The following is a 69,830-nucleotide window of genomic DNA, read 5'->3' as shown; positions in this document are numbered from 1 at the left end:
CTCCCTGCTAATGGCCTGGGAAAGCAGTGGAAGATGGCCCAAGTGCTTGGGCCCCTGAACCCATGTGGGGGACCTGGAAGAATCCCCTGGCTCCTAGCTTTAGATCAGCCAAGCCCTAGCTGTTGCAACAATCTGGGATGTGAGTCAGTGGATGGAAGCACTCTCTCTCTCTTTCTCTTTCTCTTTCTCTTTCTCTCTCTCTCTGAAACTCTTTCAAAATAAATAAATCGATCCTTAAGAAAAGAGAAAGAAATGCGAATGACATGAAAGAAAAATAAAAGACATAGCAGCTGTTCCCAACTAAAGAAGATGAAAACATTCAGAGGCTAAACGGGAAGTGAGACCTTGGATTGGCTTCTGGACAAGGTGGGGGAAATGCTGGAATGGACACTTTGGGGGTAATTAGAAGACTTCTTGAAGTAGTCAAGTATTAGACACTAACAGTATATCAGTGTTAAATATCCTGAATCTGATAAGTATGTTACAGTTATGTAAAAAGGTATGTGTGTTATATTAGATGAGAGAGAGAGAGAGATAAAATTCTCCTCTCAGGAATGTTTCTTTCCTAGGCAGAAGTATTTGGGGTAAAGGTAACATCTACAACTTACTTTCCAAAGGTTCAGCAGGGTAAGTGTTTGGCCTAGTATGCCAATACTGGTTAAGACACAGACGTCCCACACTGGAATGCCTCCGTCTCACTCCTGGCCCTGGCTCCCCATTGCAGTTTCCTGCTGATGAAAACCCTGGGAGGCAGCGGTGATGACTTAAGTGATTGGGTCCCTGCTGCCCACATGGGAGACCCAGATTGCATTTCCGGTTCCTGGCTTCAGCCCAGCCCATCCTCAGCAGTTGCACACACTTGAAGAGTGAACAAGAAGATGAAAGCTCTGTGTGTGTTTGTGTGTGTGTATGTCTGTCTGTTTTGCCCTCTCAAATACACTTTCAAAAAATTAAAAAATATATATTCAGCCAATAAGTATAGTTCTGGCAGGTGTCTGCATATAACCATATGTATATATTTGTAATATGTGCGTGCAAACACAAGAGAGGGTAGCAAGTGCTGACAGGTGGCTTGTGGGTGCATATGGGTGTATAAGAGTGTCTATCCTTACAGCTCAGCAGAAGGAAAAAGAAGCAGGAAGAGAGATTTATTAGATTTACTGTAGGACACAGGCCTGTGTGGCGGTGGTGGCTGGCACAGCACAAGAGGACGGCCTGCAGGAAGGGCAGCTGTGCACACACTGTAACTCCTGTCCTCCTTTTTTTAAAGGCTCTTGAGTGTGTGGATCAAGCCCCTCCAGGTCATCCAGGAACAGCTTCCTGCTTTAAAGTTAATGATTGTGGACTTGACTCTCAGCCACACAATACTTCCACAACACCACGTGAGCATCCCACCGAACAGCCAAGGAGGGTTGCCTACCCCAGGATGCACACACACAAAAATTAACCATTGGGGGTAGAGGACAGCATTATGGCATAGCTGGTTGAGCCACCACCTGCAATGCTGCATCCCATGCAGGTACTGGTTTGCATCTTGGCTGCTCATCTTCCAATCCAGCTCCATGTTAATGTACCTGGGAAAAGCAGCCCAAGTGCTTTGGCCCCTGATACCCTTGTGAGAGACCTGGATGAAGCTCCTGGCTCTTAGCTTTGGGCAGGTCCAGTCCTAGGCTGTTGTAGCTATTTGGGGAGTGACCCAGCAGATGGAAGGCCTTTCTCTCTCTCTCTCATACACACACACATGCACACACACACACACATACTGCCTTTCACATAAATAAATAAATCTTAAGCCCCCCCCAAAAAAAAAAACCTGGCCATTTGCCTCTGCAACTTTTCTGTACATATGAAATCTTTCAAAATTCAAAAGCCTCAGATACTCTGCTGCCCATTTCTTTCTCAAATGCCAGTCAAGGAGGGACAAAGCAGGTGGAGAAGTCCGCAGGCCCCCAGCCTGCCACTAGCACAGGAGCAGCTGGAGGATCGGATCTGTTCCCTTGACTACCTTGGAAAAATGAGCTCACAGCCCCTGTGACCGAGGGCCACGCCAGTGCCTGCACACAGTGCTTCTCGCACATGACCGTGAGTCGCTGGGGGATGTTGCTTTTCAGAAAGAAGGAAAATAACGTGGTCAGAGGCCCGAGCCTGCATCAAGGCAGCAAGAGCAGTAGAGAGGAAGAAAAGAGGGGAAAATAGATTCTTCTTCTCCTCTTTTTTAAAAAAAGATTTATTTATTTATTTCAGAGGTAGAGTTACAAAGAGAGAGAGGAAGAGACAGAGGGAGAGGGTCTTACATCTGCTGGTTCACTCCTCAGATGGCCACAATGGACAGAGTTGGGCCCATCTGAAGCCAGAAGCCAGGAACCAGGAGCTTCCTCCAGGTCTCCCACGCAGGTGGGTGCAGGGGCGAGCCAGGTTTCCTCTCTACCCTGAACACTGCCATTGAGTTTAGGCCCAGGCACTTGGGCACGAACACTCCTCACTAAGAGGCATGCAGACTTCACCCTGCCATGGCCAAGGACACACAGGCCCCATGTGGTGACACCCACAAGCACAAAGCCACAGCCTGGGTGAGGACTTGGCACCACATCCATGGTTTGTAGGAAAATACTCTTCTTCTTGGGTCTGCCAGACCTCCATCCGTCATCCCTGCCCTGGTGTTTGAGAGCAGTAATCCTCAGGAACTGCCTTTCCTGGCCCACACCACCTTCCTTCCTGGCTGTCATTTGCCTGCAGCCTCCTAACCTTTACCTTGGGCTGAACAGGGATAGCTCAAGGTAGGACAGTTCTGTTATCATCAAGTCCCTTCTTTTGTCCAGGAAACACGCTTCGGGGGAGGAAGGGCAGAACCCAGAGAAGACAGCAATACCTTCCCCCAGCTCTTCCCAAACAGGTGCATCCAGGCCTTGGAGCACCTGCTTGGCCTCCTTTCATTTCACTCTAGGGCACTCCATCTGGCTGTGTACTTTCTTCACCGTCTTTTGGAGGCATTAAAGACAAGCACTGGGGCAAGTGTTTGGTCCTAATGGCTAATTAAGACACCCATGTCCCACATCAGAGCCCTGGGCTCCATCCCCAGCTCCAGCTCCTGACTCCAGCTCCCTGCCAAGGCAGAGCCCAGGAGGCAGCAGTGATATATCGCTCAAGCTGTTGTTTGTTTTCCTGACACCCCCATGGGAGATCTGGATGGAGTTTCCCTCCCCTGGTTTCAGCCTAGCCCAGTTCCAACCATCATGGGCATCTGGACAGTGAAACAATAGAATGGGAGCACTCCCTAACCAAATGTTTGTTGTTGTTGTTGTTGTTATTGTCGAAAGGCAGAGAGACAGAGAGAGTGACCTTCCATCCACTGATTCACTCCCCAAATGGCTGCAATAGTCAAGGCTGGGCCAGGCCAAAGCCAGGAGCCAAGTGCTTCTTCCAGGTCGCCCAGGTGAATGCAGGGGCCCAAGCAGTTAGGTCATCTTCTGCTGCTCTTCCAGGTGCATTAGGAGGGAGCTAGATCAGAAGTAGAGCAGTCAGAACTCAAATCAGTGCCCACATGGGATACTTTACCATCTTTTAATATTGCATCTTTAAAGATCGCAGGCAGCAGCTTTACCCACTATACCACGATGCTGATCCCCCAAATGCTTTTTTTAATAAGCTCTAAAATGTATAATTTATAATTTTGCTTCCTCCTCCATGTTCCTTGGGCATTCTCCTTTCCTCTTCTTACTGAAATAATTAACTCCAATTCAGCAGAACTTAAGCTATCATGGGAGATCTTGACATTGTCTCAAAAGCAAACAGCATGAGCTGAAGCTTAAGAACATAAATGCAGTTCGTTTATCCATTTAGCCAGTGCAGATATAGGTAATGTGCCAAGCACTGAGAATCACATTTAAACAAAGTTACATCCTTGTGGGTAGATAAAGAAAAATCAGAAAAACATACCTGCAGCCAATTGAGTGGGAAAATGCAGAGCAGAATGGGAGGGTGGAAAGGGGGTTGTTGTTTTTATATGGTGAGACCAGGAAAGGCCTCAGCAACAGGCTGACCTTTATGCAAAGAGTTGCGGAAGGGCAGCTGGAGGAGGAGGAAGAACTTATGCCCTGAGGCAGGAGTGTGCCCATTAAGAATGGCAGGAAGAGCGGTAGGGGAGGGGTCAGGGTGTGATGGGCAGGTCGGGCAAGGCTTCATGGACCACAAGAAGGTGACAACCACTGGAACTTCATCATCCAGCCACAGGCTGCAGGTGGCCCCAAAAACTGAAAGCAAGTGAGAATCTGAAAAAATTCCAAATGCAGTCCCACTGTGCCAGCCATGTATCAGTGCTCCGTGGCCACAGGGGGTGGTGGAGTGTCAAACAGAGCAGTGAGTGACATCACAGATGTGAAACGACCCACCTGGGGCCAGAGCTGTGGCACAGCAGGTCAAGCTGCTGCCTGTGGGGCCAGCACTCCACATGGCAGTGCTGGTTCCAGTCTCAAGCTGCTCTGCTTCTGACCCAGCTTCCTGCTAACATGCCTGGGAAAGCAGCAGATGATAGTTCAAGTGTTTTGGTCCCTGCCATCCACGTGAAAGGGCAGGATGGAGTTCCTGACTCCTGGCTCCAGTCTGGCTCAGTCCTGGATTGTGGTGACCATCTGGGGAGTGAACCAGTGGACAGAAGATCTCTCTCTCTCTCCCTCTCTCTCCCTCCCCCACTCTCTTCCTCTCTCCCTCTCTCCCTCTCCCTCTGTCACTCTGCCTTTCAAATAGATAAATACATAGGTAAATAGCTAAATCCTTTTAAAAAAAATAGATTATACCATTCTTCTCAAAGCCGCCCAGCAAGACCTCATAGAATGCCCCATGCCAAATCTGGACCACTAGCTTCTGTATCTTGTAGCTTGTGTGATGACCTGCTGTGTGCCAGGCTGTGTTATCTGTCCCATGCTGCCTTCCTCCTTAGTCCCAGTATTTGTGGACAAGAACTGAGCCTTTTACGTCTTTAGAGTCAGAATCTGACATGACAGGTGTTCAGTGAATACTTACTTACTAAATCAGTGAATGAAAAGAAATGGACTCAATAACAGGACAGAGACAGAGATGGAGAAAGAGAAAGGCATACCTTTCCAGCTACTGGTTCACTCTCCAAAGACTGGCTGGGCCAGTCCAAAGCCAGGAATTTGGAACTGCATCTGAGTCTCCTACCTGGGTGACAGAGACCCAAGTACTTGAGCCATCATCTGCTGCCTTATCAGGGAGCTGAGTCAGAAGCAGAGGAGCTGGCACTCAAACCCGCACTCTGATAGGAGATGCAAGCACCCCAAGTTGTGACTTCTTCCGGGTCTCCCACATGGGTGCAGGGGCCCCAAGCACTTGGGTCATCTTCTGATGCTTCCCAGGTGCATTAGCAGGGACTTGGATTAGAAGTGGAGCAGCTGGGACCTGAACCAGTGCCCATATGGGATTTCGGCATCACAGGTGCTGGATTGACCCACTACACCGCAGCACTGGCCCTGAAAACATTAGCATCTCCAGAAGGGACCAGTTAAGGCCAGTGTCCAGGCCTTAAAAAAATTCACTGGAGTCTGACAGAGCGAGCAGAGTTCAATGTATCAAACACACTGCATGGGAGCGGTGGGCAGGAGAACCAGGGGATGCATATCCACGTTGTGACTTAACCTGCTGCACCAGCCCCTCAATAACTCTGTTTATGAAGGACCAGTAAGTACAAGATGCATCTACCATGATGGGACGTAGATGGAAGGCTGCCACGATGCCACCTGTCTTGTTTTGCTTTCTGTTGCTAAAACAGAGTACCAGGCACTGGGTGATTTATCAAGGAAAGAGGTTCATTTAGCTCGTGGTTCTGGAAGTTGGAAATCCAAGATGGGGTGGCCACATCTGGGGAGGGTCCAGGCTCCATCATTACGTGCTGGGAGAACTGAAGGCTGCGTGGGTGTGAGTGATAGAGGAAAAGCTTGGGACACAGGCTCGCTTCGTAGCCCTTGAGATAACTCACCCCCCCACGCCGGGGAAAGGCGCCGACCCCTCTTGGGCAACCCCTCCCCTCTGAAATGCCCCCCAATACCACTCTGTTGGGTACCAAACTGCAAACTGAGTTTCCCAAGGCACAAAGCCAGCCTCACACCACAGCCCCAGCTGCAGGGGGCACCACCGAGGGTCTCGGCCTCAGCAAGACCTGCACCCACAAATGTTCACACACAGGAAAAAAGCATAAAATGCTGCTTTCAATCACTTCAACTTCCTCTTTGCTGCTTGAACTTAACCGAGTCAGGCGCATCCCTCAGTGCATCCCTCAGTGCATCTCTCAGCAGACTCTGCAGTCTGTATCAGGATCCTTTAAAAAACAATTGTAGGCCAGTGCCGTGGCTCAATAGGCTAATCCTCCACCTGCAGCACCGGCACCCCAGGTTCTAGTCCTGGTCAGGGCGCCGGATTCTGTCCCGGTTGCCCCTCTTCCAGGCCAGCTCTCTGCTGTGGCCAGGGAGTGCAGTGGAGGATGGCCCAAGTGCTTAGGCCCTGCACCCCATGGGAGACCAGGATAAGCACCTGGCTCCTGCCATTGGATCAGCGCGGTGCGCCGGCCACAGCGTACCAGCCGCGGCGGCCATTGGAGGGTGAACCAACAGCAAAGGAAGACCTTTCTCTCTGTCTCTCTCTCACTGTCCACTCTGCCTGTTCCAAAAAAATTGTTGTGGAGAACGCATTGTGGTGCAGTGAGCTAAGCTACCACCTGCAACTCTGGCATCCCAAGCGGATGCCAGTTTTGAGTCCCAGTTACTCCACTTCTGATCCAGCTCCTTGCTAAAGGCCTGGGAAAGCAGAGAGGATGGCCTGAGTACTTGGGCCCCTCCCACCCACATGGGAAACCCAGATGAAGCTCCAGGCTCCTGGCTTTGGCCTGGCCCAGCCCTAGCTGCTTTGGCCACTTGGGAGAGTGAATCAGCAGATGGAAGATCAATCTCTCTCTTTCTCTCTGTCTCTTCCTCTCTCTCTGTAACTCTGCCTTTCAAGTCATTCAATGAATCTTTGAAAGAATAATCTTTGTGGCCTCTGATCCAGTAAATTCAACTCCAGGAAGAAAACAATAAAAACTATGCACCAATATTCCCCTCCTTACAGAAGTGTCTACCACGGTGTTATTCATTATAGGGGAAAAAAAAAAAAAAACTGGGAAGAACCCAAAAGTCTACCGTTAGAGGAAAGAATTAAACTAGCACACTCAGACTAGGCAACGAAGCAGAACTTATAAGCCACTGTAGAGGCCACTGAAAACCGTGAAAAATGCCCGCGACTTCTTCATCAGCTCACAATCAGCACATGATCTCAGGGTGCAAAAAGACGCACGTGGGAATTCACGCGCACACACACACAGTACATCTTTTTATTTTCCTCATCTCCTTACTTGTTTGCATACTGAACACAGCAGACTAATTAGATTTTTTTTTTTAAAGCAAGAATTTCCCAAACACAGGGAAGAGTTGGAAACCGCTCTTTGTCTTACAAAATCAAGTTTTGCTTCACAGAGAGGGGCACCTGCTTTTCCTTTCTAGATTCTTCCTGGAAACATGGAACTTAGTTTCAGGGGAGGGAGAGACGGGAAAGGGCAGGAGAAGGGAGGGAGGGAGGGAGGCAGAGGAGGCTGTGGGCAGCTTTCCCATGGTTCAGAGCCAAATGGAGTCTGAGGGCCAAAGCTGGAGGCTTCTTTATGGTTTTGTGACTATTCCAGTTACCACGGGTGAGGGCAGCCAGGCATGGAAATACTGGGAAATGTACCACTTGTGGAAATGATTGGGGGCTCATCATACAAAGTGTGGTCTGGTTACCCATGGATCCCTGAGCAGACACTCCAAGGAGGATCCCCTTCCCCCTGTGAAGGGCAAACCATTGAGATGGCAGCTGCAGAACCTGCACCCTTCACCCAATGTTTGTGGATGTCTGCAATAGATAAACTCGAGTGGTGATGAATACTACCAGCAGCTGTCTGGGGAATGGGAGCCCAAAATGACTCGGAAGCAGGGTGAGGGAAGCTTGGAGGATGAAGGTCACGTTCTGCCTCTGACAGGGGCCTGGGTCACACAGGCATACATGGCTGTCAAAATGCAGCAGGGGGCTGGCGCCGTGGCTCACTAGGCTAATCCTCTGCCTTGTGGCACCGGCACACCGGGTTCTAGTCCCAGTTGGGGCGCTGGATTCTGTCCCAGTTGCCCCTCTTCCAGGCCAGCCCTCTGCTGTGGCCAGGGAGTGCAGTGGAGGATGGCCCAAGTCCTTGGGCCCTGCACCCCATGGGAGACCAGGAGAAGCACCTGGCTCCTGCCATTGGATCAGCGCGGTGCGCCGGCCGCAGTGCACCGGCCGCGGCGGCCATTGGAGGGTGAACCAACGGCAAAGGAAGACCTTTCTCTCTGTCTCTCTCTCTCTCACTGTCCACTCTGCCTGTCAAAAAAAAAAAATGCAGCAGGGGTGCATACAAGATTCGTGCATTTCACAACTGGTAGAATTTACAATGACCACAAAAGCTGTAAATGCATATTGAGCTCTAGTTCATGATATACATGCTTCAGTAGTTAGGGGTGGCACATACAGCTCTCTGCAGCCCACTGTAAATTGCACCCAGAAAAACGGTGGACGAAGAGAAGGACAGATGGACAGACACATGAGAAAGCAGTGTGAGATCCAGTGACAGGATCCAGGTGGTGGGGTATAGGTGTTTGCTATTAAATTCTCCTAAACCTTGATCCAGGTCCCCCCTGTGGGTGCAGGGGCCCACGCACTTGGGCCATCTTCTGCTGCTCTCTGGGGCACATCAGCAGGCAGCTAGATCAGAAGTGGGACTCAAACCGGTGCCCATATGGGATGGCGGTGTCACAATTATGGGATGGTTGAAAACTGTCATCATAAAACATAGTGGGCATCAAAGAAGGAGGTACCTTTCTCTGAAGGGAGGAGAGAACTTCCACTTTGACCATGGCCTTATCTAAATATGATCAGAGTCAGTGAACTCAGGGGGCTTCCATAGCCTTGGCAGCTCATGACAAGAGCCTAGGGTGATTACTGATGCCATAAACAAGAGTGTCAATTTGTTAAGTCAACAACAGGAGTCACTGTGCACTTACTCCTCATGTAGGATCTTTGTTCTTAGTGTGCTGTACATTGAGATTTAATGCTATAACTAGTACTCAAACAGTATTTTTCACTTTATGTTTCTGTGTGGGAGCAAACTGTTGAAATCTTTACTTAATGTATGCTAAACTGATCTTCTGTATATAAAGAAAATCGAAAATGAATCTTGATGTGAATGGAAGGGGAGAGGGAGTGGGAAAGGGGAGGGTTGCGGGTGGGAGGGACGTTATGGGGGGGAAGTCATTGTAATCCATAAGCTGTACTTTGGAAATTTATATTCATTAAATAAAAGTTAAAAAAATAAAAAAAACATAGTGGGGACAAACACATCCGATTGCCCCGTCTCCTCCCTGTGCCTCTCCCTCCCCCATCGCCCTTCCCCCAGCCTCCCTCACCCCTTGGCTCCTACCTGACCACAGGTGGGATTTTGGCTATATTCCAGGCTACATGTGGAGGTAGGGCAGGACGCTGAGCTGCCTGGCTCCTGCTGTTCAAGAAAGGCTGTTCTTACCCCTGTTAAAACAGGAACGGAAGGGGTCTTCAAGACTGCTGTGGGAGGGGTCAACACTACTGTGAGAAATGGAATGGGGCTAAACCTTGGACACAAGGGCAAGAGCAGGTTTAGAGTTGAGGAGCATGGAGTGCCGGTGGGGTTGCAGCTGGGGTTGGGGAATTACTAAAAGGAGACATCAAGGGTGGGGCGATTCTTGCTAAAGCAGAGAAGGACTTGACCTCCAAGTGTGGGGGTGGGGGAGACAGGAGAAAACTAGCCAGACATTGAGGGTGATCGGATATCAAGGGCAGGGGGACTCTTTACCAAGACTGAGCAGTGCCACCTCGGCCAGGACAGGACCTGGGTACCAAGGTCAGAACCCAGCAGGGAAGGCTGAGGGCAGCCCGCATAGCTGAGGCCTGGTCACCAGCAGTCTCTGCCCTGGACCCAGTGCCCTTGGGGCCTTGCAGGAGAAGGCAAAGCAAGGGAAACCTCAGTGCCCTCTGGTTGCAGCTCCAACACCGGTGACTCAGTTTAACCAGGATCCCGGGAGGGAACAGGAACCGCTCTCCAGTGCTCTCTGGTAAATGAACTGAGATTCAGGCTTATATAAACACAGGAGAGGAAAGTCACAGCCAGCCGACCATGGGCTTGGAAAGTCAGCTCTCTGTGCCCATAGACGCCAATGGATTGCTCAATTTGACCCGGCCTCCTGTTTTCTTTGTGGCTGGGACTTGTGCAGGCCAAGGCCTGGGGTAGGGGAGAGTAGAGTGCCCAGCAAGAAGGCCTTTCCCTGGGCACCTCTGCTTGGATCCACCCTGGGAAATGCACCTGCTGTACACAGAAATGGCAGCTTGTCACACAGAGCAGTGAGGGCTGTCTACACATCAGTCTCTGAGCAGAAACTTCCAGGAGGATTTCCTTTCCTGGGTCTTGGGGCACTGAACTCCCACACCACTTCTGAGAGGCTGCCAGCGAGTGCCCTGTGAGCACCACAGTGTCGTAATGCCTGGCATCAATCTAGCAGAGCCCCAAGTGCCCTAGCAACGTGGCACACATTCTGGAAGCGTCCCCATGGCACCCTGAGTCAGAGGAGGGAAGGGGAAGAGGAGAGATGGGGGAAGGGTGTGTATAGGGCTCTTTTTAAAAAAGATTTACGCTGTAGCATAGCAGGTAAAGCCGCTGCCTGCAGTGCCAGCATCCCATATGAGCGCTGGTTTGAGACCCAGCTGCTCCACTTCCTGTCCAGCTCTCTGCTATGGCCTTGGAAAGCAGTAGAAGATGGCCCAATCTTTTTAAAAAGATTTATTTATTTATTTATTTATTTATTTATTTATTTGAAAGGCACAGTTACCGTGAGGCAGAGGCAGAAAGAGAGAGATCTTCCATCCACTGATTCATTCCCCAAAAGGCCACAATGGCTGGAGCTGGGCAGATTCGAAGCCAGGAGTCAGGAGCTTCTGGGTCTCCCACATAGGTGTAGGGGCCCAAGCACTTGGGCCATCCCCCTCTGCTTAGCAAGGGAACTGGATCAGAAGTGGAGCAGCCGGGACTCAAACCGGCGCCCATTTGAGATACCAGCACTGCAGGCGGCAGCTTTACCTGCTATGCCACAGATCTGGCTCCCGTATGTAAGGGTCTTGACCTGAGTCTGACCCCACAGGACTCTTCACATTCCACAAGGGACAGCCCAGCCTTTTCATTATGAGATGTCCCAAAACCCATGAGTTGCTCAGTGTAAGCCATGGCTAGTGACACTACATTTTTCCAGGAGATTTGTTTATTTGGAAATCAGAGTTACAGAGAGAGAGGGAGAGAGAGAGAGATCTTCCATCTGCTGGTTCACTCCCCAAATGTCCAGGGCTATAGCAGGCTGAAGCCAGGAACCAGGAGCTTCTTTTAGGTCTCCAATGTACGTGCAGGGGCCCAAGCACTTAGGCCATCTTCTACAGACCATTAACAGGGAGCTGGACTGGAAGTGGAGTAGCCAGGATACAAACCAGAGCCCGTATGGGATGCCGGCACAGCAGGCAGTGGCTTAACCTGCTATGCCACAGCGCCGGCTCTGACACTACTTTTTTTTTTTTAAGTTTATTTTTATTTTATTTGAAAGGCAGTGACAGAGAGATGTTCCAACTGCTGATTCATTCCCCAAATGCTGGCAACAGACAGCACTGGGCCAACACCAAACCCAACAGCCCAGAAATCGGAGTCCCTCTTGTTGGTGGCAGGGACCCAAGTACTTGAGCCATCACCTGCTGCCTCCTTGGCTGTTCATTAGCCGAGAGCTGGAACAGAAGCAGTCGAGTCAGAACTGCATCAGGCACTCTGATATGGGATGTGGGCATCTCACGTGACAACTTAACCACTGTGCCACACGCTTGCCCTAGCACTGTGTCTTCAGTGCTCCAAACCCCCAGTGTACGGAATCTTCTCTTGGATGACTTGATCTGGCCACCTGCCACTCCAGGGTGGTGTTTTATGTGCTTGGTCGTGGTGGAAAAGCCTGCCACCTTCACCATGGGTCATTTGTCACCGAGGGTGGAATGAATGGAAGAGAGGAAACCAACTATCCATTCAAAACCTCTCCTACCTTCTCCACTCTGGAGTCTCATTCACGCCCAGGTCGCATCATGGCGTGAATCTTTAGCTCTGGGCTTTCTAAGCTCCCCAGCGGGGCCGCCTGAACACACCCCATTAACCTGGGGAGGGAAATAATGAACAATCAAGCTGACTAAACAGAACCAGGGGAGCTCAAAAACAATGCTCAGCCAGGCAGCCAGGCAGGCCTGTGCTCACAGCGTGATTCTGTCTATGAGAAGTTCAAGAGCAAGCAGAAGAAATGAGTCTATAAGGACAGCGGGGGGGGGCAACCAAAGCCTGGAAGAGGGGGAGGCACAAGCTGACCTTGAAAAAGTGGCACCAGTGGTCCATGTACTTACTAAATCATACCTTGCTCAAGGTGATTTTTTTCAAAATCAGGCTGGGTTGGCAATGGGGAACAGCGGGTTAAGCCACCACCTGCAGCACCACCAGTATCCCACATCACACTGCGAGGTTGAAGTCTCCGATGCTCTGCTTCCGATCCTGGCCCCTGCAAATGCGCCTGGGAAAGCAGCGGCAGATGGACAACGTGCTTGGGCCACTGCCACTCATGTGGGAGACCCAGAGAGAGTTCCAGGCTTCGGCCTGGTCCAGCCCTGGCTATTGCAACTGTTCGGAGCATGAACCAGCAGATGGAAGATTCTCTTTCTCTCTCTCTGTCTCCTTCTCTCTCTAACTCTTACCTTTCAAGTAAAAATAAATACATAAATATAATTAAATAAAAATAACAAATAAAACCAGGTGAAGTTTTCCCAGGAGTAAGCAGAAGCCCTGAGCCAGCAGTGTTGCTCCCTGAAAATGGGGGGGGGGGGGGGGGGGACAAAGGGGTCCCAGGTGGGGCAACATTCCTTCCCCAGCCCGCTAGGGGCTCCCCACTAAGGGTGCTGTCCACACAGCCAGCACGGAGAGCTTCCGGAGCACATCGGGTCCCCGTTTAACCAGCCCACTTGGCCCTTCCAAGAACTCGGCACCAGCGGTGGCCCCTGCACAGAGCTTTGCTCCCCTGGTCTAGCCTGGGCTTCGTGTCCTCTTGGGTCTCAAGGCGACCTCCAGGCCCTGTGTGTCCCGGGATAGCCATCTCTCTGCCACAGCACCTCTGACCTCTGACCCCTGCCCCTCCCCTAAAGCTGGGCTGTTGGCCACCAGCACCTTGTGGCCACCACGCACCCCAAACGACACCGGCCCGAACGGCACCTGCTCCAAATGAAAAAAGACAAAGCCAGACTGTGAAATATTATTTAGTAGATTAGCCTACATAGTATTAACGAAAAGTTTCCTCCTTTTAAAACCGCGCCCACTCGCAGACGCACAAAAATACATCCTCCGGGAGCACCCCGAGGAGCCCCAGGCCCTCGGCTGGCTGCGCGGCCCGGCGCCCTGAACCCAGAACCAAGGCCCATTTTCTCCTGCTGCGGCCGGCTCACGAGTTCCCCAAAACGCGGCGCAGACTCGATTTCCCCGAGGGCTTCCTCGGCGCTCACGGACGCCCCCCGCCCCGACCTCCGCGGGCCCAGGCCGCCACCCTGCCCTCGCCCGAGGCAGCGGGACTCAGGGTCCAGAGCCCGGTTTCGGGCGCCCGGCGCCCCAGGGGCGGGCCGCGCGGAGGGCGGGGCAGGGCCCGGAAGAGGCGGGCCGGGGGCGGGTCCTTGCGGGGCGAGCCAATAAAAGCACGAACGCCGGCACTCGGGCGCAGTCTTGCTCGTGGCTGCTCAGTCTTTGTGCACGCACTATGGCGAGGTCCCTGGGTGTTCCGTTGCTGCTGCTGGCCGCCCTGGTTGTGGCCCTCGCCCTGGCCGTGAGCCCCGCGGCCGGCGCCAGGACGAGGCAGTCGCCGCGCCTGCTGGGCGGCCTGGAGGACGTCGACGCCCAAGAGAAGGACGTGCAGCGCGCCCTGGGCTTCGCGGAGAGCGAGTACAACAAGGGCAGCAACGACAGGTACCACAGCCGCGCGCTGCAGGTGGTGCGCGCTCGCAGGCAGGTGTGTGCCGGGGCGGGCCGGGCTGGGTTGGGGGCCCGGGGATCCGGCCGCGCCCTGGCCGGTGAGTCCCCGGGCGGGCGGGCGGCCTGGAATCCCACCGGACCAGCTGACCGTGTTTGGCGCCTTAGTCATGGGTCCCAGCGCCGGCCTGCTGGAGGCGCCGCAGGGGTCAGGGTCTGGGTGCGTCTGTCTGTGGGTCCCTGTCCCGCGCAGCCCCGGACCCCAGCCTCTTGGGCACCGGGAGCACAGTGGGAGCTGTTCATTAAAGGGCCGTGAGTGGAGTAGAACAAACGGACGGAGCCCGTAGCCCGCCGAGCTTCTGAACACTTCTTTTTGCCTTCTGAACCTGACATAGTTTCCAGTTCACGGAACAGAGGGTGGCAAAGATGCTACAGAGCGTTCTCCAAGAACCCTTCTCCAGCATCCCTCCAACTTCTCAGCGCACCCCTTCCTCTCCCTAACATGCAAGCTTGTTTATGCCTCCGTGTGCTGTGCGTTTCCGGAAAGCAAGCGCTTTCTCTTACCTCCCTAACGCGCGCTTTTGAAAATCAGCCGTCAGCTTGCATGCGCTGAATTGTAATAATGCACAGACCCGGCTGCTGTCGCCATTCTTCCCCTCCCCCCACCTCCACTGCCCAGCTTCCCCAGGCTCAGTGCTGTACGGTCCAGGTCCTAACTCTGATCTGGAGCAGATCCTCAGGCTGTCAACATGAGAGCGGCATCCGTGAGAGGGACTGGGACTTGTTGGTCCGTGATGGGCCAGTGCGTATTTGGCAGCCTCCCTATCGTGTTGTGTCATCTCTGAGGATCACACAGTAGCACGCCTCTCAGACCCCACCCTCTGCTAAGCTGCACATGCCATGACCTGTCCGGGTTAAGCTGATGTTTCCTCCAGGGTACACACCAGTGGTGAGGTGATCCTGCCCCGGGAGTCCTCCTCGGCACAGGCCACTCAGCGGGGCTTTCCTTCCCCTGGGAGAAGCCCTGGGGACTGGTGTCACCACACTGGCCCCTGGCACTACCTGGGCTGTGCTGCTGCAGCAGGTGTGAGGTCAGGCCTCTGGCCAGCAACGGGGTAGGGGCAGCAGGCAGGAGCATCAGCCAGGGCTGAAGCCTGGAACTGGACCTGAGGCCAGAGAGCCGGGCCACTTGGCACCAGCTGAGCGGGGCACACGCTCAGGTCACAGCTCACATCTGCCTTCCCTTGGGAGTTCGGCTGAGTCACGGGCCTGGGCCATGTCTCAGAGGAGTCAGCTAATGTTGGGGCCCTGAGGCTTGTAGCGGGTCCCTGCAGTCCCACGTCTCCTCCAGGGGGACACCGGCTTGGAGTGAGGTGCTGTAGGCCACCTTGGGTCGTGGGTCCATTTTACAGATGGGAAAACCGTCGTCCGAGGGATCCCAGGGCAAGGTCTGAGGCCCTGGCTCCCCCACTCCCAGATCCCTCATCCTGTGCATCCCAAAGCCACTCTGTAACCACCTGCCTGCCTAAAACACAGCGCCCGCTGCCTCCTGCCCTGCCCACAGTTAGTGGGACTTCAGGAACCCTGTCCCTGCAGAGCCCTGCTTTACAGCAGGCCCTTGCCCTGTGCTCCCAGTACATGGAACTGTTTGCCTGCCCCTGGCTGGCTCCCCGGAGCTGTGCCTCATGTTCCTGGAGCTGGCTAAGACATATTTATAGTCCCTGGCTTCCCTCTTACGTTTCCTCTTAATCGCTCCGCCCAGCTGCAGGAGACACCCTATTGGGAGCTGCCTGGACTCAAAGGAGTTGCCAGGGCCTGGGTGTGGCCTGGGAGGGGGAGGCAGCTCCTGTGGCCTTGTGGGTGGCAGTTCTGGCAGCCCAGCAACAACAGCAGAGTGATTGCATGTGTGAAAGTGAAGGGCGTGCTGACTCTTGCTCCTTGCACCCTCCCAGATCGTAAGTGGCGTGAAATACTACTTGGATGTGCTGATAGGCCGGACCACGTGCACTAAGACGCAGACCAACTTGGCCAACTGTCCTTTCCACGACCAGCCGGACCTGCAGAGGGTATGTGCCTGATGGAGGCAGAGGGGAGGGTGTGTGTGTGCGTGTGCAAGCCTGTGCATGTGTGGGGAGAGGTAGCCAGGGGTCCGGGATTCATACGTAGACACACACCGGTGTGAGTTTTGTGTATGTGTGCATGTGGAGAGCAGTAGGGCTGTATGTACCCATGATTAACCTGAATTGCTAAGATAAGGGGGTCTAGCCTGGGCATGGGGGTTTATGGGGAGGGCAGCACGGCTTGCTTTTGGAGGTTGCACCTGCTGGACAAGGATCAGCAGCTGCAGGAGGAGCTGCCTGGAAACGGGGAGAGGGGAGGGGCTCTGTTTAGTCCCAGCCTTGGCCGCCTGCCCCATTGCCCACAGCCCTGCTGAACAGATCAGATGGAATTAGAGGCTTAGGAGTGTCTAGAGCCTTCCAAGACTGCCCCCACTCACTCCACCACCAGCTTCTCCATGGATAGGGCCAGCTCTCGCGAGGTTGCTGCTGTGGAGAGAGCCACTATCCCCTAGTCACTGGCTTCCGCCCTCTGGGGTCTTCCTTCTACACCCCTCCTGCAGCCCACCCAGGTGTAAGAGGTAGAGGGAGAGAGGGGGCGCCTGTCCCCTGCCCTACACTCCTGGGGCTCTTGCAGCCTTGCAGACGCTGCAGCTCACGGGGCAAGGGCACGTGAGGACCGGTGGGAGATATGGAGCAACAGGTGGGGCTGTGTTCTCGGCCAGTGGGGTGGGGGCGGGTGGGGACAAGAGTCACCCCTGTTCATCGCACACGCTCAGACGTCACATGCCAGGGCACGTGCTGGTTAACTGTCACCCGCACCGACTGCCCCTCTCTGTTCCTTTCACAGAAGATGCTCTGCTCCTTCGAGATCTACAGCGTGCCCTGGCTGAATAAAATCTCCCTGCTGAAATCCGACTGCCAGAATGCCTAGGGGGTCAGTGCCAGCTCTACGGCCTTGCCCGCTGCCCCTGGCTCCGCACACCCTGGCTTAGGTGGGAGTCCCCCCAGGGCCCTGCTGGAAGACTTTGCGAGGCAGGTTCTGAACAGCTCAATGGCTCCTCCCTTGTTGTCTCCCTAGCTTGTCAGATCTACTGCTGTGCAGCATGCGTGGGCTGCCTCGATTGTATCCAATAAAAAATAGCATCAGCTCTTTTTCGTGGAATTGCCTGCTGTGCTGGGGGGTGGAGGGGTATGCAGCCATGTTAGTTGGCTTTTTGTCACTTCAACAGAGACATCAAGGGGGGCTGCTTTGGAAAGGAGACGGCTCATCTCCGTGGGTGGTTTTGACGGTTCATAGTCAAGGTCAGGCAGGTGGCATCTGGTGTGTGTGGAAGGTGGGCGGAGGGTGATCACTTGGTGAGCCTGCAAGCTTGCCTGGGTCATACAGCCATGCCCAAATGAGAACCACCTTCCAAACTGGGCAACTGCCCAGGGTCCTAGAGACCGCCCAACAAGCCCACCTCCCAGATGCAGTTAGATGGAGTCTCCACCCTGAAGCCACCAACCATGAACATTAGCCTGTTAACCACCACCTCTAAGACTTTGGGGTTTGAACATCTGCGTGAGGTTTGGGAGCCGCGTCCTGTTCCAAGAGCTCCTGGTGGAGATCAGAGCAGGGCTGAGAGCAGGCATGGCAGAAGCTGCCACTTTGGGGGTGGGTATCTGAGACTCAGGGGAGGGAAAAGCAGGGAGGAAGCAGGAACCCAAGCATTCAGACAGCAGGGGCATAGGCTGCCCTTGGGGAAAAAGACAGGAGGGGCATAGGTGGTGCCCATGGCCTGGGGCTGGCCCTCAGTGGAGCTTGGCCAGGCAGTGAATACCATCCATGTTCACAGAGGTGATTAGGTTGCCCAGAGACCAAGTAAGTTATGACTTCCGTTTACCCGCCACTGAAGACCTAGGGACCTACCTGGAAACCAAGCCTGAGAGTACAGGAGGGGGCTCCAAAAAGCCTGTGGGAAAATGGGACTAAAGGGGGGTGCACATGGGGTGGGCACTGTGGCGTAGCAGGCGAAGCCGCCGCCTGTGATGCCGGCATCCCTGGGGACGCCCATGAGCCCGAACTGCTGAAACCTGGAGGTCAACAGCTGACCCAAATGTCCCTTGGGGAGGAAGTCCAGTCTCGCACCTCTGAGGCCTAACTCTGGGGCTTGTTGATTTGAGTGTTAAATAGAAGTGTATCCTCTCTAAGGTTTCTCCTTATACATAGATTGGGTATCTTTCTGGCCCTGGGTTAACAGTAAGATTTAGAGGTTTTTTTTTTTTTTTTCGTTGATCTAGTTATGATACCTTATATCTTGGCTCTGAAAGGTAGAGTGTCTGGGGTGGCCTTGTGGTTGCATCTACCAGCAGCTGCCTAGGAAGTGAGGTCGGGGGAGGCCCCCAGAGCTTCTGGTGAGCTCCTGGAGGAAGCCAGGCTCTCTGTAAGGGGCGCCGGCCAAGACCCCATGCCCACGAGGCCACCAGGGATGACCCCTCAAAGCTAGCATCACCTCCCAACTGGGTGAGTGGGCTCTCTCAGATGTCCAGTCCATCTGACTTCGCAAGGGACCATGGCACCTGCTGTCATCTCTTTGCCCAGGCGAGAACCACCCAGCCATGCCCTTCCTGAATTCCTGGCCCACAGAGTTGTGAGCAAGAAAGAACAGGTGTATTAGGGAAACTTGTCACTCATCAGCAAATCATGAGCCAGGGCTGTTTTTCTGTGAGACTTCCAAAACCTGCTTCTTAGCCCTACAGCAAAATCACTATAGCTTCATCGGTCAGTTCCTTAAATTGAGCTCATTCTCTTTCTTGTCTCCTGTTTTTTGGCCAACTTTAATTTTTTTGAATGTTATGGTAGAATGGCCACTCTCTCTTCTTTTCTCCCTCTAAATTTGGTTTTCTAAATATAGTTGGGGGTGCCTCTTTGGCCTAGCCATTAAGATTAGGACAACCACATCGCACATCAGAGTGCCTGGATTTGATGCCTGGCTCCGCTCTGGCTCCAGCTTCCTGCTAATGCACACCCTGGGAGACAGCAGGGAGGGCTCAGGTAGTTGGGTTCCTGCCACTCATGAGGGAGGACCTGCATTGAGATCCTGGCTCGTGGCTTCAGCCACTCCGCTGTTGCAGGCGATTGGGGAGTAAACCAGCAGATGAGAGAACTTGCCCTCACTCTCAGAAATAAATGGCTATAATTCTTTAAAAATGTATTCTTCCAAAGGAAAGGGCTCTTCTGGTGCCCAAGGTGGATTTTTAGTGTTTTTGCCAGGACTATATAACATTTATATTTCAATTTGGGGCAAAAAAAATGACTATATAATTTTTGAGCTTTTCAGAACACCACGTATCATGCAATGTGTCTATGCTTTTATGACATCCTTCGGTAGAGTGAAAAACACCTTTGATCTGTCTTTTGTGTTTCCTGTGAACTCTGTCCCTGGATATTTTGTATTTTTTCAGGAATATTTCCTTGTCACTTCTCTAACAGTTGTTGATAAGAAGACTACAGATTTTGCTTGTATTCCTTGTGTCTGCTTTGGTGTATGTTTCTTTATAGACTTTAAAAAATGATTTATTTAGTTGAGAGGCAGAGTTACAGAGAGAAGGAGAGAATCAGAGCGAGGTCTTCCATCCACTGGTTCACTCCCCAAATGGCCACAATGGCCAGAGCTGGGCCGATCTAAAGCCAAGAGCCAGGAGCTTCTTGGGGCTCTCCCACATGGGTGCAGGGACCCAAGCACTTGGGCCATCTTCTACTGCTTTCCCAGGCCATAGCAGAGAGCTGGATCAGAAGTGAGGCAGCTAGGACTAGAACCTTAAACTGGTGCCCGTATGGGAGGCCGGCACCATAGGCAGAGGCTTAGCCTATACGTCACAGCACCAGCCCCCTCTTTATAGACAATTTGAGCTCTGGGCTTTAGTGGCCCGTGACTACTACCAGATGTAGAAAGGGATTTAGATTATTGTTGGCAGGAGTGGCCTTGGACCAGACTGGAAGCCTCACTGAAAGAGGCAGAGAGGAAAGCCCCCACTTGGTCCATACCCACAAGGTCAAGCTCCAGGGTCAGGCCCCGAGAGCCCCAAGTGCAACCACCCCCACCTCCCCGTTGCTTCCTGCTGTGCTGTCAAACATCCATGACCCTGCGAAGCTGAGAACCAAACGGGAGCTAAAAGAACGATTGTTTCTAATTCTACCTGTGTCTTGCCCTTGGCATCAGGGGACCAAGAGGTCCCTTCAGAACAAGTGCCCTGAGGCTTATGTGGCTGAGTGAGATGCACTCACGGGGTCACGTCATGTCAACTCTGGAGTCTGGCTTCCTTAAGACTAGGTAAGATTCATGAGAGGACTTCAAAAAGTTCACAGAACAGTAAAGTGTTAAAAGTTGATTTTGGTGAGAGTGCCAAATCCTCTGCCTGCGGCGCCGGCACCCCGGGTTCTAGTCCTGGTCGGGGCGCTGGATTCTGTCCCAGTTGTTCCTCTTCCAGTCCAGCTCTCTGCTGTGGCCCAGGAAGGCAGTGGACGATGGCCCAAGTCTTGGGCCCTGCACCTGCATGGGAGACCAGGAGGAAGCACCTGGCTCCTGGCTTCGGATCAGCGCAGCGTGCTGGCCATAGCGGCCATTTGGGGGGGTGAATCAACGGCAAAGGAAGACCTTTCTCTCTGTCTCTCTCTCACTGTCCACTCTGCCTGTCAAAAAAAAAAAAAAAAGAAGAAGAAAAGAAAAAAACGTTTATTTTGGTGCAAAACACCTTTGAAATCCAAGCACACCTGAGTCAAACAGTTCATGGAAAAAAGGATGCATGGATTTAATTTTTTTTTTTTTTTTTTTTTTTTGCAGCAAAATAAACTTCCTTTTTGAGACACAGACACACAGAGAGCTCCCATCCAGTTGGTCACTCTCCACATGCCCACAACAGCCAGGGGCGGACAGAGGCCAGAGCTGGGTGCCAGGAACCCAATCTACATCTCCCACTGGGTTGACAGGAATCCAATTACTTGAGCTATCACCGCTGCCTGCCAAAGCAGAAGCAAATGCCAAAGTCCTTGGGCCAAGGTGCCGGCCAGATCACTGACCTTGAGTGGGGCCCCACTGGTTTCTGGGAAGCAGAACTCCACCCACCATCTGCAAACTCAATCCTGGGTGTTTCTGACTCTTCACCCTGCCCCTGATTAGTCTGCAGGACTGCTGGGTCCTGCGGTATTTCTCACCTGCCCAGGCTGGATCCGCCCAGGCTCCCTCTGCAGAGCAGCAGGCACAGTTCAGCTCTTGGTCCTGTTCCCCCACCAGTCAAGGTGATCAGAAACCCCCGGCGCTAGGTAAACAGGCCCCACCCACCTCATGAAGGACTTGCAGTGACAAAGGGTCCAGTTAGTTCTCTTTAGGGAAGCTGGCTCCTCCCTTTGGACCACAGCTTGGAGCCTGTGACCTTGCTGAGTTCTGCCCTTGAGTCTTAAGATTAACATAAGGAAGGCACGTGACCCTCCCCCCCACTACTCCCCCCAACCCTGGCTCCATCCACCCCCCGGGGCTCACGAGGCTTATGGTGGCATTTGTTGGACTGCAGGTGGAATATCTCTTATCCAAAGTTCTGGTGACCAGAAGTGTTTCCAGAGTTCAGATTTTTGGGGGCAATCTGGAATATTTACACATCTATAATGAGATTATTTGGGAATGAGATCCAAGTGTAAACATGAAATTCATTCATGTTCCATACTTGTACACCTCCTGCACAGAACCTGAATGTAATGTGATGTAATATTTTTACTAATGTGTATGTAACCCAGTTGCATGGTATGGAATTTTCCACTCTGTGCATCGTGTCCGGGATTCACCTCCATAACCATTCCCTTGAGAATGAAGCCAAATTGTGGGGGCATCAGAAGGGAACCAAGATATGGCCAGGGACTGGCTATTTCTGCCCCTGCAACCAAACCGAGGCGGCCCTTCTGCTGGGCTTTAGTTTTGTGGACCAATTACCGCTGTGCTTCGGGCCAAGTGGGTTGGGTTTCTGACACCCTGCACCCCTCCCTCACTGAAGCCTAAGACACAACTCAGCCTTCAGTTCTCGGAGCCAGAGTCCCATGATTGGGAAGGGTGAAGCTATTTTATTTGTAATTACTGTGTTATTTTTCAATATTATTTGTTTGAAAGGAAGAATTACAGAGGGCAAGAGCAGAGGGAGACGGAGAGGGAGAGAGAGAGAGAGAGCACAGAACCACATATGCGTAATATGCTTATACAACACACAGAACAAGACTGTATTTACATATAGGAAGAGACTTACATATTCTGAAAATAAATGCCTACTCCAACTCGTTTCCCCATGACCACTTCTAACACCAGATGCAGGGAATTTTGTCCCCTCCTCCCCCTAACAACCTAGCAAGGCCTCCTTGGGCAGACACCAACTATGCATCCCCTAACTGAATTCAACTCTGACACTCTCCACCTGGTGATAGCATCGCCTCTCACAGCTCCAGGGGCCTTCAGGCTGGACTCATCAGCTTCAGGTTACTTGCCCTGAGCTTGCTGTAAGCCGAGGTGCCCTCTGCTCAAGCAGCTCCCAGAACTCAGGGAAACACTTAGGTTTACCAGCTCATGATAAAGGATGTGGTGGGCATATCTGAGACATTGTGTGCACAGCTACAATACAGCAAGACACGTGACTCTGGGTTTCCCAGTGCATGTTGGTACTCTAATGAGGTCAACTGTGCAGTCACATCATGTCGGAAAAGCAACAGACACATAGGAATTGTTTTATTACTAAAACACGCTCACGATCACCTAGGCTTTAGCAAGTCTTCATCCCTTGGTTGGTTGGTTGGTGGCTGGGGACAGGAGTGGTCTCACCTGACTGCTAGCAGATCAAGATGGTGACTGCTGCAGTTGGGGTGGCTGTGAAATGTCTTAAGACAATGGAATCTGACGTATCTGGTGGAGTCTTCCTTTCATGACGACTTCTCTTACCGTACACGATGGCGGACAGCGTTTTGCTCACAACGGAACTTCTTTCAAAAGGGGAAGCCTGGTTTAACCCTGCCACCGGCTTAGCTGTGAAGTTGATGTCATTTTCTAAGTCCTCGTGGCCATTTCAGCCATGTCCACAGCCTCCACCAAGAGTGGATTGCATCGTACGGAGCTGCTTTCTCTGCACGTCTATAAGCAGCAGCTCTGCCCTCACCACTTCAGGTTTGATCCTGAGACTGCAGCAAGGATTCCAGTTCTCTAGATGTCTCTACCACGTCTGTGGTCACTTCCTGCACTAAAGCCTTCTGGGTTTTAAGATTTATTTATTTATTAGAAAGTCAGTTACAGAGAGTGAAGGAGACACACACACACACACACACACACACACAGAGAGAGAATCTTCCATGTGCTGGTTCACTCCCCAGGTATCTACAATTGCCAGTGCTGAGCCAGGCCAAAGCCGGGAGCTCCATCTGGTCTCTCACATGGGTAGCAGGGGACCAAGCACTTGGGCCATCTTCTTATGCTTTCCTAGGTCATTAGCTGGGAGCTGGATCAGAACTGGAGGAGCTGGGATATGAACTGGAGCCCATATGGGATGCCAGCATTGCTGGCAGCAGCTTTACCCACTATGCCACAGCTCCAGCCCTGACTTCCTTCACTAAAGATTTAAGCTCCTCTGAGTCACCCATGAGAGTTGGAATTAATTTTTCCAAACTCTCGTAACCTGATATTTTGACCTCCACCCATGAATCACAAATGTCCTTAATGACATCACTGATGGTGAATTTCCAGATTTTCAGTTTACTTTGCCCAGATCCATCAGAGGAGTCACTGTCTACAGCAGTTGTAGCCTTATCAGAAGTATTTTTTAAATAAATTGACTTTAAAGCCAGGACAGACATTTGATGCAGATGTTAAGATGCCGCTTAAGGTGCTCACATCCCAAATCAGACTGCCTGCATGAGTCTTTTTTTTTTAAAGATTTATTTATTTATTTATTTATGTGAAAGGCAGAGCTACAGAGAGGCAGAGTGAGAGAGAGGAGAGGGAGGGAGGGAGAAAGGGGAGAGAGGAGGGGGTAGGAGAGAGAGTTAGAGAGACCTTCCATCTGCTGGTTCACTCTCCAGATAGCCACAATGGCCAGAGCTGTGCCGATATGAAGCCAGGAGCCAGGAGCTTCTTTCAGGTCTCCCATGCAGGTACAGGGGCCCAAGCACTTGGGCCATCCTCCACTGCTATCCCAGGCCATAGCAAAAAGCTGTATTGGAAGTAGAGCAGCCTGTACTCAAACCAGCACCCATCTGGGATGCCAGCACTGCATGAGTCTTGCCTCTGTTTTCTACTCTATCTGCCTGCTAATATGTATCCATTGGAGGCAACAGGTGACTTGGATTGAGTTCTGGGCTCCTGGGTTCAGCCTATCCCAGCCCTGGCTGTTGGAGGTATTTGGGGAATAAACCAGATCAGAGCACTCTCTGTTTCTCCTTCTATCTCTCACCAAGGACTTGATGGTCAAAATCATTTTTTTCGTACTAGAGCCGCAGAGTGGATGTTGTGTGAGCAGGCGTGGCACAACATTCATCTTGTTCAGCCCCAGCAGAACTGCACTGTGCTTGAGCAGTAAGATTTTGGAAGGAAATTTTTCTTCTCAGTAGTAGATCTCAACAGTGGGCTAAAAGATTCAATAAGGGGTGGGCATGTGGCACAGCAGCTAAGACGCCACTCAAGACATCCCATATCAGACAGAGCACTGGGGTTCAAGTCCAGACTCTGCTCCCAGCTCCAGCTGTCTCCTAATGTGCACCCTGGGAACCACACGATAATGGAGCAATAATTGGGTGCCTGCCACCAACGATGGGAGAACTGGATTGAGTTTCTGGTTTCTGGCTTTGCCTGGTTCAGCCCTGGCTGTTGCAGGCATTTGGGAAGTTGGCCAGCAGATGTAAGAGAGCTCTCTCTCTCTCTCTCTCTTTCCCAAGTAAAGCAAGATTTAAAAAATCTCTCTCTCTCTCTGACAAGATAAAAAAATGTTTTGAAATTTTAGTAAGTCATGTTGTAAACAGATGTGCTGCCCTCTAAATCTTTTTTGTTCCCTCTACAGAGCACAATCAGAGCAGATTTGGTAGAACTCTCTAAGGGCCCTGGGATTTTTGGAATGATAAATGAGCATCCACTTCAGGCCACAGTCACCAAATGCATTAACGCCGAACGAGAGATTCAGCCGGTTCCCTGTAGCTTTAAAGCCAGGTGCTGACTTCTTCTCTCCAGCTCCGAAAGTCGCACACGGCATCTTCGTCCCCTGCAAGGCAGTCTCAGCCACACTGACACCTGTTGCTCAGCACCCATCTTTCTGAGATCTTTTACAATGGCACCTGCTGCTTCTCTTGCCAGTTCACGCGGGGCGGGGGGGGGGGGGTCGGCTTCTTTCCTTAAGCCCTCCCAAACCAACCTGGACAAGTTCCAGGCCCTCACAGTCTCCCTCATAGACCCAAAGACAGTGACGACCTCGCTCTGGACTCCTCTGGCTGAAGGGAATGCCGTGACCACTTAGATCTTCTACCCAGAACACCCAAGCTTTCTCCAGATGAGCAAAAGATCTATCTGGCTTCCTTATCGTCAACGTGTTCACTGGGGTTGCACCTCTCTCTTCGCCTCCGGTTCGCCTTCCTCACGAGGCTTCATCACTTCCAACTTCTGATTTCAAATGACAGCCGTGCAGTGCTCCCTTTCACCTGAATACACAGGAGCCATTGCAGGCTGATGGACTGACTCCATTCCAATACCATGTGTCTCTGGTGGGCTCATGGACTGACTCCATTCCAATACCATGTGTCTCCGGCACTAGGAAGGCCTGGGAGGGGAGAGGCAGGGGAATGCCTGTTCACTGGCGCTGTCAGACTTTGTCGATTAAGTCTGTCCCCTGTATGGGGGTGGTCTGTGGCAGTGCCCCCCAGTCTTCAATGGTGCCATCAGAGTTCATGGATCTCCACATGTCAAGATGTCAACTTCGCTCATAGATGTTTTCACTTTGAGATCTGATTATTGTTTAGAGCCCCTGTCTATACTCTTGAGGAACAGTGGGTTTTTTTTGTTTGTTTTTGAAGATTTAGTTTTTTTACTTGAAAGGCAAGAGTTACACACAGAGAGAGGTTTTCCATCTGCTGGTTCACTCACCAATTGGCCACAACAGCCGGAGCTGCACCGATCCAAAGCCAGGAACCAGGAGCTTCTTCCAGGTCTCCCATGTGGTGCAGGGGCCCAAGCACTTGGGCCATCTTCCACTACTTTCCCAGGCCACAGCAGAGAGCTGGATCAGAAGTAGAGCAGCTGGGACTTGAACCGGCACCCATACGGGATGCCAGCACTGCAGGCGGCAGCTTTACCCACTATGCACAACACTGCCCCCGCTTGTATTAATTTTTAAAAATAAATAAAGGCCGGCGCCGTGGCTCAATAGGCTAATCCTCCACCTTGCGGCGCCGGCACACCGGGTTCTAGTCCCGGTTGGGGCGCCGGATTCTGTCCCGGTTGCCCCTCTTCCAGGCCAGCTCTCTGCTATGGCCAGGGAGTGCAGTGGAGGATGGCCCAGGTGCTTGGGCCCTGCACCCCATGGGAGACCAGGAAAAGCACCTGGATCCTGGCTCCTGCCATCGGATCAGCGCGGTGCGCCGGCTGCAGCGGCGGCCATTGGAGGGTGATCCAACGGCAAAGGAAGACCTTTCTCTCTCTGTCTCTCTCTCTCACTGTCCACTCTGCCTGTCAAAAAATAAAAAATAAATAAATAAATAAATAAATAAATAAAATAAAATACCCGCGTTTGGGTCACTTTTAAAAAAGAAGGATCACCACAGTAGATAGAATAATAACAAAACTGTGTGAAGTACTACAAAACTTACCAAAACATGACAGAGACAGGAAGTGAGCCCCTGCTGTTGGAAAAAAATGGCATGAGACATGCCCTGGGCAGGGCTGCCACAGCCTACGACCTGTGAGGATCACCACATGCAATAAAGCAAGGCATGCTGGTACACACAGGACACAGGAGACCAGGGGACGGGGTGAGCGGCCACCCTGCAGGAACCACCATGTGTCCAGCTGTCCAGAAGCCTCCAAACCCCATCCTCTGGGGACTTCCTTATATGTTCATGGCTTGGGGCATGGGCAACCATGTCAAAATTGGATGGGGAAGAAAGGTGGGACCTAATGCTAGCAGACTACGTGGGGGAGCCCAGGAGGGCCTGTCTGTCCAGACACCTCCTGGCCTCTCTGATGTCGCTCCCCCTCTTCATGGAGGAACGACACTGAACCCTGCCTAGGCTTCATATCCGAGTCACGGCACCATTATGTCGCTCCCCGTCTTCGCGGAGGAAGGACACAGGACCCTACGCTGTTCTTTTGTCTGCTCGGCCCTCCCCGGGTTTGCTGCTGGTTCTTCCCGGGTTGGCTACCGACCCTTCCACCTCCGTGGAAGGGCGGTTCCCCCTGCCACTTTCCCCACTTCCGCGGGGGAGCGGCACACCGCCGGCCGGCTCTCTCGGGGGCTGCACAGGTGTTCCTTCAGATAGATGTTCCTGGTGCATGCCGTCTCTCTCCTCCTTTATAGTCCTCTTCCACCAATCCCAACTCTGCTACCCACACGCCGAGTACGCTGCTCTCCTCCAATCAGGAGCAGGTCCTACAGTTTATTGGTTGAACTGGAGGCAGCTGTGTAGAAGCTGTTTTCTCCTCTCCCAGCGCCATATTGTGGGAGAGCAGATGCATAGAATAAGTCTTAATTCCAGTAACTTAGTCTAGTCTGAGTTGCTCCCCACACTCTGAAGCATTCCTTCCCCCCAGCCATGGGAGAGGACCCCGTCAGTCCGGAATGGGCCCTCCATCAGATAAGGTAGGTCACAGAATTTCTTTATGGCCAGCTCCAGGACAGAAAGGTGGGGGAAGAACAGAGTTCCTCCGAGCCTCCTGGGGAGGGGGAAGGGAGGCCCCAGTTTCAATGGCCTGGAAATGGCTCTTCCTGAGGATCGGATTTCCCTGGGCATAAGCAGGGATGGGGAGAGCATTCTGGGAAGCAAAGCTTCACTTTGGTTTTTTGACACAGGAATAGAGAGAAGCAAACCAGCTGTGCTGGTCTGGTCCAGCGCAGAGCATTCTAGGTGTTCCAAGGAGGGTGGTGTTTAGATGCGGTTGTCCACACAGTCAGGTGACCTTCACAGAAGGAGATGACCTCCAAAGTGTGGCTGGACCGCCTACAGACCAAAAACTGAGGATTGCAGGGGAAGGCAGAATTTTTTTCTGCTTCAGGCCACAACACGGAAACTTTGCCTTCTGGCCTGGGGCTTTGCAGTGATGTCCCTGCACAGCAAGGAAATTCTCCCCATGGCACTGGGCACTCAGCACCCACTGCAAGGTCGGTGCCCTCTGCTCACTGCTCATTCTCTCACCCACTTGGCCACACCCAGCTCCCAAGGGGCGGGGCACTGGGCTCAGTGGCCAACTCACAGCTCAGGAATTCTGTTGTCAAAGAACGGAGAATGAGCAGATTAACAAAAACAGAGAAGCCTCTCTGTTTTCTCTTTCCCACAAGTTCTACTTCACTGCCGATAAAACAAACAGAACTGCCCCCAGTGTGGATGCAGCACCACGCTGATCCGATGGCAGGAGCCAGGAGCCAGGTGCTTTTCCTGGTCTCCCATGGGGTGCAGGGCCCAAGCACCTGGGCCATCCTCCACTGCACTCCCTGGCCACAGCAGAGAGCTGGCCTGGAAGAGGGGCAACTGGGACAGAATCCGGCGCCCCGACTGACCGGGACTAGAACCCGGTGTGCCGGCGCCGCAAGGCGGAGGATTAGCCTAGTGAGCCGCGGCGCCAGCCGTTTTAAGGGATTTCTGACCACCCAGGAAGGCGCCCTGGCCTCCAGAGCTAGCTTTCTGCTCCCATCTGCCCTAGATTCGTTTCCCTGGGACAAACGCAGTCTTCCCCAGGGGACTGTCCCTCAGAATGTCCCCTCCCCCCTCCTGCAGCCCCCAGGAAGCCACAGGAGTGCAGCGGTGGGGAGAGGGGAGGTGCCTGAAAATCCCAGAGCCAGCATCACAGATCCCAGATTAGAGGGCGGAACACAGCCCAGAGGAAGCAGCCACTAAGAATCAGGAAGTGTGGTTACTGTTATATATTAATGTTAGCCGCCACAAAACACACCGGACACCGGAGTAAGGGAAAGGGTTTATTGGGGAACACCCAACAGACCGGAGTGAAGGGGCGGTGAAGGAGAAAGAGAGAAAGAGAATATAAGAAAGAAACAGAGAGGAGAGGAGCTAGCAAGGAGAGAAGAGAAAGAAGAGAGATAAGGGGGGGGGGGGGGCAAGAGACCAGAGGAGGAGGTTAGAGATAAGAACCAAGAGAGTGCAGGAGAGAGGAACCAAGAGAGCACGTGTTCAGGAACAGGCCCTTTTAAAACTTTGCCTGAGGGCGGGCAGGGAAGCAAGAGCAGCTAATCCCATTAGGATGGGGGTGGAGCCTGGCTCAGGTAGCTGGGCCATTTGGCCACCTGGCTACAACTACGCCAGTTTCCTAACAGTTACAAACCCAATTCAAGACATAATATACTTAAGAATTTCAACTTCCATCGGGCATGTGAACAAAATATTTCCCACGTTTAAATTTTGTCTCTTGTGCTGAGGCGATAGAGAGAGAGATAGAGAAAGATACAGAGATAGAAATAGAGAAGGGGAGAGAAAGAGAGAGAATTTCTGAAACAGCCACTTCTGCAGGAGGTATAGTATCTTGGGGTTATTATCTCATTAATAAAATAAATAACCGTTGCTGATCAAAAGCAGAGTACAATACACATAGAAAGCTTAGTATTTAGTTCAAAAGAGGGATCTCAACAGCATCATGAAGAGTTCAAACTGTCCTGATTTCAGGGCTAGAGACTGCAGCTGGGCCAGCATTGGGGTTAGAGGCGGGTTAATTCCCTCTTGTATGCCACAGCTTGCTCATCCACATTAGGATTACCTAAAGCAGCTTTGCCACCCAAGAGGGTGTTGGCCACCCATTATGCAAGGTGTCTCTGGTGAAAGGAAAAAAAAGAACCACCAACACACTTCAGGGCTTATCAAAAGACCTTTGACCCCTGGCACCTGCAGTGGCTCCCTGGCCACCAGACAGCTCATCACAGAGCAATTGGGGCTAGGACTTAGATTCAGGGTTTGTAGGTGTGGATGAGGCAGGCAGGCAGTGAGGAACAAGCAGCCAAGACCACCCAAGACCCACGCTGTATGCACCACCCCAATCCCATTACTTTCCATGCCGATCCAACATGGCTGAAGACTCAGCACACCCACTTCTCATCATGCAGCCAAGCCTCACTTTGCCTCAGACACCAGGTGCCTTATGGGAGATCATCATGTGTACTGTAGCCCCACCACCCCTTATCCTATTTAAAAAAATGCCACCAGCCTGGGGCCTGGGGCCTCTCTCTTGAGTTTGTCCCCATTGGCACCTGAGCACTTACTGTCCCTTTGCCTTTCAATAAATGCTACTCTCTGCTCATCTCCCAGCTGTGTTCTTACAAAGGCATCTTAACAGCTCTGCCCTGCCTTTCAACTCTGGGTCTCCAAAATGAAACTTTCTGGCATGTCAGCTGGCTATTTTGAAACTCTGGAAAAAAATGGCTGATAAGGGTGAACTGGACAGGAAGATGAGGTAGGAAGAGTTCAGCTGGAAGATTTTCTTACAGCTTCTGCCAGCCCTGCATTGTGACTCCACCCCTTACAATCCAGAATGTCCACCTTCCCATGATACACCTATGTCTCATCGGGGACCAGGAAGGAGGGGACGCCATGATGGCAATGTGGTTGCCATGGAACCTTCCAAAAGCCTCATGCATGCTCAACTCCACCACGTTTGTATATTCAGTTAGGGAAACATTGGCAGCTCATCAAGGGGACTGATACTGTCATGTCACTGAATACCTTTTGGCTTCTGGAACTTGCTTTTGGTTCCTTCCTTGGCCTCCTTTCCCTCCCTCTCCTCATAGGCAGCTCTCTGGCCCATGCGTGGTGCGTGTCTCTCCGTGTGGGTGGCCATACCCACGGGTGTGTGTATATTCACTGTCTCTCCTTTAGAGAAATCTTGCTCTCACTTGTGCATTATGGATGTCTCTGCTTTTAATTCTTAACTTCGTGGGAGCAAGAACTAGAATTAAGAATAGATTTAGGCCTACACAATGTGATATTAAATTAAGTAAAAGATATTCTTTAGATGCCTGGTTCATTTCTAAGTAAGTTAAAAATACTCAAACATCAATTATGAAACTGAGTTTCAGACTTAGGTGCTTTGGCTTCTTGGGGTTGTTTTTGTGTGTAGCATAAAAAAGCCAAACTTACTTGGGTCTGTTAATAAACAGGAAAAATTGTACTTTGAGCAAACATATTTTGAGAAATTAGGAAAGCATGTTAGTCTACAGAATGCTTCTTCAAGATAGAAAATCTCTCTCTCTCTCTCTCTCTCTCTCTTTCAAATACAGTGGAAATAACTACACATGTATTTTCTTTTAGTTCTAGCTAAGAATGCTAGCTAAAACTAGACTGAAGAAGGGTAACTACTCTATGCAAGGAAAAAATGCCATGTTTTATGAAAGAGGTTGTGGAATGTGAGTTTTTGCTGAGGGAAACAGAGTGGGTTTGTGTTACAGTTTGGTTGTTCTAACGTGAGCGTGTGCTTTGTGCACGCTGAGTATTGATGCTGGCAGTGCCCTGCTACAAAGCTGGAGTTTTATCTCCTGTGTTAGAAAGCCAGAATTTTCTTTAACCATTGATGTGCTCTTCTCTATCTTTTTGTTGACAGGCCTAAAAAAAGATTCTCTGAATAATTTCCTTTTTTAAAAATTGTATTCATTTGCTTTTATTATTTCTTATCTGAAACACAGAGAAACAGAGACAGAACAGAAAGACAGACCGAGAAAACCTTCCATCCCATTGGCTCTCTCCCCAGATGTCCACAACAGCTGAGGCTGAACTAGGCTGTAGCCATAAGCCTGTTATTCACTCCCCAAATGGCTGCATCAGCCAGGGCTGGACCAGACCAAAGCTAGGGGCCAGGAGCTTCATCTGGGCCTCCCATGTGGGTGCAGGGGCCAAAGCACTTGGACCATCTTCCATTGGTTTCCAGGCACGTTAACAGGAAGCTGGATCAGAAGTAGAGCAGCCAGACACAAATCGGCGCCCATATGGGATGCCGGTGTCACATCGGCGGCTTTACCTGCTGTGCCACGAGGCTGGCCCTGATGTATGGTGTTTTCTAAGAGGTTCACAGAAGCAATGAAAAAGAACTCTATCAAGTATGTTTTTGCCCAGTTTGGACTGGGTAAAATCTTTCCAAAGCTGTCATGAAGAAGCTGATACCAGCCATGATCAGGCAGAACAATAATTAACTCTATGGAGCCAGGGTTGCACAACAGCAGGTAGGCCACCACCTGTGGCACCAGCACCCCATGTGAGCACGGTTACAGTCCTGGCTGCTCTATTTCTGATCCATTTCCTCCTAATGAGCCTGGGAGGGCAGCAGAAGATGGAGACTCTGCCACCTGGGTCGGAGACCTGGATGGAATTCCAGACTCCTACTGGCTTCTGCCTGGCCCAGCCCTAGCCCTGTGATCATTTGGGGAGTGAACCAGCATGTGTAAGATCTCTCTCTCCCTCTGCCTCTCTCTGTCTCTTTCTCTCTCTCTCCATCTCTCTCTGTCTCTTTCTTTCTCTCTTTCTCTGTCACTCTATCTTACAAATAAGTAAAATAAAATAACTCTTTTTTAAAAAGTTAATTATGTGATATTGAATGAATTGGTAGAGAAAATCATAGGTTTTTATAGTTTTAGTTGAAACATGGCTGACTCATTTTAGGTTTGGTTTCCGGACTTAAGGAAACTATTGTATTGTTTTTCTTTTCAGCTGTCTGTAATTTACAGTGATTTGGTAAAACAGTTTCTGTAAACAAAAACTGAGGCAAGCACTAACTTTTTCTTCCTATCCAATCCCTCCAGAATTTGTGCCTTCATATTTCTGGCAATATGGTTGTTTGTGTAAGTTCAGTAAAATCTATTCTTTTCTTAGCAAGACACAGTTGGAAATAAACAGCTTTGACTGGAATTCGGCATGGAATTCTTGGCTTCCTTGGTTTGGTTCCTAGCCTGGAGGTTTTCTGTAAAGTCCAATCTGAGATTCCTCATTGACTCTTCCATCAAGACAAACTTTGCAAGGCCTATGTGGCTATGCTGGTTACACTTAAGCAAATCACCAGGGCACTAGAATGTTCTCACAAACAAATCAGTCTTAAGTGATTACCTTTGGTAAAAATGGGCATGATTATAGAGAGAAAAATTACATTTCAGAAGAAAACTGAGCACATTTGTTCTATTTTAAGGCTTATTCATTTGAAAGGCAGAGTTTCAGAGAAAGAGAAAAAGAGGGAGAGAGAGAGACAGAGAGAAAGAAGGAGACAGAGAGAGAGAATATCTTCCATCCACTGGTTCTTAACAGTTGGGACTGGGCCACACCAAAGCCAGGAGCCAGGAGCTCTTTCTGGGTCTCCCACGTGGGTGCAAGGGCCAAAGCACTTGGGCCATTTTCCACTGCTTTCCCAGGTGCATTAGCAGGGAACTGGATCAGAAGTGGAGCAGCCAGGACTTGCAACAGTGCTCATGTGAGATGCTGGCACTGCAAATGTTGAGTTAACCCACGATGCCACAACCCCTGCCCCAGCACACCTGTGCTTAGACTGTAGCCCTGTTCATTGCTTTTGAGTTGTTAGGATCTTCCTGTAGCCTTGGGCTGCATTCTCTAATATCTGGCTACAATGCTCCAGCTGAAGATAAAGGCTGCTCAGTTTCTGGAGTCCTGCACACTCAAAGGACAGGTCTGGTGGCTGATGTGTGGGCCACGCAGAGCACTGCGCAGCCAGATGATCCCACTACAAAGCTGGACGGGATGGGTAGGACTTCCGTCTCTGGGCGGCTTTTCTCAAGACCACTGGAACAAGACTCCCTACCACAGCAAGACTCTGGCCCTCTTAATTTGTCCCTGCTTGTGATTGCCTCTCTCACTTGGCGGGATAGCGCTGCGCTTAGAACTCTGCAATCAGCAGCTGCTCCAGGTAACACGATGGAGCTTTGGATCTGTCATGGCCACTCTGCAGGTCCTACGAGGGTCACTTTAGCAACATCCCTACCGCAAGTGTTTGTTCAAAATCGTGCTGGTGGTTTCCTATACAGAGTTAGCGCTCTGCACGTTGATGCCCATTGCTGGGATGCTAGAAGGTAGAATTTGTACCTACATAGAGTACAGAATCTGTGCAGTTCTGGCACTTCTCGTTGCACCTAGAGAAATCCATCTGGTGCTTTAGAGATTCCATTGCAAAAATTAACACTGCTTGGTTAAAACCAGAAGACACACATCCCCAGGGTGATTCTGATGCAGTGGGCAGGGCACCACCTACAGGCTGGTATTTGGAAAACACTGAGCCTAAGGTCTCCAGGGTATTGGTCTCTCCCAGGCTTGTGACTGATTCCATGAATGCATCCCCAGCACAGGGCAGCAGCCCCGTGGCGGGAGGGTCCGCGGTCTCCCTGGGACTACTCGCAACTTATAGCACAGTTTAGTCACCTACCGCTATTACTACTACTACCACTACTACCACCACCCACACATACACACGCCTGTCACAGGGAGCTCCCAAGTTCTGGATGCTTTTGAGAACTGAGAGCGCTGTCTCTGGACAGGTACCGTGTGGTTCCAGCCCTCAATGGGATCCTGTAGTATTCTGGCCCAGGGAAGCAGGTGGAGCCCGCTGTGTGGGGGAAGTCCACAATCCAAACCTGCTGCTTTCCATTAGGAGACCCTGCCTCTCCCAATCTTGGTGATGGGTAAGGACCTTGCCTAGAGGAAATTGCTTATACCCAACAGTTCATGTCTGGAACTACTAAAAAAGGATGGGACAGATGTAAAAAAAAAAAAAAAAAAAAAAAAAAAAAAAAAAAAAAAACAAATAAAAAACACCTCTGAAGGCAAAAGAAATCTGACTGAACATGGAAATTTTTCCTCATTTTGGTTAAGAATCTAGGTTCCCAGGCCCCACTGCCAGAGGTTTTGAGTTTACTGGGTAAGGCCTCAGAACTCTTATTTTTAAACCACCAAAGTGGCTTGGATGGGAAGCCAGATTTGAGAATTGCAGACAATGGCAAGGAGAGATGAGCAAAGGCCACCAACAGTACTTGGGATTTGGAGCTGGAGGGTTTGACCTTCAGTCCTGAGGCTCGAGGGTCTCCCTGTGGCATGCAGAGATATGGAGCCAACAGTCCCTGGCAGTCCTTCCAGAACCCAAGGGGACATTGAGGGACTCTCAGAGCCCTCTGGGGATGCAGCAAAGCAGGTCACAGGCCACCTGTTCCAGGGTTGAATCTGGTGCTTGAACGCTCATGAAAGAGCCCTTTTGTTATGTGTGTGTGCAAGTGTGTGTGTGCATACATGCATGCATGTGTGTATATGTGTGCATGTGTGAATGCGTGTGCATGCATATGTTTGTGTGTGCATGCAATGTGTACAAGTGTGTGCATGCATGCGTGTGTGTGTGCGTGCACCACGGTGAGAAAACATTACTGTGAGTCTGGTTTTTCCAAAGTGTCCTGCAGTGTCACGAGCCCGGGAAATGTGCGAGCTCTGTAGAAAGCAGTCGTGAGACACAGCAGAGAGCACAGACATGGGCTGCAGACTGGGGAGCCCCAGGGGGCAACTTCTACCTCCTTAAGGTTTCAGCTGTGAAGCCCTCGGCCCTCAACTCCTGCAACACAAGGTAGCAGGTGCAGCATCCCCCACGGCCTCTCAGAATGTTTAATCCAAAGAATCCAGAGACAAGTGCCTGGCCCCCTCCAGGGCTGTTCGGGAGCTGTTCTTCATGTGACCGGCCCACTTCCCTTGCCTGGGCACCCTGGGGGAGCACCCCATCAGGAGGAAGGCCTTCCTCCTGCCACCCAATCGTCCTGCCCCTGGCTCCCAGCCTACATCAGCCTGTTGGGCCAGACAGCTTTTCTTGACATTTAGGAAGATGCAGCAGTACTGAGAACTAGACTTTGATGTTTGTTGCAGGCACAGGATAGAAAGTGAAGATGAGCAGTTTCCATCTGCTTCAAGCCTTGGTCCCCAGGAGAAGGTGACTGTCTCCCCAGGACTGGCCTCCATCACAGGCCCGACCCACTGTGCCACTGTGAAGGTACAGTTGTCCCACCCACTCCATGGGAACAAGTTCCAAGAGCCCAGTGGACGCCTGAGACTGCAGATAGCACTGAGCTGTCTACATAATATGACTTTTTCCTATGCATACACACCTAGGGCCAAGTTTAAGGTATAAATTGGGCTCAGTAACAGATGAACAATAATAATTATGCAACAGGACAGGCATAACAAGGTACTGGAATAAAAGTGTGTGAATGTGATCACTGTCTCAAAAGCAACAAGACAAATATTACTATTTTCAGACTGTGATTTGACTGCAGGTAATGGAAACCAGGGAGGGCAAAACTACAAATAAGAGGAGGAACGTGGATTTGATGTTTACATGTTTGCGATTTATATTTTACACCGTCATTGCTTCTCTTTTAACTTGAACCACCATATAAGAACAATAGAGAAACACACTCCAATTCCTCAGCCTGAATTCACACGGATGCTAGTGAAACTCAAGAAGGAGATGAACTCGGGCAAGAACAGCTGATGTGCCTGGAGGAGCAGAGAAGATGGAAACCAGAGCAAACCCATGTTTTGTGCCCCCAAAATGGAGTCCCAGCACTGCCAGGGGCTTACTGCTTATTTCCAGAATCAGGGCCAAGGCTGGACACTGGAAGTCAATCTCTAAATAACGCAAACCGAGGAAGTGGAGATTTGGCAGAGCCCACGGAAACTGCTGTGGGGAAGCCAAGAAGGACTCCGAATGAAATCCTTTCAAGGAGAAAGCAGCCCTTGTCCGTGCCTGGAAGACTCGGGGGAGGCAAAAGGGACACGTTTGCCAAGCTGGCCAAGGCCAAAGGGAACAGTTTGAAAGGAGGACCGGTAAACATCGCCCAAAACTGCCAAAATGCAAGTCCTGAGAACACTGCCCCATGTGTATCCAGTGGTCCTGGGCCGGACAACCCCGCACGCCCTCCGCGGAAAGGGCTGACGGTGACAAAGCGACATTGTGACAGCGGGCGCGGTGGTGGGAATGGAGGGTTCGGCGGGTCTCAGCCAGTGATGCCATCTGTACTCACACCTTACTTTATTATGAAGTGAAACTTGCTCCCCACAGGCAGAAAGAAGGATCCAGATCTCCTCTGACTTCACAGGGGAGGAGGATGGGAGCTATTTTATTGCTGTTCTGCGTGAGGTCAAACAACATTGCTGCATAAAACCTCTCATTTAAACCAGGACAAACCAGGTCACAGAAGAAGAGGAGGGGGCATGGGAAGGCTGGGGTTTGCTGGGTGTCACAGCTGCAAGGCAAGGACCCCAAGACTTTGAACTCAGGATCCCCAACACCTTGAGTGTCATTGGAGACTAGGAAAATGATTCTGGCTCTCAGAGAACCATCTTATTTAATTAGCCAGAGTGAGCTTTTCTTTTCTTTTAAGATTTACTGATTTATTCGAAAGGTAGAGTTTTATACACACACACAAACACATAGAGAGAGAGAGAGTGAGAGTGAGAGAGAGATCTTCCATCTGCTGGTTCACTCCCCAAATGACTGCAATGGACAGGAGGACTGGGCCAGGTCAGAGCCAGGAGCCAGGAACTTTCTCTGGTTCTCCCATGGCCATCTTCTGCTGTTTTCCCAGGAGCATTAGCAGGGAGCTGGATTGGAAGTAGAGAAGCCTAGACACAAACCGGTGCCTATTTGGGATGCCAGCATCATAGATGGTGGTTTAACCTGCTATGCCACAGTGCTGGCCTCAGAGAGTGAGTTTTCTTGAGCACTGATCCCAGTCTGAACTGGACCAAAAGTCTAAATCCAAAGCCAAGCAGCAGTGTGCCATCTTGTTTCCATGGCTGTGTCTACACTGTCCCTAAGGAGCCTTGGCAAGTGGTGACCAAGCCATGGTGCTATGATTTGCATGATTTGGCCCCTAAAGTCATATAGGCCTCTAAACTCCTGAGAACTAAGTCAGCGATACTAAAAGGGTAGCAATTTAACCTAATGACGGTGCCTGGGGGCTGGGGCCTGGTAGGAAGTTCGGTCCCTGGGGCTGTGCCCTTGGAAGCCTGTGTCAAGACCCAGCCCCTCTTTCGCTCTGCTTCCTGGCCCACCATGCAATCCCACCTCTGTGGACGTGCTGCCATCGGCCATGGGCCCCTTGCCAGAGCCTTAGTCTGTGTCAGGCTGTTGGAATTCTGAACCTCCAACCCTGGGAGCTGAACAAGCTTTGTCTCTTTATGAGGAAGCCACCTCAGTGATTCTGTTACAGTCACAAGAAACCGACTGACAGCTTGGAAAGCTCTCCCCTGCATGCTCTGCTCCCACAGCTCAGACACCATCCGCCACCTGCCTGATGGTGAGGACTTTTACAACCAAGCACTGATCCAATAATCACTGAGGGTCCCGAGCACAAGTGTCATCTCGGGGGTGCCTGGCTCTGCAGGACTTTCTGTCAATGCCTTACATGGCGTTCACCTCCACACTTCCAGGACCTAAGAAATTCCCACCAGACCCCATCTCTTGCACACTGTAATTAGGTTAAATTGCTGCCCTCTTAGTATCACCAACTTACAGCTTTGGGGCTTAAAATCCTGTATGAGTAAGAGGTCCAATCATATCCCAACCGCAGCTCCATGGCTTGGTCACCATTTGCCAGGTTTCGTGGGACAGAGTAGACAGCCAGGGAGAAAGGATGGCACTTTGTGGCTTGGCTTTGAATCATTCATTTCATAACAACTCCCTGAAGGAGGTACCAAATAAAGCTGATTTTCTATTGCAAAAATAGTAGTGCATATAAAACAAAAATGGGCCCCATGTAACACAACTCAGAGGAAAAATGAGACGTGAACTCAAGTTTGAGTTTACCCTAACCACTGCTTGACTGCTCTCCACGGTTTGTTTACATGGTGATACAGTAATGATGAGACCCCAGAAACACTGGCAATGAAAGAAAAAATAGACAAGTGTGACTGCAGCAAGCTAAGACACTTTAACACAGCAGAAGAAATAATTAACAAAAGGAAGAGGCAACTGACAGAATGGGAGAAAATATTTGCAAACTATGCACCTGATAAAGGGCTAACATCCAGAGTATAGGAGATGCTCAAAAAACTCAACAACAAAACAATCCATTAGGAAATGGGCAAAGGATATGAACAGGCATTTTTCAAAGGATGAAATACAAATGGTCAAAGACAAATGAAAAAATATTCAGGATCACTAGCTATCAGAAAAATGCAAATAAAACCCACAATGAGGTATCACCTCACTCCAGTTAGAATGGTTATTATCCAAAAATCAAAAACTAACCAATGCTCGCAAGGGTGTCAGAAAGTTGGGTGCAAACTGGTACAACTGTTATGGAAAACAATATGGAGATACCTTAGGTAAAAATAAATCTCCATTTGATCCAGCTATCCCAATTCTGGGAATGTATCCAAAGGAAATGAAATCAGCATATGAAAGAGCTACTTGCACTCCCACGTTGACAGCAGCTCAATTCACAATGGCAAAAATAAGGAATCAACCTAGACATCCTAGATAAAGAAAATGTGGTACAGATACATGATGAAATACTACTTAGCCATAAAAACTGAAACCTTGACATTTGCAACAAAATGGATGGAATTCAAGATCATTGTGATAAGTGAAATAAGCCAGAATCAGAAAAACAAATATGTTTTCTTTGTGGAAGTTAATATATACAGAGGTTATAAAACATGTGTGGATGTCATATCATTTGATATTGCCTCACTGGATCATACCATGTAAATGACAATATGCTCGTCTTTCCTACTTCATGATCATTATCAGGAATCCCTCACTGTGTGATATTAGTATCTGCTTGCAAGAAAGAAATGATACACATGTGTATGTAAATAATATCTACATTTGAAGTAAATGTGGCAAAATGCTTACAAATTTTTAATAATTAAAAATTAGAAATTTCAAAAGAAAAACATAAGTTTTAAGGTATTATTTCTATGGAAATTTAATTATAATCCTTTGAATATAATATGGCTCTTATTTCTGAAAGCAATAAAAGTATTTTTAAATGTTATTAATATAAAGAGGACAGAGTTCATGTATTTCATACAGTTCCAAGAAGACGGCCACATTTCCCCCTCCCAACCTTGTCCCCCACGACCCTCACCCTCACTCCCTCCCTTCTCTTTCATCAGTTTTCGTAAAGACATAATTTTAATGCACAGGCTTAAGTCACCACTAACCATAATATTCAACAAGTAAAACACAGCAAGTCCACAGTTCCACAGGCATATAAACAAGCACTAGAGAAGGACCATCGTGTCCCAAGATGTCCATCCTAATTCTACCTCATATTCAAGACACCTTCTAAGATGTATTTTTTGGATAGCATCTCTTCTTTGTAATGTATACTGTACTGTTCCTCAACAGAATAGAGAGATTACAGTATCAAGTTGAACATTCCTTATCCCAATCAAGTTGCTTTTTTAAAATGAAAAATTCATAATTCTCAATAATAATTAAAGTGACACTTAAATTAATAAATTCATTTTTAGTATTTTTTCCTCTTAAAAAAGATCCAGAAACTCCACGTCTATGAAAAGACCCAACAATGGAACAGTTTCTTCCCAATCCTCCCAGGTCTCCCCTCTACCTGGTTCCCAGGTCTGCATCTGATGCCCTCTCAGTGCGATCCATCTTCTGCAGGCACCTGCACTCCTACCACCAGGAGGCCGTGACCTGGAGCTCGGCAGATGCTGGACTCAGGCTCTTGAACTTCCAGGACTGCAAGTTAAACAAGCTTCTTTTGTAAGGTACCAGTTCCTCCTCTTACTCTACACCTTCATCAAAAAGGAAACTCCATTTTTCACCCAGGGAAGTAAGCTCCTTGAAGAACAAAACCAGGGAAATCCAGGAAAGGGCAAGAACATCTCATCTGCTGTGGTTTGTTCCCCCCAAGTCCCACACTGGGGCCTGGTCCCCCATTCAGTGGCAACGAGAGATGCCAGCACCTTTCAGAGGTGACCAGGTCGCGAGAACTCCACCCAAAGCGCTGGGTCTCCCCAGATGGGACTGGTTGCTCTGAGAGCGGTTTGTGGTAGGTAGCAGGTAGGCTGTCATAAAATGTGTCAGCCTCTCCTATCTCACCATATGGCCTCTCTTCTGCAAACAGTCACCAGGTGTTTTCCACCATGAGGTCCTCACCAGAAACTCAGCAGATGCCAGAACCATGCTCTCAGACTTCCAGAACTGTGAGCTGAACAAACCTGTTTCCTTTAGGACTTACCCAGCCTCAGCTACTTTTTTTTAGAGCTTACATGGCAGTGGGGGGCTTGAGATAAGAATGATAACATGGATAATAATGAGTAATACATGAAAAGCTTTCTAACAGTGGGGATCCGAATTCAGACCATAAGTCCCGAAGTGGGGACCTTGGCATAGAGTACAGAGGTCCCAGGATGGAAGGATGTGGCTGGGGGTCAGAGGCCGGAACCAGGGAGCAGATCTACCCAGCAAAAATGGCCCAGACACATGCCCAGGCCTTCTTCCCCTTTGTGACCAAGGCCACCTGAGGACCTTCTTACCTCAAGCCTATAGCTCCTTTCCCCAGACAGTACAACAGAAGAGAGGCCCAGAAATGTTGCCAAACAACACCACAAACCAGCTGGAGGTATTGCTGTAGAACCCCCAAACCGGGCCTGCTTGCCCGGCGCACAGAGCCAATCACCGACACGGGGCAGGGCAGAAAGCAGGTGTTTACTGTAGAGTGCGAAGCAAGGAGCTAGGCGGCTATTGCTATATTCCCAGGATCCCCAAAGAGTTAGGGTGAAGGCTTTTATAGACTGAAATTGGGGCAGAGAGGTTCATGACCAGCTCATGTCCAAGTCCCTGGTTGGTGCTGTGCTCTTTATAGAATTGGTGATATCCAAGTGGGCTCCAGCTGACCTGGGGGTTACATGCAGTTGGCAGCTGTGCTCTGTCCAGACCTGGAATCCCCCTAAACAAACTCCTCTGGACAATACTGGCCATCAAGGTTCTGATCCATTGTAGAAGCAAATGACTCCTGGAGTCCAGTAATTAGAATCTTGTCTGGCCAGCTGTTTCACTCCCTCAAGTCAGTGAATTCCTTTTGATAAAGGACAGGTGAGGACACCTTGGACTAAGGGAGACAAGACGAAAGGCTCGGTCCTGCTTTTACATTACAGAAGCCAACATGCTTTTGGAAAATTGGCCTAAGATAGAAATGCTATTGGAGTCTGAAGGCAAAGAACGATACACCTCCCCCAAAAGTAAACCATTCCCTAAACAGTGCTGAGAGAAATGGTGTCAACTCAGATCCCTGCCTCATACCACACACAGGTGCAGCAACTCTGCTTCCAAGGTCTGCCCTGGAGAACCTCAGGAGTGTGCACATGGAAAGCAGGCTGGGAGGGCCCCTTGTAAAATCAGCTCATTAAGGAATGATTTGATGAACGGCAGTCTGTTAGGACAAGGCTCTCATGAATGAAGCTAAACTGTGATCACGTAAACAGTAACAAAGACGTCTTCCTTCCACTTTTCAAGTTGTTACTTAATGAAGGCTCTTCCCTGCCCCTACTCTTGTGAACAGTGTGTGCATAAGAATTCCAGGAGCTCCTGGAGAGAGGGCTAGGAATGGTAGACCTGTCCATCAAGAAGCCCATTTCCCAGACGGAACCTCACCAAAGTCCGAAAATCTGCATAATTATCAATTGACTGGACTCACTGTTGTTTTTTTTTTTCCTAACTGCCCTCTGCAAGTACCCCTTTAAAAAGGGGTAGTCTTTGCTGGCCACTGCCAGTTTCTAGAAATAAATTTGTTCCTCTTACCAGCACTCATGTCTGCTGAGTTGGATGTCCAAATGGCAAGCAGCAAGGGCTAACAATTGTCCACTAACAATACTGAAGGAACTGGATCTACAGATGGAAAAAATATGGTTTTGAGTAAAAGCATCAAGTCATAAGAAATGCAGCCTGTTACTTTTTTATACAAAGTATTAAGAGCCTGAGACTGAGGCTTCGGGTGAGTCAGCTCCTGAAAAGAACCAAGGAGAGTGCCTGGCAGGCAGGAGGGGCTCCTAGGGACCCTCCAGGATCATCGGGGCCCCCGAACATTGGGTTCCACATCTGGAGATTCAACCAATGATTGGGAGTTTTCAGGAAAGAAAATTAAATTGCCTCAGGGTGCTGGAGTTTGAGCCTTGGTCCACTTCTGATCCAGTTTCTTGCCTATTTGCACCCTGGGAGGCAGCAGGTGATGATGAGAGAGCAGGTGGTGAGCCCCTGCTCCAGCAACCGGGAAGTGGCTAAAAAATAAGACACGGGCAAAGGAACAGGCTCAAGATAGCTGACTCCAAGAAGCTGCTTACCCTAACCTCAAGGAGACCACAACCCTCACTAAACTCGCCCTTGTAACTCGTTAGCATAGTAAAAAAAAAAAAAATCACTGTTTGCAGTTGTCATGGCAACCCCTGGATGAGCCCTCAGGAGCAGAAAAAAGAAGTGGATCTTTGGGAGTTGCTACTCCTTTTCTAGAAATAAGAATGTTACTTATTTCCATTTTGCTGGAAAGGCAGAGAAAGAATGAGAGAGAACAATCTCTTCTACCCACTGATTCACTCTCCAAAGGTGTGCGAGAGCTGGGGCTGCGCCAGGCCAAAGGCGAGGGCTCCGAATTCACTCCAGGTCTCCCACATGGGTGGCAGGGACCCATGTACCTGAGCCCTCATCTGCTGCCTCCCAGTGCACTATCAGGAAGCCATATCAGAAGCAACACAGCTAGGATACAGTGCTGTTCCAAGTGTTGTCTCAACGGTCCAACGTCTGTCCCAGCATTCTACCCCTATATTTTCCTTCTGCCACTTAAAAGACTTTTTAAAAAATGTTTACTTGCGAGGCAGGGAGAGCTCCCATCTGTTCATTCACTCCCCAGATGCCCACAGCCGAGGGACGGAATCTGGTAGCTAGGAACTCACTCCGGGTGTCCCACATGGGTGGCAGGAACCCAGCTCCTTGAGCCAGCATCTGCTGCCTCCCAGGGTCTGCATTGGCAGGAAACTGGAGTCAAGAGCCAGAGCCAGGAATCAAACCCAGGCCCTCTGATGTGGGATATGGGCTTCTTTACCACCAGGCCAAACAGCTGCTTGGCCATTTTTTCAAATTTATTTCTAGTTATTTGAAAGGCAGAGTTACAGAGAAAGAGAGGGATAGAGAGAGGTCATGGCCAGGGCTGTGCCAGGCCAAAGCCAGGAGCCAGGAGCATTTCCCTGCTGAATCCCATCCATTTTTTTCTTTGAATCCCTTGTAGTCCAGACACTTTCTTGTTTACCAATAGGGGCAGCCTACGGAATCTGCATCTTTCCAAGGGGTTCCCTGGAGGAAGCAGAAGGTGCAGGGCCCTTAAGAAGGGGGCGGGGAGAGGCACTGTGGTGCAGCGGGTTAACGCCCTGGCCTGCAGTGCCGGCATCCCATATGGGCCGATTCTAGTCCCGGCTGCTCCATTTCCGATCCAGCTCTCTGTTATGACCTGGGAAAGCAGTAGAAGATAGCCCAAGTCCTTGGGGCCCTGCACCCGTGTGCGAGACCCAGAAGAAGCTCCTGGTTCCTGGCTTCAGATCAGCCCAGTTCTGGCCATTGCTGTTACCTGGGAGTGAACCAGCGGATGGAAGACTTCTCTCTGTCTCTGTCTCTGCCTTCTCTCTGCCTTACAAATAAATAAATAAATCTTAAAAAAAAAAAAGTGGTCTGGAAGCCAAACAGGCCATCCTGGACCTTGAAGCCCCACTAGGCAGGGACCCAGGGACCCAGGGACCCAGGGACAGGCAGTGAGCCTGGTGGTGTGGGCTGGCATTGAGGGTAGGAAAGACCCATGCTGCAGGGTCACAGGACGCTCGGCAGAGCAGCATGACCCTGTTGGCCACCCCACCCCACCCCCAGCTTCTCAGAAAGGGCTGGGGGCTTGGTCTTGATCATTTCAGATCTTACAGAGTACCCAGAGGCACCTTCCAGAAGCCCAGGGCTGGGTCTAGGGAGGCAGGCCCACTTCCGAGGGAAGTTCCTGAGGGCTTCCTACGAGAACTTCAGGAGTGCGTGGTGCCGGCGATGCAAAGATGGAGCCCCCACAGAAGCCCTGCTTCCTCCACCCCCTGTCCCCAGAGACAGACAGGGCCACACGTGCTGGCGACTTGGCTTAGGGAGAAAGAACTCTCTCAAGCAGGGAGCTTCAGAATAAAGGGTGGCGTTTGGCCTGGGCCATGTGACTTGAGTAAGGGTTCATGGAGACAACAGAGGAAGGCATCCCACAGAGGACTGCCAGGCAGAGTGCTGTGGTGGGCAGCCATGGGTCTGTCAGTGGGTTCTATCCGGGCCTCCACAGTGTTTCACCCATGTCCTTGGCACCAGCCTCCCCCAGCCTGAGACGGGAGGCCATGCTGGGCCCTGCAGCCTTGTTAGGCTGAGAGGCACTGCACGACTGCGGCCCCAGGGCTGGGTGGGAGTTGTGGCTATATGTGACCTGCAGGTACACAAGGTCCCAGTGTTGCCTGTATGCTCTCTCCATTGCAGTGCCCGTGGGCATCTACTCACCAACATGGACTCCATGGCCAATTCGCAGAGCAGCCCCCGGGGGTTTCCATCCCCTCCTTTGGCAGAGACTGAGTAAGCTGATGGGTGCCGCCAGCATCTGCCAGGGCACCCACAGATCCATCCAGCCAGGTGTTCTCATGGAAACTCCATGGCCCCCAACAAACCCCACAAACACATTTCTACAATGGCCGATGCATCTGTCCCACCTGTAGACTTGGCGCTCTTACTCCTTGGCTGAGACCATTTGCTGAAGCGTCAGCTGCAGGTTCTGTGGCCTCAGAGCTGCTGGGGCAAAGACGTGGCCTCTGTGGGTGGCATCTTATCTCCCTGTTGGGCTGCACGGTCTGGTAGGAGATGGTGGGTACTTGCCCTGGAATAGGAAGAATCACAAAGGTGCGTGGAGGGTAAGGCAGAAGGAGCACGACCCCCCACGAACAGGGACAGGAGAGGGGGAGCTGAGACATGGAGCTCTGGAGGGCTTGTGATGGAGCAGGGTGCCCTGCAGGTGGACAAGCCAAGGGCCTGAGAGCAGGAGCTCCTGGGGAGGCCCATGGCTCCAAGGGACTACTGTGGCAGGCTTCAGGATGTTCGGTTCCAAGCAGCCTCTCTGCCGCTCAGAGGCACCAGCCTAGGGCCTGACACTTGCATCTAGAATCCCTCTCTTCTTCACCACTGAGCACGATGCTCCAACCCAACGCCCTGTGCCTCACCTCCCGACCCCCGTGCCCTTCAAGCTGAGTTACTGCTCACTTGCCCTATACCTGACACCCACCGCCAAGGGAGGACACTAGTCTCCTGGTTCTGCTCAGTTCCGTGGGCCGCACACCGGGATGATGGTGGGGTCAGGGACATGGCTGCCAACCTTGGCCTCAGAGGGTGCTGGTGCCCTGCAGGGTTTACAAGTAGCTGCCAATCAATGCTACAGGAGTGCCAGGGGACTTCAAAATGGTGGTGCAAAAAAAATGGAATTAAAAGTTAACTTCAACCTTTCTCTCTGTCTCTCTCTCTCTCACTGTCCACTCTGCCTGTCAAAAAATAAATAAAAATAAAAAAGTTAACCTCATTTTGATGCAGAAAGTGCATCATGCATCCAGAAATCCATGCATACAGAAAGACCTCAAAAAACCCATGGACAATGTGTATTACAACAAAACAAAATGGATGTCACACTATGTACCCATAGAAATTTACTTTTGAATTCTGCTTTCTCAAGAGCTTCTAGAAGGACTCCCCTGCTTCCCAGTCCATGTCTCCCCTCCCAGAGGGCTTCACTCTGTCTCTCAGCCCTCCTGGCTGCTCCAGCCTGGAAGTTACTTTGGTCCCATCCTAGAACACAGGTTTTCCAGACTGTGCTCAGGGCGCTGCAATGCCTAAGACCACCAGGGGGCACCAGTGACCACCCAATGGACACAGGGAAGCCAACTCTGGCCACTCTTTCTTGACAGCTAGCCACTCATCATATATTCAACACACACATGGTGCCTGCCCCTAGTCTTAGAAGCTGCACTCCATGAGCTGGGGCCCGGGTCAAGGGACCTCCTGCTTCTGAGTGTCACCTCTGGCTCCCAGCGCCACCCTCCAAAGCAGCTCCCTTCCCCCGATCAGCTCCAGAACTCAGGAGAGTTGGGGTGCAGGGCTCCCTGCCCACCTACTGCTCTGTCGACACAAACATGTTTCCTTGGGTAACGGTGCCTCTGGGGCACCCAGGCTCTCTCCTCCTACTCATCCTTTGTGTCTTTGCACAAACTGGGGTGTGCACAGAGGTCACCTGCCTCCCACACCTCTAGATCAGGATCTGCCCTGGGGCCTCCTCACTCAGGTCTCCTCTAACCCACAGAGCTCTGAGAGAGCATCTGGGGCCAGGCTGTGTCCCCAGCTGGGCCCCTCGCTCCCATGGCTGCGCCTTCCCACCCTTCTTCCCTCGTGGGCAGAGATGACAGAGTTCCCACTCAGACTGGGGGAGGCGAGGCCACACGAGGGCAAGGACAGGGTGTCCTGGCAGAGGAGGCCTGGAGGGAGGTGTCTGCGGCCAGCACTTGGACTCAAGTCCAGGGCCAGCCCGGAAGGCTCCTGGGTGTTCCAGAGCTGGGGGGACGGAGGCAGAGGTGCCGGCTCCTGCAGCAATGTCCTGGCGGCCTGGGAGTTGGGCTCTGCCCTGGGCCCTGCTGCCCCTTCTCAGCTTCCAGTTCCTGAGCATTCACACGTGGTGCTCTGAAGAGGAAAGGGAAATTCTGAGTATACAGTCCAAGTATCCCCTGTTCAGTGCAGCGGTGGGGTTTGCCTTGGAAGTTTTCAACCAGCAGATGCAGGACGAGTATGCATACGGGCTGGAACGCACCTTGCAATTCTGGAAAGAGGAGGTGGGTGAGCTCCTTGTCTCCTGCTCTCCCTAATACCCCTGCTACTCAGGGAGGAACGGGACGGGCAGGGGTTCTTTTTTTTTTAAGACTTATTTATTAATTTGAAAGTCAGAGTTACACAAAGAAAGAAGGAGAGGCAAAGAGAGAAAGGGATCTTCTATCCATTGGCCGCAATGGTCAGAGTTGTGCCGACCCGAAGCCAGGAGCTTCCCACACAGGTGCAGGGGCCCAAGGACTTGGGCCATCTTCTACTGCTTTCCCAGGCCATAGCAGAGAGCTGGATCGGAAGTGGAGTAGCAGGGACTCGAATCGGCGCCCATATGGGATGCCGGCACTGCAGACAGCAGCTTTACCCACTATGCCACAGCTCTGGCCCCAGGCAGGGGATTCTGATCAAGGGATCCCAACTCAGCATGTGCAGGCAATACTTGGTGAAAATACAAGCTACTTTGGATGGATTCTGTTTGTAGAAAATGACAACTTATAAATTCCCTTCAATAAGGTCAACACTGATTGTTGTGCAAGATAGACTTTTCAGTGATCTGGATTCCTATGACTAATTGAATGATGGATTTAAAATAAGGATGACTGAAGTGATGAAGCTACAAAGCAAGGAAAGAGAAAATGACCATAGTGAGACTGGGAAAGCTGTCAAAGACAAAATATGAGAAGAAAAAAGTAGAAAAATTGGGGAGGCACAAGCATTAAGTAGGAGAGAGACAGAGAGAAGGTAACGAGGGAGAGAGAGAGGGAGGCGAGGTGAGGGGGGGAGGGAGGGAAAAGGAAAGAGAGAGAGTGCGCGCAAGCTGAGGTCTCCAGGAGCAAGGTGTTCCCGCCCTCAGTCCCCAGAGCTGCTGGGTGCTCAGAACCTCTCCTCTGACTTCTACCTGCTCCTGCTGTCTCTGCTCGGTGACCCACCCCTGACTCATGCTCTCGCTCAGTCCCCTCGGGCTCCTGAATGTCCTCTGTCAACATTCAAGCCGGACTACGACGTCCCCCTGGGCTGGGGCAGGAGTGAGGGGTGCACCTGCCTGGTGGGGACCTCTGCTACGAAGGACATGGGACAGGGCTCTGCCTTGATCAGCCCAGGGACCCAACCCTGCCCAGAGCCTCAGTGCACACAGAGCCTGTGTGCCGTCCTCCGTGTTAAGCTGCCTCAGGCTCTCTCCACATGGAGCCTCCCATGTAGACTTTTGCTGGGTTGGAGCCAATGGAAGGGGAGTGGTGGAGGATATGGGGCGAATGAAACAGGATGGAATGAGAGGAATGACCAAAACACTGTGAGAGTGCCTTTAGAATCAAGGCAGAAGTTGTTTCTTAAACCAACCACTGGTTCCCTAACGACCTGTGTGTGGGAACATCAATATATGGCTTTTTTTCTTGCTGTGGAAGGGGGAAAGATGGATAGCTCCCTATAGATAGGAATCAAATTGTGGGTGAGCCAGCAGCCCCTGGGCACCTGCTCCTTGTTCTCTGGGACTTCCAGGTGGGTTGAGACACCCACTGCGAGTGAAGCCACACGTCCCTGGGCAGGACGTGGATCTGAGACAGGAAGCACGGAACACTGGCTCTGCTCGCCTGTGCCTGGCCTCCTCCTCCAGGTACGCCTGCCCTTTCCTCTTCCCTGTCCCTATCAGAGAAGCAGTCTGTGAATTCCACCCCAGGAGCTGACACCAGGCCCACAGGCAAGCTCCCCCGATGGAGCAGAGCGTGTGGGCCTCTGCCCACCCTGAACACAGCCTACTGAAGGGAGTGAGAGGGAGGTGTGTGTTTTACATGTTTTGTCTTCTGCAGAAGATCTTCCCAACTGTCTTCTCCATGGAACTGAGACTGCACCGAACCCTCTGCAAGAAAACTGAAAAGGACATTGAAAACTGCCCCTTTCAAGAAAGCCCCGAGCTGAGCCGGGTAAGGTAGCATTCTGGCTTCCTGCACTTTCCCAGCTGTGAGCTTGGCCTGGGTGGAGCAAGGTGCGGGAGCACCAGGCATAGCCCTTCTGCAAGACCCAGAAATTTGAGCCAACAGCACGCACCACACACACACACATTGCCCATGTCCTCACCAGGCAGGCAGCCCAGGAGGCCATTTGTAGGCACCTGGCCGATCTGAGTTTCCCAGCTCTGCCCACTCACACCACTGCACCTGCTTCCTGAGCCACGTGGCCTCTGACTTGTCCCATCACCCATGCTCCTGGCATTGTGATCTAAGAAGAGGACATCTGCTCTTTGCTCTTCTTCCACATCCCTCCCCTGCCCTCCTCAGAAGGAGCCTGGTGCAGTCCAACACCACCTCTGCCTGGATGTGAGGTTCCCAGCATCCTCTACACTGAACCAGAGTGGGAGCAGATGGAAGCTGGGGAGGATCTCCATGCCCTCAGTCACTGGTGCTGTCCTGGGGTTAAGGACAAGGAATGCCCATCACTGGCCAACAGCACGTAGGGCTGGAAAACCTTCAGTTCAGAGATGGAAGTCACAATTAACCAAGGCTTCAATGCAGCCACCCTAGGATGAAAAATTCTCACTGCTCATGGGGGCTTGAATCCCGCAGACAGTCTGGGAACTCCTCCAAAGGCCACTGGGTAAAGAAGGGACCCACAGAAGGGTTCTGGGTTAAGGCTGGATCCCAAGATAGACACAGCCAGCGCTCAGGCTGGGTGGTCCCATCTTCAAGCCCCACACATACCCCATGAGAAGCTATGATGGAGACAGCCACTGTGTTCCTGCTGAGAGCTGCAAGAGCCCCCAGTCTCCTCACTGTTGCTTCTTGTGTTTCTCTCAGACTTTCAAGTGCTTCTTCACCGTGAACACTCCACCCTGGTCACTTGAGTTCCAACTCGAGAAGAAGATCTGCGAAGAGGAATTTCTCTAACTGCGACCCAGCTGCACGCCTGGCCAGGCCTCACCTCTCCACGGGGATAACAGTTCCCCCGGCGAGCCTGAGGCTGCTCCTCTGGGCTCAGCAGCTCCGAGCTTCTTTGCTCTCTCTCTCTCTCTCTCATAGCTGTTCCAGGATTCCTGAGTGGCACCTGGCCCCTGTCCCTGGACCGTCCACTGCTGCCCAGCTTCACGGTGTAGAATCAGTCATTAAAGCTCAGCGTTTCCCGCTGGCTGAGTGCTGTGCTTCTCTGTACTGGGCTGGGCCGCGATGGTGTGGGTCTCAGCAGGGCAGCCCTGGGGACATCAGGGTTGGAGATCTTCCCCCATGCCGGGCTGCCCCAGGGGCTCCAGAGTTTAGCACATGCCCTTCTGAGCTTCTAACTCAGGGCTCATGGAGATGACCCAGGCAGCCAGAGGTGCAGTGACTGTGACCTCCCGGGGCACCCCCAGGTACCATGGAGTTCACACACAGTCTCAGGCCCCTCACTGCACCTGTGCCTTCCACCTTGGAGGGGAGGCTCACCCTCCTTTCCCTGCCGATCAGCACACAGTTTGGGGAAGCAAGGACTCCCGGGTTCCCACATGGAGTTATCCTGGCATCTGGAGCAGTGGCACCTCCTGGGAGCCCCTCTGACGAGTGCCCCTCCTGCTCTGGAACAGAGTCTGCCTTGCCACACCTCCCTGGGGGAGGCATGGACAACGGATGCTGAGTGACACTGGCGTAGCTGACACTACTAAGACCTTGGCTGAGTCTAGGAACCAGTGTGGAAGAAGCCAGAACGTTTTCTGAGCAGCCAGACTACCAGGGTTCTGGCCCCTGGGGGCGGGTGCTTCCTCTCTCCACTGCCCGTGTTACTGTTGCTGTTGCTGTTCACAGGGGCCATAGAGGATGCATGGACCAGTGCGAGCGGCTGTGTTCCAGGGACACTGCACACAAACACACACACAGAGGCAGTGGGCGGGCAGCTTCGGCCCTCAGGCTGCAGGTCTCAATCACTGACACTAAGAGCTCTCATGTGTGCTCCAGTACCTGGTGCCCCCAATGCCACCGTGCTGCCCGCTGTCCCCTGCAGCACCTGCATTCCTCCAGCTGGGCTCAGGCCCAGGAGCTGCATCAGCACAGCAGGTTCACCTGTGGGTGTGGGAGAAGCCACGTCTGAGGTCCACCACCACCCCCAGCAGGGAGGCAGGTATATGTCCCATTCCCACGCTCCCAACGTCAGGGCCACCAACCAGAGGACAATTTTCGCCTCAGTTCTCCCAGCTTCCTTGGCAGCATTAACGCCCTTGGCCCATGCTCTGGGCTCTAGAAAAAGAGCTCTGGAGATTCCAACTAAAGATTCAACAACTTGCACTTTGCAAAGAAGACTTGACCTCCTCTCCATGAGTGTGTCTTCTGCAGGAATCCCCAGCTACACCAAACCTGCAGAGTGCTAGCATCCAGAATGCCCTGAAGGCTTTGTTCAAAGCCAAGTTCTCTGTCCACTCACCCTAGGACTTGATGAACCCAGTTGGTCTGGCCAAGGCCAAGAAAACTACATTCCTATGTTGTTGTTTTTTAAAGGTCAGAGAGAGAGAGAGAGCTTGCTCTGCTGGTTACCTCCTGCCTCCCGAAAGGTTCTGCCATGTGGATCCCACATGCACTCTGTCTTGCTGACTGCAGTTACAGATCCTCTTCCACCACATCTGTCCCAACCAGGGGAAGGCCATGGCATGGGGCTGGTCCTGTCTTGAACTGCGCAGCTGCTCTGTGCCCTGTCCAGGCTGCCCAGGCTGTACAAAGCCAACTCCTAGCTACAGAAATAGAACAGCAGAAGAGAAATGCTCCCTACGGCTATGACCCTACCAGTTCCTCACTGCAGATGCAGACTGCCACATTCTGCTCGTTCCTGAGTGGCCTTTGCTGTCCCCTGGAAAGGAAGGGTAATGCCATTTTCTGCTCATCTCACCAAAGCCTTCATCCCCTGCCCGCCAAGCATCCGTGCCTCTCAATCCATCAGATTTCATCAACATTTCTAGAATGCTATGCCATGATATCTGAGTCCATGAAACCACAATGGCTACAGCTCTGTAAAGGAATGCTAAAGCAACACAGGTTCCCTTCCTTCTTCCCCCAATGTTTTCTTTCTAATTCAATGGCTTTAACAATTTGACTCCCACCAATGTCTGCACAGAAACCTTGGATTCCTGCCTTGTGTGTGGCCTCACAGGCAGGGCAGGGATTGAACAGCTTCTGTACCGCTACCTGTAACAGCCCTACTCACATCCTGTGGACTCCAATTTTCAGTGATCTGTAGCAGGACTCCAGTACTGAGACAAGACAGCAAGGGCCATCAACAGGAAGTAGTCTGTTATTATGCCTGCTTAAGGCCCAAGTAGAATTTCATATCCTAAATCCTGAGCCTCTAATTAAGAAGGAATATCCCTTATATATGGTTAGCTTCTCTGTCTCCCTTAAATGGTGACCTGCACACATCTGATTGGATATTCTAATGTGCCAAGGCAGCCACAGGACTGACACCATATAACACATGGGAAGGTAGTTACTGAAGATGTGGGTGTTTTTTTTTTCACACATCCTGCCTGTAAGCTGCATGGGAAGAGTTAACCCCCTGGTTCTGAACCTGTAAGCAGAGCCTGAAAAGGTTCCATATAAGCAGAGAGGGACCACAGTTGGAGCGTTCACAGGCAAGCAGGGAACAGGCATGTCTCTCCCAGGACACAGGCCTCCCTTCTTCTGGCCTTGGGGAGGCTCTACCACACCTCTACTCATTTCTGAGCATGTTTACTATCAGTTCTTTTTTTTTTTTCCCTTTGAAACTAGATAATGTCATCTGCTCTAAAGCCTCTGGACAACAAGTGGAAGATGGGCATTAAAACAAAGAACCGTCAGCAGCAAATCAATAGTTCTAAATAGGATTTTTTTTAAATGTTTAAGTATTTTTATCCTTCAGAGACTGCTGACAATTCTTTTCAATGCACTCTTTCGTGTCATTTTATTCAAAATATCTGCCCCAGGTGATCCGTACTTAACACTGCAGAAACTATCCTTATCACGTCACAGTACCTCTCACCTCAGCCACCGGAAGTCAGGGTGTTTCTCCTCACGCCAGGGCTTCAGAATGATCCGTTCTGGAAGTGCAAGATTTAGCCAAGTCTCAGAACAGAGCTGCAGTTGGAAGCTTTCCCACGCTTTAGCTACCGTCTGAGAATTACTTGTCCACGGCTATCAAAGAACACCTGTACCTGGGAATTCTAGACTCTGCCAGGACTTCTGGCACAGCCATACTTTGTTCTCCATCAGTGGCTCACTGATCAGGAACCCAAGTGTGTCTGGGCGATTCCACTCTGTCTACTGATAAGAAGAACTGGAGGGCACAGGTATTTGCTGTGGGGTTAGGACGCCACCTGGGACGCCCTCATCCAATGTCTGGGTGTCTGGGTTCACATCCCAGCTCAGCTTCTGATTCCACATCCTGCTCTGTGTCCCTGGGAGGCAGCAGGTGAGGCTCAGGTGATCATGGCCCTGCCACCCTCGGGGGACGTCCGGATTGGGTTCTGTGCTGCTGGTTTTCCCTGCCCTGCCCTCGCTGTCACAGGCATCTGAGGAGTGAGCCAGCAGTGGAAAGTCTTTCTCTGTCTCTCTTGCTCTCTTTTTCTACCTGCCTTTCAAATAAAATGGGGGAAAATACATGAGGTCCCTTCAAAATGTTTATGGAAAATAGAATAAAAATTAAGTTTATTTTGATACGAAAGTGCTGAACTCCATTAATACAAGGAGTCCTCAAAAAGCTCATGAAGTGCATGTTATAAAAAATTATGCACGGCTTCCAATAAAAAATGAACCAAACTAAACTTGCCCCTTAGTCCATTCCTCCACAGACTGTCTGCAGTGCCCTTGTATGCCCATGAACATACACAGCCTTGTTCTCGAGTGGAGAAGTGAGGCCACAGTTACAGTGTGTGACTGTGCTGTGAGCACACAGCCCCACACGGGCACAGGTCAGAGGCAGCAGAAAGTGTCCAGGGAAAGGCTGGAACTGCCACGGGCCAGGGTGTCCAGCGATGAGTGTGGAATGACAGCCGCGGGTCACCCCCAGAGCCACACTCTATGCCAGCTCACAGAGCCCACAGCACAATAGAAAGCTGATCATAGTCTCCAGAATGATCTCTCTTCAACCAACTTGAGAACAGGAAAACAGCACAGAAAGAATGAGAGGGAAAATTGAGACACTTTATTAACTTGTGGGCTGGAAAAGATACTGATAGTGAAATTCTGCCAAGTTCTGAGGGTGAAATTTCCCAAACCAGCATTAGGACCTGGGCTTCGAGATCTCCAGGACACAGAGTCATTCCCATTCAACCTCTCACTCTCGCCGCCCCCTTCTCCAACCCCATATCTCACAGCCTGTTCGGCTTCATCTAAATACAGGCTTGACCAAGCCAGGAGGCTGTACCTGGGTCCCAGGACTTTGCAGGCCATGTCAGCGTGGTGTTATGTGATTTGTGGCCCCTATAAAACCACATTTTGTAGACAGTTTCTCTAAGGATGAGTAACCTGGCTGTCAATCGTTCTGTATTTGCATTCTGATAGAATATCGTCCCCAACAGGCTTTAGTAGGGTAAGGAGAACTCAAAGTTCAAAAGAATATGTTGAAAACACTAAGAGATTACACATCACCATACCCACTGATGCCAATTGTCACCGTGAGGATTGTGGTGGTACCTTTTTTTTTTTAAACAAAAAAAATTTATTGTATTTATTAGAAAGGCAGAGATACAGAGAAAGAGGTCTTCCATCCACTGGTTCACTCCCAAAATGGCTGTGATGCTAGGATGCTGGGGCTGGGCTATGCCATAGCCAGAAGCCAGGAGCTCATCCAGGTCTCCCATGGAGGTGCAGGGGCCCAAGTGCTTGGGCCATCTTACCCTGCTTTCCCAAGGACATTAACAGGGAGCTGGATTGGAAGTAAAGCAGCTGGGATCGAACCAGCGCCCATATGGATTCCAGCATTGTAAGCAGCTGTTTAACCCTCTGTGCCACCATTCTGGCCCTGTATGTGTACCTCTTTCTGAGGGGTTGCAAAATCCTTTACTTCACTGATACCAGATTTGGAGCGAGAAGAAACCTTGGTTTGGGAGGCTGGTTTTAAGGCACACCAAGCTAAGCCTCTGCTTGCTATACCAAGGTCCCATATTGGAAGATGTCTCAAGTACCTGGGCCCCTGGCCCCCATGTGGGAGACATGGATGAAGTTCTAGGCGCCTGGCTTTGGCTTGTCCCATATCCAGCCATAGTAGACATTTGGACTGAACCAGCAGATGAACTCTCCCTCTCCCTCTCCCTCTCCCTCTCCTTCTCCCTTTCCCTCTCCCCCTCCCCCTCATTTGGCCTTTCAAATACATAAGGAAATCTTAGCAGAAACCTTCCCTGCTACTCGGCAGTGAGTTACAGTAGCATAACTGAGCAGGACTGATGGACAGAGACGGTTCCAGTCTGAAACATTTTCACACTTAGTGCACAGAAGGGCGCGCTCGGCTCTGCTGCCCTGACCCATCACTGGCGCTGGAGGGAGCACAGACACAGCGGCCCCCACAGGAGGTCACGTGCATTCTCCTGAGCACCCAGGAAATGGTGGTAAGGGCACACGGGGCTGGGAAGAGCACTGCTCTCACCTCACATCTGCTCGGTCCAGGGGGTGGGAGGGCTCCCAACAGGGAAGAGAGCACAGGTTGCTGAAAACAACTCAGGTCCATTAGAACTTTCTCTGAAATTCCAGAAACTTCCTCACCCACCCCTCAGATTTCCTGGCTCCTCTGCACCTGTCCTTGGCAATGGCTGAGAAAGATTTCTGGGAACAGAGAGGAGGGCTGTGTTGTTCAGGGCCGGCCTGGCCTGTGTTAGGAGGGCAAAGTTTGTTTCCTGCCCTCTTTGAGAGGACAGAGCTTTCTGATTTCCATCAAAGACTAAGTGGCTGCTTCCTCTCTGACACACACCACTCTCCATTCCTTCTGCCCTCTCCCACTGACTTCTCAGGGAAAAGGTGCCCCACAGCCTCAAAGAATGTAAAACCATGGATTCAGCCCCTGACCTTTGTCAGGAGAGCCATGCCTTGCCCCTGTCCCTGCTCTGGCCTTACCTTGAGCAGGCCGTGACCCTGACCCTCTTTGGGGAGGGGATGGATGTCTACAGTGGGTTTAGGACCACGTGGCCTGTGTGACCAACCTTCCTTTAATAACCACACCTTAGGGAAACAGGTGGGTGGGCAACTGCTCACAGGACCACTGGGGTGGAGCGATTCAAATAAGAGATGGCAAGGTCCCTTTCTCCCTGCTGGCTCTACTGTGCAATCCGTGGAGGAGACCGAAGGTTCTCGAAAAAGTTCATGGAAACTGGAATTAAAGGGTAAGTTTATTTTGGTGGCAAACTTTTTGAAATTCAGGCATATGAGAGGGTCTTCCAAAATTTAACAGAAAATGTGCACTGAAAAAAAAAGAACTCTGCATGGGTTTAAACACTTTTTGGTACCTAATTAAGTTATTGCTTGTATTTATGGGGCACAATTTAGGAAGTGCTGTTTACCTACTCAGAGAACTTAAACCTCATTAGTAAAATGGGTGTTAACCTGTGCTTAATGGAAAACATTAACTCTTTTTTTTATTTATTTGACAGATAGAGTTATAGACAGTGAGAGATACAGAGAGAAAATCCTTCCATTGGTTCACCCCCTAAATGGCCACTACGACTGGAACTATGCCTACCTGAAGCCAGGAGCCAGGTGCTTCCTCCTGGTCTCCCATGCAGGTGCAGGGACCCAAGCACTTGGGCCATCCTCCACTGCCTTCCCAGGCCACAGCGGAGAGCTGGACTGGAAGACAAGCAACTGGGACTAGAACCTGGCGCCTATATGGGATGCTGGCGCTGCAGGTGTTGGATTAACCAAGTGAGCCACGGTGCCAGTGCCTGGAAATCAGTCACTCTTTACACTTTTTTTTTTTCATCTTAAGTGATAAAAATGCACTGAGAGGGGCCAGCACTGTGTCGTAGTGGGTGAAGTCGTTGACTGTAGACTGCGCTCCCACATGGGCACCTGTTCCTTGAGTCCCGGCTGCTGCACTGCTGATCCAACTCCATGCTCATGCACCTGGGAAAGCAGCAGAAGATGGGGTCGGGTCATTGGGGAGGGCGCACCAAGGGGTCGTGGGGGTCTGAAGCTTACAGGGAAGTGTCCTGGCCGCCTGCCCCTGTCCAGGTCCCATATTGGCTCTGCACCCGCAGTCCACAGAGAGTTCCACCCAAGAATTGGGCCATGGATATGGCCACATCTGCGTCAAGGCCACCGCAGGTTTGGGTCTGCTCTGAGGCCGCGGCTCCGGAGGTCATGGTGGGCCCTGGTGCTGGGGGAGGTGCAGGGAAAGTGCCACAGCTTATTTACATGTGGGGAAACTGGGGCCAGGTCTGTGTGCACTGGAGCTGTGAGCCCACGCTGGCGGGGGCTGGAGGGATACTGGGCGTCTTTGCCTCACAGAGCCGGTCCTGGGTCAAGGTCATGACTCAGGCCTCTGAGCATACTTTCTGCCTGTTTTGGGTAACACTTAAATTCTGCTGGATTGGATAAGTTTTGTTTCCATTGGCTTTCTTTTTAATTACCGTCCCTTTGTGCCAAAACACTACTTCTAAAATTTTCAGTAGCTTTATGGAGTTTTTTTTTTTAATATATTTTTTAAAGATTTGTTTAAAAGGCAGATTTGGGCCGGTGCCGTTGCTCGCTTGATTAATCCTCCGCCTGCAGCACCAGCATCCCATATGGGCGCCATGTTCTAGTCCCAGTTGCTCGTCTTCCAGTCCAGCTCTCTGCTGTGGCCCAGGAGTGCAGTGGAGGATGGCCCAAGTGCTTGGGCCCTTGCACCCGCATGGGAGACCAGGAGGAAGCACCTGGCTCCTGGCTTCAAATCGGCGCAGCATCAGCCATAGCGGCCACTGGTGGAGTGAACCAACAGAAGGAAGACCCTTCTCTCTGTCTCTCTTTTTCACTGTCTATAACTCTATCTGTCAAATAAAAAAAAAGGGGGGGTGCAGATTTACAGAGAGGCAGAGGCAGAGAGATAGGTCTTCCATCTGCTGGTTCACTCCCTAAATAGCCAAAAGGGCCAGAGCTGGGGCAATCCAAAACCAGAAGCTTCTTCCAGGTCTCCCACATGGGTGCAGGGACCCAAGCACTTGAGCCATCTCCTACTCTGTTCCCAGATCACAGCAGAGAGCTGGATTGAAGTGGAGCAGCCAGGATTGGAATCAGCACCCATATGGGATGCAAGCACAGCAGACCAGGGCTTTATCCCTGCACCACAGTGCTGGTCCCTGGAGGTTTGTTTTTTTTTTTTTTTTTTTCCAAATGGTAAAGGCAAGTGGTGGATTCAAAGAAAAGCATTATGAGGTCCAGGTGGCTTGAGGATGTGGTAATTTAAAGCTCTCTGGGACAGCAGTTTGGGAAAGAGCAAGTTGTGTTGGTTGCCTTCCAGACAGGCCTCAGAAGTCACTTGTCACCTATCCTTATCTCCACATGTGTCCAGCTGTTGCTCCCCCATGGCAGTGCTGAGGCTCCCAAAACTATGCCCCAGCTTGTTCTGCTGATACAACAACGGGGGCCAAGTTACTGCTGGACACTAGGAATGTTACCTGTGGAAGCACTTTTATACACAGTGTAACAACTCAACATTTTCATGCTGGGTCCTGGCAGTAGGGTGCAGCAGGATAAGCAGCCGCTTTCCCACACAGGGGACCACACTGGAGAGCCAGCCCCAACCTGGCTGCTCTACTTCCCATGCAGCTTCCTGGACCTGATAGTTAGTGAGCCTCTGCCTCTGATGGCCCTGTGAGAACTGGGGAATGACTCAGTCTCTGCCTCTGATGGCCCTGTGGGAACTCGGGAACCTCTCAGAGGCCTGCCTTCAGAATTGGAGACTCCCTTTCTTAACCTGGTCCAGGGCAGCTATGGCCAGGTGAGGCTTGCCCAGCACCTCGCCATGAAGAAATGCATGGCCATCAAAGTGCTGGAGCGAGAGCACAGCCACAACACCTTAGGGAGGCTGCAGAGGCAGGCGGCCCTGCTGAAGAGCCTGAGCCACAGAAACATTACCCGCCTGCTGGAGGTGAGACACATGGAACGACACGTCTACCTCATCATGGAGCTGGCCAGCAAGGGCACGCTGCGACGTCACGTCATGCAGCAGGGTGGCCTGGGGGAGGCAGAGGCCAGGTCACTCTTCAGCCAGGTCACTGGCAGGTGTGGCGTCCTGCCACGCCCACCAAGTGGCACACAGAGACCTAAAATTGAACAGCATCTTATTGGATGGCCGTATGATGCTAAAAAAAATTGCTGATTTCAGCCTGAGCCGCCTGCTGCCCAAGGGCAAGCCCCTGAGGGGATTCTGCGGCACCCCAAAATACTGCGCCCTGGAAATTTTTCAGGGAGGCACCTATGACCCTTTTATGGCGGACGTTTGGAGCACAGGAGTGGTGCTCTTCAGCATGCTCACCGCAACAACACCCTTCCGTGATGAGAACACCGAGGAAATAGGGGAGCAGGTGCTCTGCGGCGTCTACACCTTGCTGAGGCCGGTGAGCCAGGCCCTGCAGGAGCTCCTCCCCTGGCTGCTCTCTATGGAGCCCAAGCAGAGGCCGACTGCCCAATCTACCAGGGCACACTGGTGGTTCCAGTCCCACCAAGAGAGGCCACGGAGACCCAGGTCACCCTGCTGCAGCCCCTGGGCATCCCCCAGGACCCAGAAGACAGGCAGTACCTCCCTGGGCTTGGCTTGCTGCCAGGCGTCACTGCCCTATAGGACAGCTTGTCTCTGTCCCTGCATTCCAGGGAAATAGCTGGGTCCTTCTGCCCTGCCTCCCTAAGCCTGCCTTCTGAGAGCCAGCAGAGCTCAGAGTCGGAGCCCAAGCCCAGCACTCTGATGCCTCCAAGAAGGGACACACGCTCCCACCCGGCCATCAGCGGGAGAGGAGCCCCAGCCTCAGCAGACCCCCCAAGTCCAGTCCCTATGTCCTCTTCTTCCATCACCTTCTGGGACTTCACCGAGACAGAAGTTGTCCCAGCCAGTGAGCTGGAAGTTATCGCAGCCAGCAAGCTGGAGGAGTCCGGGCCCACAGCGGCTGCCACCCAGAAGAAGAAGCGGGGCTGCCGGGGACTCTGCAGGTCAGTTGGCAGGTTCCTCCTGCAGGCCTTCTGTGTCCTGCCGGGACAGAATGGGCGTAGCCCTGGGCTGCACTGCTGAAAAGTGGCCCCACAGGAGATCCCCCCGAGAGAAGTGATAGAGGAAGTGCCTGGACCTCAGAGGCCACTGTCCTGGACAAGCAGCGGGGCCAGCGGCGCCTGAAGGGGATGCATCAGCTGCCTCGGGCCAGCACCTGCCAGTCTTGCTTTTGTCTCTGTGCCGAGCCTGCTCGGCCACAGACAGCAGGGCCAGTGCTGACACACACACGGAAGGGAGGTGCAGGGCAGCAGCCATTCCTTGGCAATCACCTCCTCATCCCAGACCAGTGACACTTAGGAAGGTTCTGGAACCACAGGCTCATCTCCCAGAGCCTCCTGGGATGCCCAGGGAGCACCTGCCTCACATACCTCTTAAGCCTGTGTCCTAGATCAGGATCTGCCCTGGGGCCTCCTCACTCAGGTCTCCTCTAACCCACAGAGCTCTGAGAGAGCAGCTGGGGCCGGGCCATGTCCCCACCTGGGCCCCTCGCTCCCATGGCTGCGCCTTCCCGTCCTTCCTCCCTCGTGGGCAGAGATGACAGAGTTCCCACTCAGACTGGGGGAGGCGAGGCCACACGAGGGCAGGGACAGGGTGTCCTGGCAGAGGAGGTCTGGAGGGAGGCGTCTGTGGCCAGCACGTGAGCTCAAGGTCAGGGCCAGCCCAGCCCGGAAGGCTCCTGGGTGTTCCAGAGCTGGGGAACGGAGGCAGAGGTGCCAGCTCCTGCAGCAATGTCCTGGCGGCCTGGGAGTTGGGCTCTGCCCTGGGCCCTGCTGCCCCTTCTCCTCGGCTTCCGGTTCTTGGGCCTCCACACTTGGTGCTCTGGAGCCCAACAGGACAAAGGGAGAGTCCAGGACAATGACTTCCCTCCCACAGTGGAGTTTGCCTTGTACACTTTCCACCTGCAGAGCAAGGACGAGCAGGCCTACAGGCTGGAGCGCATCCTGGGATCCTGGAGAGAGAAGGTGGGTGAGCTGCCTTCCTCATGCCTGGTAACTCAGGGAAGGCTGGGTACACACAGGGGCTGTCATCAACCATCTTGCCTCACCCTTTGAGCCCATTCTCAGTACAATGAGTTTAAGGTTCTGTGAAACATTGATTTGAAAGTCTTTGGTGTTGGGCCCCAATCCACTGAAATTCCAGGTATATTATTCATTGCAAGATTATGCAGTTATGATCTGGTTTACCTTTAGATGAGTGGGAAACCCTAAAAAGCCACAAAGGGGACCCACACAGGGGAAGAGAGACACAAAGAATATGCAAGGATGAAAGCCTGAGAAAATATGTCAAGGATGCAAGCTATTCAGAAAGAAACTGGGCAAGGTAAGGGGAGGAGGGGAGAGGCTGGAAGCAGGGCTGGGGGGAGGTTCAAAAGCAAAGCTTTCCCACCCTCAGTGCCAGAGCTGCCGGGTGCTCAGCACCTCTCCTCCGATTGGCACCTGCTCAGGGCCCCGGGGGCTGTCGCTGCTCAGGGACCCGATCCTGACTCACACTCTCCCTCAGTCCCTCAGGGTCCTGACCGTCCTCTGTCAACTGGCAAACATGACTGTGACTTACACCTGGGCTGGGGCAGGGACAAAGGGTGCACCTGCCTAGCGGGGACCTCTGCTACGGGGGACACGGCACAGGGCTCTGCCTCGCTCAGCACTGGGAGCCTAGAAGCAGGGCCCAGGACCAACCCTGCCCAGAGCCTCAGTGCAACCCTCTGAGTGAGTCTGAGGGTTGAGCTGCCCCAGGCGACCTGTACAGGAAGTGTGACCCTGAGCTGCTGGGTCAGGTGGGAGGGTTGAGGCCATGGCTGTCATGCGGTGCAGCACACGGACTGAAGGCAATAGGATGGCATGAGAAGATGGACAGAAAAGGTGAAGGTGCCTTTAGCATGAGGGCAGAAGGTGTTTCCTGAAACCAGGATGGCACTGTCTGGCTGCTTCCTGAGCCATGTGGGGCCCTTGGCTTGATGTGGGCAGGAGTGAGACTGGCAGCTCCCCCAGAACTGAGATTCCCTTCTCAGAGCCTGAGAGGATTCAGCAAATCCTCAGCGAGAAAGAGACCCCCAGGCTCTGGGTCCCTGCCCTGGGAGGAGGAGGTGGGAGGGCTGAGACACCTGCTGAGCACAAGGCCAGAGTCAATGTGAGAGAGGGGCTGAGGTACAGGATCCAGGGAGGAAGGGACGCCCTGTGACAGCCTGCCTGTGCCTGCCTCCTCCATCAGGCTCACCTGATCTTGGCTTTGATCTCCCACAACTGCTGGAGGTCATCCTGGGCTTTACCCCGGGAGCTGGTACTTGGCCACACTCGGTCTCTCCAGTGGGCTAAGGAACGGTGGTCTCTGAATGACCGGAACAATGCAGTGACTTCCAGGTGTGCTGAGCTGTGTGTCTCTGACTTCCTTGTGCACAGAATGCTTTCCCTGACATCGTGTTCTCCATGGAACTGTTGCTGCGCCGAACCATGTGTGGCAAACTGGAGGAAGACACGGAGAACTGCCCCTTTGAAGACCGCCCCGAGCGGAGCCGTGTAAGGACTCACACAAGCTTCCCTGTTTCCCATGTCTATGAATTCGGCCTGGGTGGTGCCACCCAGCCCTTCTCTGGGACCTGCAGGCCTGAGCCCACAGCAGGCACAATCTCATCACCCATCTGTGTCTCTCATTGCCTGCCTTGCTTGGCCTGGAACCCTGGGCGTCCTTGAAGGACCACACCAATCTAGGCCGACCAACCTGGCCCACTCACGGGCAGGTGCCTGATCCCTGGGCCTCATGGCCTCTGATGGCTCCTCTTGTCCCCGGTCCCAGAGCCCTGGCTCCTGTAAGGAAGCCCCCTCACTGGTCCTCATTCCCACCACTCCCCTGTCTTCTCCAAATGGAGCCAGGTGAGGCCCTACATCAGGATTTCCAGGGTCTTCTGCACTGACCTGGACACCAGGCAATGGGGGCTGAGGGCGTCCCCACTGTCCTTTCTCCCAGGCCCTGTCCTGGCCCAGCTGAGTGCCTTATACCAAGGGCTGGTGCTGTTGCAACAAAGACATCTCTGCCCCACCAAGTGGACCCCATGGTGAGGTTAGCTAAGGGCTTAGCCCGTTGCATGCATTGGAGAGTAGCTCTTGCCTGGAGCAGTGTCAGCCTCTCCTCCTGGGGTCTGATCCACACTTCTCACCCTATTCGTTCCTGGAGACTGCTGTCCATGATGTGGCCTGGGAGGGGCGGAAACACTGGTGTCCTTGGGTCTGCAAGAACCCTCAGACCCTGGGGAAGTCAGCAGCTGCCCAGGGGTCGTGCTGTGGAACCAGGTCTGGGGCCAGGCCAGCAGCCTGGGGAAGGGCCACGTCACCAGGTTGAGCTGGGTGCTGGGTTCCGAGCCAGAGCCCCACGGCCCCCGGCCTCCTAACTCGGTCCCGCCTGTGCTGTGTCCTCAGAGCTTCACCTGCTTCTTCACTGTCCGCACTCTGCCCTGGATGACCAAGTTTGACCTCTTCAACAAGACCTGCTCGGAGGCCTCCCCGCACACAGACTGAGCTGCACACCTGGCCAGGCCTGACCTCTCCCCCGGGATAACAGCTCCCCCCGCGAGCCTGAGGCTGCTCTTCTGGGCTCAGCAGCTCCGAGCTTCTTTGCTCTCTCTCTCTCACTGCTATTCCGGGATTCCTGAGTGGCACCTGGCCCCTGTCCCTGGACTGTCCACTGCTGCCCAGCTTCATGGTGTAGAATCAGTCATTAAACTCAGCGTTTCCTGATGTCTGAGTGCTGTGCTTCTCTGTACTGGGCTGGGCCACGATGGTGTGGGTCTCAGCTGGGCAGCCCTGGGGACATCAGGGTTGGAGATCTTCCCCCATGCTGGGCTGCCCCAGGGGCTCCAGTGTTTAGCACATGCCCTTCTGAGCTTCTAACTCAGGGCTCATGGAGATGACCCAGGTGGCCAGAGGTGCAGTGACTGTGACCTCCCGGGGCACCCCCAGGTACCATGGAGTTCACACACAGTCTCAGGCCCCTCACTGCACCTGTGCCTTCTGCCCTGGAGGGGAGCTCACCCTCCTTTCCCTGCTGATCAGCACACGGGTTGGGGAAGCAAGGACTCCCGGGTTCCCACATGGAGTTATCCTGGCATCTGGAGCAGTGGCACCTCCTGGGAGCCCCTCTGACGAGTGCCCCTCCTGCTCTGGAACAGAGTCTGCCTTGCCACACCTCCCTGGGGGAGGCATGGACAACGGATGCTGAGTGACACTGGCGTAGCTGACACTACTAAGACCTTGGCTGAGTCTAGGAACCAGTGTGGAAGAAGCCAGAACGTTTTCTGAGCAGCCAGACTGCCAGGGTTCTGGCCCCTGGGGGCGAGTGCTTCCTCTCTCCACTGCCCGTGTTACTGTTGCTGTTGCTGTTCACAGGGCCCATAGAGGATGCATGGACCAGTGCGAGCGGCTGTGTTCCAGGGACACTGCACACAAACACACACACAGAGGCAGTGGGCGGGCAGCTTCGGCCCTCAGGCTGCAGGTCTCAATCACTGACACTAAGAGCTCTCGTGTGTGCTCCAGTACCTGGTGCCCCCAATGCCACCGTGCTGCCCGCTGTCCCCTGCAGCACCTGCATTCCTCCAGCTGGGCTCAGGCCCAGGAGCTGCATCAGCACAGCAGGTTCACCTGTGGGTGTGGGAGAAGCCACGTCTGAGGTCCACCACCACCCCCAGCAGGGAGGCAGGTACATGTCCCATTCCCACGCTCCCAATGTCAGGGCCACCAACCAGAGGACAATTTCCGCCTTGGTTCTCCCAGCTTCCTTGGCAGCATTAACGCCCTTGGCCCACGCTCTGGGCTCTAGAAAAAGAGCTCTGGAGACTCCAGCTAAAGATCACACAGGGTCCCCTGCTGTGAGGGCCCTTTTCTGTGCCCAGACCTCAGTCCTCTTGGTCCCACTCTGAGCGGCGTCTCCCCTCTTTGGGTCTCCAGTGGTTTCCAGGATGACTGATCCTAGATGTGGGATGTGTCTGACTGGCCCGCCCTCCCCAGCCACACCTGCGTGTTTCACACCAACAGCACGCACAGCCTCCTGGGCCTGAGCAGGCAGCTCTGCAACACTGGGGGTCCCACGCAAGGGCCACGGCTTGCTCCTTCCTCCACTCTTCCCACAGGGCTTTGCTTCCCTGTCCCAGCCTGCTGTCTCCTCCATTCACTGCCCCTGCGGCCAGCAGGACAGGGGTCTCTCGTGCACAAAGCTGCCAGCCGGGGGTAGAAGGAGACTGGGGTTCCTGCTACACAGGCCCTGTGCCCTGTGGAGCTCCCAGGGCTCTGGCCGCTCACAGCCACAGCAACTTCCGTGGGCTCAGTCTTCTCCCCAGGCCCCAAGGCAAATGCTCCCTGGGCTCCCAGAAACAGCCACCAAGGGCCCGCTCCATGGGGACCCCAGGGAGGGGCTGTGTACAGGGGAGCGCTCTAACCAGCATGGCTGGGCAATGCCTCCCTGCCAGGTCCACTCCTTAGTGTCCAGCTCCTGGTGTCCCCAACTCCAAAGCTCCTGACACACCCTCCTCCTTCTCACTGTCTATGCCCCAGCCCGGCCAGACAGGCTGCTGGCCAGAGTACCTCCTCTTCAGAAAGTCATTTGGGGGTGATATTCCCACCAGCGTCTCAGTCAACAGAGCCGTGGCCATTTGACAGGCATCGAGGAAGCCACATGGGACTGTGGGACACCTGAGACATCTGGACCTCCTCCCAGACAGCTCTGTGGTTCTGGGTCACCTGCCAGCTCCCAGAAAGCCAGCACAGGAGGCGGCTGAGGGGTCTCACAGGGCCAAAGAGCTTACAATGATTTGTGAGAGGTCTTGGTGTGCAAGGCAGCCGGCTCAGGGGTCCCTGGGCAGCAGGTTCACTTCAGGTGCAGCCTTCCCTTACAAAGTGCCACACGGGCCCGTACTGCTCAGCCTGGGGGCCTGGAGCTGCAGCCCCCCCCCACCTGACCCTCCAGGCTGGGCCTGCTGTGGGGCACCATCCTGGAGACAGGAGGACAGGGCCCTTGGCCCAGGGCAATTACAGGGCTCAATGTTCTGTTCACTCCCCTCTAGAGGTGGAAATGGAGCTGGCGTCAGAACCCGGAAATCAGAGGCTCAGGGCTGGCGACGAGGCTCGGCTCTGGCCCCTCCCCGTGAACTATGCCAGTCCGGGGACTTGGGGCAGAGTGGAGACGTGCGCTGGCAGTGTTCCCAGTACTATACAACATTTCTTTGGTCATTTCAATGTGCAAGTGTCTGGGTCACTTCTGTCCAAGACATTACCTGTGAGGCCTGAGACCCCACTGGAGCTACACAGCTAGGGGCTACCTGCATTAGTCAGGCCAATCGGCTCCACATGGCACAGCCAAGAGTCCACATAGCAGGTCCCAGGACAGACAGCCCTGAAGCCACAGCCCTGACACCTCCCCTACTGCCCGGCCCCTGGGGTCCACTTCTGCTCCCTGAGGCGCCAGCCCTGCCTCTGGAGGCTGCTTACCTCCCCTTTGCTCCTCTCTGGAGCCTTTATCCTCTGCGTACCCTTTCCTGAGTCTCAGCCAGGACCTGCCGCTGAGGCCCCCAGAGCTTCCTGTCCAGCCAGACCCCCAACCCTGGTTGCACGTGCTGTGAGCCGGCGTGAGCCTGTGGACTGATGGCTGATTTCTGGATTGAGTGATTGACAGATGGACAGATTTCCCCTCTTTGTAGCAAGAAAGTCATCACCTGCTGTACTTAATGATGGTGTCCCAGCCACAGAACTAAGCATTGGCCTTCGCATCACATGTAACTGCCGCACCTGCCCCCACAACCCAACCTCACTGTACCCGTTACAGATGCAGAGCCCACAACCTCCAGTCCGAGTTCCTGAGCAAGGAGGAGGCAAAGTCAAAGTCCAGGTCCTGTATTTCCAGCTCTACAGTGTCCACGTGAAGCCTTTTACAAGGTAACAAGGGAGCTGCTGAGACACTGGGGTCATGGGTGAGGGCTGGGGATGGGAGTCCTGTTGGGGATGAGGCAGAATCAGCCAAGGGTGAGGGTGTGGCTGGAGGCAGGGCCAGTCCCCAGAGAAGAGCACTAGTGGCCAAGCCTTTACTTCCTGCCTTGCGCTTGGGCCAGTGTAGCCTCAAAGGCAGGACAGAGATTGAACAGCTTCTGTACCGCTACCTGTAACAGCCCTACTCACATCCTGTGGACTCCAAGATTCAGTGGTTCTGTAGCAAGATTCCTGTACCGAACAGGACAGCAAGCACTCTCAGCAGGAAGAAGGCTTTTATTATGCTGGCTTAAGGCCCAAGTAGAATTTCTTATCCTAAATCCTGAGCCTCTAACTAAGAAGGAATTTCCCTTATATATGGTTTTAGCTTCTCTGTCTCCCTTAAATGGTGACCTGCACACATCTGATTAGATATTCTAATGTGCCATGGCAGCCACAAGACTAACACTGACTGAAGGTAATTATAAGGTTTTTTTTTTTTTTCCCACACATCCTGGCTGTAAGCTGCATGGGAAGAGTTAACCCCCTTGGTTCTGAACCTGCAAGCAGAGCCTGAAAAGTTTCCATATAAGCAGAGAGGGACCACAGTTGGAGCGTTCACAGGTAAGCAGGGAACAGGCACTTCCCTCCCAGGACAGAGGCCTCCCTTCTTCTGGCCTTGGGGAGGCTCTACCACACCTCTACTCATGTCAGAAACACGTTTACTGCCACAGTTCTGTTCTGTTTTTTTTGTTTTTCTGTTTTGTTTTTTTTTTTTTTTTGTAACTAGGTAATGTCATCTGCTCTAAAACCTCTGGACAACAAGTGGAAGATGTGCATTAAACAAAGTTCTGCCAGCAGCAAATCAATAGTTCTAAACAGGATTTTTTAGGTTTTTTGACCGAGTCTTTCATTCACACACTTTCTTTTTTAAAAAATTTTTTTTGACAGGTAGAGTGGATAGTGAGAGAGAGAGACAGAGAGAAAGGTCTTCCTTTTCCATTGGTTCACCCCCCAATGGCCGCTGCGGTCGGTGCACCGCGGCCGGTGCACCCCACTGGTCCAAACCCAGGGCCAGGTGCTTCTCCTGGTCTCCCATGGGGTGCAGGGCCCAAGCACTTGGGCCATCCTCCACTGCACTCCCAGGGCCACAGGAGAGAGCTGGACTGGAAGAGGGGCAACGGGGACAGAATCCGGCACCCCGACCGGGACTAGAACCCGGTGTGCCGGTGCCGGAGGTGGAGGATTAGCCTATTGAGCCGCGGCGCCAGCCCTTAAACAGGATTTTTTAGAAATTCTTTAAGTATTTTTATTCATCAGAGTCTACTGACAATTCTTTTCAATGCACTCTTTCGTGTCATTTTATTCAAAATATCTGCCCCAGGTGATCCGTACTTAACACTGTAGAAACTATCCTTAT

The 69,830-nt window shown here is 52.1% G+C and overlaps 3 protein-coding genes and 1 long non-coding RNA gene across 7 annotated transcripts in view; 3 read left to right on the top strand and 1 right to left on the bottom strand.

Annotated features, from left to right (window-relative positions):
- Window positions 1-13,922: 13,922 nt before the first annotated feature.
- On the top strand, window positions 13,923-17,344 carry CST3 (cystatin C; the record flags this gene model as incomplete). The annotated part of the gene is given in 3 exon segments (NM_001082706.1): window positions 13,923-14,192; window positions 16,105-16,218; window positions 17,060-17,344. Coding segments are annotated over 3 exon segments (447 nt in total). The 3' UTR covers window positions 17,144-17,344.
- On the bottom strand, window positions 17,059-51,145 carry LOC127490979 (uncharacterized). The gene is made up of 4 exons (XR_007919390.2): window positions 51,008-51,145; window positions 46,172-46,335; window positions 43,212-43,298; window positions 17,059-41,147 (listed from the first exon to the last, which is right to left on the bottom strand). It is a non-coding gene; the product is annotated as an uncharacterized lncRNA (long non-coding RNA).
- LOC103348239 (cystatin-9-like) lies at window positions 47,998-51,434 on the top strand. Its single transcript, XM_008256318.4, has 3 exons — window positions 47,998-48,325; window positions 50,120-50,233; window positions 51,104-51,434. The coding sequence occupies exons 1-3, from the start codon at window positions 48,089-48,091 to the stop codon at window positions 51,191-51,193; spliced, it is 441 nt and encodes a 146-aa protein (XP_008254540.1). The 5' UTR covers window positions 47,998-48,088; the 3' UTR covers window positions 51,194-51,434.
- A 10,694-nt stretch (window positions 51,435-62,128) lies between these two features.
- Window positions 62,129-69,830, top strand: part of LOC103348240 (cystatin-9-like) — an 8,606-nt gene continuing 904 nt past the window's right edge. The window contains exons 1-4 of one of the 4 annotated variants that reach the window (XM_070052143.1): window positions 62,129-62,425; window positions 63,860-63,976; window positions 68,271-68,380; window positions 69,795-69,830. The exon at window positions 69,795-69,830 is cut by the window's right edge and continues 904 nt beyond it. In XM_070052143.1, the coding sequence (XP_069908244.1) occupies window positions 62,192-62,425; window positions 63,860-63,976; window positions 68,271-68,380; window positions 69,795-69,798 (465 nt within the window). In that variant the 5' untranslated portion in view covers window positions 62,129-62,191 and the 3' untranslated portion in view covers window positions 69,799-69,830. Of the gene's footprint in view, window positions 62,426-63,859; window positions 63,977-64,424; window positions 64,513-64,873; window positions 65,194-68,270; window positions 68,909-69,794 lie in introns of those variants that run through there. The other 3 variants (XR_007919387.2, XM_051845305.2, XM_008256319.3) reach the window with 3 other exon arrangements.

This window comes from Oryctolagus cuniculus, chromosome 11 (assembly GCF_964237555.1).
Source record: "Oryctolagus cuniculus chromosome 11, mOryCun1.1, whole genome shotgun sequence".
Taxonomy (NCBI): Eukaryota; Metazoa; Chordata; class Mammalia; order Lagomorpha; family Leporidae; genus Oryctolagus; species Oryctolagus cuniculus.
Note: the sequence above shows the minus strand (reverse complement) of the source record. Positions and strands in the feature narration are given on the sequence as shown.

What these genes read in the sequence shown, in the direction of transcription:
- LOC103348239 (XM_008256318.4), top strand. Translation starts at nt 48,089, where the DNA reads ATGTCCTGGCGGCCTGGGAGTTGGGCTCTGCCCTGGGCCCTGCTGCCC. An exon ending in TGCAATTCTGGAAAGAGGAG is followed by an intron (nt 48,326 to 50,119) that starts GTGGGTGAGCTC and finishes TGTCTTCTGCAG; the next exon opens with AAGATCTTCCCAACTGTCTT. An exon ending in AAAGCCCCGAGCTGAGCCGG is followed by an intron (nt 50,234 to 51,103) that starts GTAAGGTAGCAT and finishes TGTTTCTCTCAG; the next exon opens with ACTTTCAAGTGCTTCTTCAC.